General features: G+C 42.2%; 1 protein-coding gene across 1 annotated transcript; it reads right to left on the bottom strand.

Annotated features, from left to right (window-relative positions):
• Positions 1–30,521: 30,521 nt before the first annotated feature.
• GPAT3 (glycerol-3-phosphate acyltransferase 3) lies at positions 30,522–69,983 on the bottom strand. The gene is made up of 12 exons (XM_060779298.2): positions 69,449–69,983; positions 54,373–54,445; positions 51,112–51,382; positions 49,697–49,771; positions 46,688–46,777; positions 37,296–37,389; positions 35,129–35,244; positions 34,839–34,894; positions 34,281–34,366; positions 33,526–33,654; positions 32,864–32,943; positions 30,522–31,546 (listed from the first exon to the last, which is right to left on the bottom strand). The coding sequence occupies exons 1-12, from the start codon at positions 69,590–69,592 to the stop codon at positions 31,426–31,428; spliced, it is 1,335 nt and encodes a 444-aa protein (XP_060635281.2). The 5' UTR covers positions 69,593–69,983; the 3' UTR covers positions 30,522–31,425.
• Positions 69,984–72,089: the final 2,106 nt, after the last annotated feature.

The raw sequence follows: 72,089 nt of genomic DNA, 5'->3' as shown, positions 1-72,089 counted from the left end.
CAGTTAGAAGATCCAAATTGACCACAGATCAACCATAATGATGGCCACACACACAAGGCTAAATCCTCTGTGGTGCCACACTGGTATTTCAGCAGGTGAATGCTGCATCAGCCCCACTGGGCTGCCCCATTGTCCACTTGTTGCCATTCCTACTCCTTGCTGACGGGTCACCACCCCTATCTGTTGCAAGTCCCTGGTCGCCATGTCTTAACAGGGTGACCATGTAGTCAGCAAGGAGGGGTAGAGTGGCCCCTTCTTCTTGCTGATTGTGTGGGAACCCCATTCTGACTTCAACAGACATGAACATGATAGCCAGGTTTTCTCAGGGAGCTCCATGGCCAGCAAGGAGTGGTGGCCACAGCAAAGGGAGGATCCATTCCCTTCACAAGGGTGATGGCAAGAGTGTACATGTGGACAATGGAGCTGGATCTACACTATATCCCAGGATATGATCCGAGATTATCTGTTTATCCCGGATTATCTGGCAGTGTAGACTCATATAATCAAGTTCAAAGCAGATAATCCAGGATCAGATCCTGCAATATAGGGCAGTGTAGATCCAGCCTGGATCAGGCCAAAATGTACCCAATTCAACTGCATTGACAACAATGAAACCCATGGATTCTCCAAAGTTTCTTGTCAACTGGCATTTTTCCCAATTTTGATTAGCAATTCCAAAGTCAAGTTAAGAGCTAAAAGCTTGGTTGTATAATACAGTTCACCCCTCACTATTCTCTGTATTTAAATCAGGCATGGACTGCCTATTCCTTTAGATAAAATACACATTGCAATAGGGATGTGCTCCCTGTGAGAAATTATAGAAGTGCTGCCTTGAAAAATGGGTGTTTGTATTCTTTATTACTTGACATTGTTTTTTTATATTTCAGTGCACTAATGTGTGCATCTAATGTGTCATGGTGATGTCAACAAAGACCATCCTTGAGGACATCATTTTTGTCACATCACCTGACCATTTGACATCACAAAAAGCTACTTCTGAGGCTTAGGTTTTGGCCCCCAGGTCTCAGGCTTGGAATAGTTCTGACTTGGCAATCCTCTAAACCAGTGGTTCTCAACCTTTGGTCCTCCTGGTGTTTTGGACTTCAGTTCCCACAATTCCCAATTGCCAGTAAACTGTCTGGGGTTTCTTTGATTTGTTGTTCAAAACACCTGGTGGACCAAGGTTGGGAATCACTGCTCTACACCACTGTTTCCCAAACTCTAGTCTTCCAGGTGCTTTTGAACTCCAGATCCCAGAATCCTTGATTATTGGACAAATGCAAGTGAGGCTTCTAGGAGGCAAAGTCCAAAACACTTGGAGGACTAGAGTTTGGGCAATACTGTTTTAAACAACCTTGCAATTCACCTGAAACAACTCCTAATAGACATCACTTCCCTGTTTTATCATTTCTTTGGGTTGTTGCTGTAGAAGTGGAAATAAAACTCTTCAATTCCATTTATATTAAGAGACATTAGGATGATTTTCTTTACAGCTGCTTTGTGTGGTGTATTAGCTGGATGAAGATCTCCATCCATTCCACATCCATTGGTGTTTGTATTATAATCTAGCTGTAGAGAAAACTCAAAATATCCATTGGCTTGGTTTTCCTATTTGCATCTGCTTCAATTAACCTGTCCTTAAACGTATATCTTGTCTCATAAAATGATGAACACTTTCCAATATATTGAAATGGCTGTTCTATGTACGAAGACAATACGCTCCAGCAACTGATCCATCACCATTTCATTATCAGCTGAAACGATAACAGGAAAGGAGGGTGAGAAATGGAAAGGCAGTTTAGGTGGAAACAAGATCATTTGTAGATCCTATCTGGAGCTGATTTTATTAAAATTTGCAGTAAACTTTATAAAGCCCAATGTCTGGTTCATTAAGGGAACATTACCTTACAATTATGATTAATTAGATTAAACTTATGAAAGTGTGTTATTTGTTTAAATCAAAGGGGGAAAGGAAGGGGAGGATGATGGATGATGAAAGGGGGTGATAAATGAAGAAAGCAGCAGAACTAAATTGAATGTGTATTCATCCGTTTTCACTTCATAACTAATGATAAATTGAGCACGTCACATTTAACAATACATGTCTGGGTCTAAACACAATCTGAGGCTCTCCTCGCCTAATGTCTTCTGTCAGGTAACTGAATTCGAGAGGTGCAATAGTTTTGTTTACCGAAACCTTATCAACATTCATTATCATTCTTCTCCTGTAACTAAAAAAATCAGAATGAACACCTAAGGAAAGCATTAATGGGAACAGATGTGAGGGAAACATTTTTCAAAATTGCAAAAATCAACACACACACAAATCAGATGTTCAAGTTTCCACTTATGTTCTCATGTGCATTCACGTTGACTTATAGTGAACCATATCACAGGATTTATTTGGTAGTGGTGAATGTGGTGTATTGGTTTGAGTGTTGGACTACAACTCTGAAGACCAGAGTTCAACTCCCAGCTTGGCCACTAAAAACTGCCTGGAGCAAGTCACATGTACTCAGTGTCGCACACCAGACCTGAAGTCACCTATGTCCACAAGAGTCCAAGACAGAAGCAAACACTTTATTGGGTTCTTGTAGGCTTTTTCAGGCTATATAGCCATGTTCTAGAGGCATTCTCTCGTGACGTTTCATCTGCATCTATGGCAAGCATCCTCAGAGGTAGGTAGGTAAACAGTTTATAGTAAAACACACAAATATATGTATAGGAAAAAGCCAGCAAAAAAGAAATCAGGTATGCAATCCGAGTAGTTGATACTCAATTGTCTCTTATAAATCCAACTGTAAAATAGTCCAAAAATAGTCCCAGTACACCAATCCATTGAGCAGGAATACAAAACATATACATATAATAATTTGATCCAAAGCCATGAGCAAAACTTGAAACAGGAATACAAAACAAGACCATGAGATACTTAGATCCAAAACCAAAACTAGAAATGAGAGAGCCAGGCCTAGCTGATAACTTGAATGCCACATTGCCTGAACTGAAGAGCAAAGTGCCCGTTAGCTCATTAACAGACATGAAAGCATCATGTTTACCCTGGAATTTCTGCTTCCCACGAAGCCGTGACGATCTACAAATCTGATTATCTGTTCTAATCTGCCAGTGTGCCTCCTTGCTTGAGTCAGAAACATCAGGTATATTCCCATACAAATTTCTCATCCCTTCATCTTTGCTAGACTCCTTATCTGGAGAGGATGATTCCAACTCCTTTCCCTGACCTTGAGGTTCAGAAGCAATTATATTCTCAGGCCGTGCATCTGTGCCAACCTCTCTAATCAAAACAGTTTCATTTTCCTGGCCTACATGAGAAGGAATCTCAGGGCTTACATCAGAATGAATCCCAGGAAAGCCCTCGATTCCATCTGCCTCTAAGGACTGTCCAGACAGCACCTTTATTGTGGAAACTTCCGCAATAGAAAAGAGGCTGTCCAGATGATGTTCTGGGCAGTCCACAATAATTTACTACAAACCAAGAAAACCCTGGCTTGTAGCAAATTAATTTGTTAGTGCATTTATTCTGTGCCTTCTTGGAAGGTGTGGGATAAATGCATTATTTCCGGTGTCTGGACCACAGTCCAGACACTATTGCCACAATTTACCGGGCTAATTAAGCCCGGTAAACTGTGAGAATAGCCACCCCCTTCCCCCAAGCCCCTAGATCTCTTAGAAAACTAAGACAAACTTACGTTCTCTTCAGTAGAAGCCCTGTCGAGCTCTCCCGGTGCATAGAAATGACATGCCAGGAGAGCGGGGGGGAGGGAGCAAAATTGGTTCTCCCTCCCCTCCCAATGCGGATTTTTTACACGCTAGGAGAGCTTGCCGGGGCTTCTACTGGAGAGAACGTAAGTTTTTCTTAGTTTTCTAAAGGGTCTGGGGACTTGGAGGGAGGGCCTTCAGGCGTTCTCTGAAGCTAGTCCCAAGAGAACGTCTGAACACCCACCCCAGAAAGTGGGAGCTTTCTGGGGTGGGTGTGGACAGGCTCCCGGGAAAATCCGCATTTTTCAGACACCGGTTCTCCTGGAATTATGGCCTGTCTGGATCCAGCCTAAGTCATCAGCAAACCTATCTGTACTTGTGTCCTTGGTGGCATTGAATTCTTGCCTTGTAAACCGCCTCGAGTCGCCGAAAGGCTGACAGGGGCGGTATAGAAATGTACTAAATAAATAAATAAATAAAATCTGCCTTTAAGTCATTAGTGAGCCCATCAGCCCCTGTCTGCTGTGTCTGCTGCTGAGCTACAAGACTCAGCCTCAGAGGAAGGCAATGGCTTTGAGTCTGCTTTGGGAGAAAAGAAATGGGACATAATAGTAATACCAAATACTCATAATAATAATCCCTACCAAAAGAATCTTGTAAAACATTGTACTAAAGATATCTTAGGGATGGGGAATTACAGGCAAGGCCCAGATATTGACTCCTGTGATTTCCATGTGCATTTGAACAGACTGGAAGTGAGCCAGTTTAGCCGTTTAGCATAATCTTAGCCAGTTTGGGGACCTTTCATGGTCAGGCAGTTTGGGTCAAAGACATCTGGAACTATCCAAAAACGTTTAGAGGGCAACATGATTCTTACTCTACTTTAGACTTTACTCCTGTCAGGCATGTAGCCGGGGGGGGGGGGGGGCTCGGGGAGCTTCAGCCCCCCCCCCCCCCAAATTCTCATGGTGGTTCACGAAAAGGCCTACTGGTGCATTACTTAAACTGTTATGTTTATTCATATCATGATCTGATCACCATACTCAATATATCCCATATGCGTGGGGGTATTGGGGTAATGATACAAAAGGTTTGCTAGGGTAGACCCTCTATCACTCAGACTCACCTCCCCCCAAACTCAGCCCCCCCCCCCGAAACCCCACCTGAAAAAATTCACCACCACCACCCCCCACCCCGAAACGAAATCCTGGCTACGGGCCTGACTCCTGTCCAGTAGGAAATGAATAGGTCCAACCTCATCTCAGGGGAGAGAAAACCCCATTTCTTACTGATAGCCACACATCAAATATAGCCAGCTTTGCACAGCCTATTTGTATGATGAGCTAAAAGCATCACTTCCTCCCATGGATTCCTTAAGGGCTTATTAGTTGAAAGGATGTGAATTAACTTAGAATGTTCAAATCATATAGTTGAATCCTCATTAACATTATTACAGGAAGCTCTAATCATTACACAGCCACTAATATAAAACATTCTGCAAGCTTGCCTTTAATGAACATGACTCGCTTCCATTTCTCTTTAATAATCCCAAACAGAGTGTCTCCCTTGTGCCTCTTCATTCGCCTTGAAGAAACACTTTGCTACAGAGGAGGATGTCTTGAAGAGTGTTTGAAAACCCAGTTCTGGAAGAGGCTGTGCAAATTAAATGGGATTTTAAAATCTAAGCTAAGAAAATTGTTTTCGCAAATATGCTTAAGATGCAGAATTCAACCTTGGCTCAAGAGCTGCACCAAATAATTCACACCTAGCTCCAACAGACAAGAGTTCTTTCTCCCACCCTGGACCTTCCACAGATATATAAACCCAATTTTCCTAGTTTCTAACAGACCTCACAACCTCTGAGGATGCCTGCCACAGATGCAGGTGAAATGTCAGGAGAGAATGCTTCTAGAACATGGCAATGCAGTCCAAAAAACCTACAACAACCTAATGATTCCAGCCATGAAAGCTTTCGACAGTTCTCACCCAGCTTGTGCAATGTTCAACCCCACAGCACTCGAGATGGCAGAATCATTTGTAGGGGAACGGGCAATATTTTTCACTGTTTGTGCTCATTGGGTACAGTTGTTTATTTCTTTCCTGGAATGCAAACCAGCAGTTGATGCTCATGCAATTGACTCAGGACTCTTTCATGCTACACAACTATATCAGCATGATTTCACTAGTAAAGCAGCCATCCTCTTTCCCTTGTGCCTTTTACTTTGCCAAGCAAGTCGTATCTTTCTGCGATATGTCCAAAGCGTGATAGCCCCAGTTTAGACAGCTTAGTTTATAGGAAGAGTTCAGGCTTTATTTATCCAATGACCTATTTATTTGTCATTTAGCAGTCCACAGAATCCACTGAAGTTTTCTCCAGCACCACATTTCAAATGAGCTGGCTTTCTTTCTATTATCTTTATTCACAGCCCAGCTTTCACAACTATACACAACAATCGAAAATACAATGGTGTGGACAATTCTAATTTTGGTATTCAATGGTATATCTTTACACTTCAAAAACATGTTTAGTTTCTTCACAGAGGCCATCCAAGTCCTGGTTTTCTTTGGATTTCTGCAGTCATCATTTTAATTAATGTCTGAGGCAAGTTATAGGGAATCTTTTGGTATCTCAATGTAAACATTGTTTACTTTTAAAGTTATATAAATCACCTGTAGTCATTATTTTTGTTTTCTTAATGTTCAACACTAAACCTATCTTTGCACTTTCTTTCTTGATTTTCTTCAGTCGTCATTCTGTCTTTGCTGTTTTCTGCTAGTAGCATGATGTCATTTGCATATCGTAAATTATGATAGAGTTTCTAGCATTCAGTTTTCCACAAAGTAATAAAGGGTAACTGTTTTAGCTGCTTTTGAGAAATGTATAATTTTATAATTTGCAACTATGGGTATATCCACACTGGATGTGTTCACATCTGTGGCCATGGACCAGCTGAATAAGATGGTCAAGTTGGTAAAGGTTATTAAAGTTGTTTATTAGTTCAGTCGCTTCTGACTCTTCGTGATCTCATGGATCAGCCCACGCCAGAACTCCCTGTCGGCCATGTCCACCCCCAGCTCCTTCAAGGTCAAGCCAGTCACTTCAAAGATACCATCCATCCATCTTGCCCTTGGTTGGCCCCTCTTCCTTTTTCCTTCCATTTCCCCCAGCATCATCATCTTCTCATTATGGGGCCGAGGTACTTCATCTTTGCCTCTAATATCCTTCCCTCCAATTAGCAGCCGGGCTTTATTTCCTGGAGTATGGACTGGTTTGATCTTCTTGCAGTCCAAGGCACTCTCAGAATTTTCCTCCAACACCACAGTTTAAAAGCATCTATCTTCCTTCACTCAGCTTTCCTTTTGGTCCAGCTCTCACATCATAGGTTATTATGGAGAATACCATTGCTTTTACTATGCAGATCTTCGTTGCCAGTGTGATGTCTCTACTCGACACTATTTTACTGAGATTGGTCATTGCTCTCCTTCCAAAAAGTAAACGTCTTCTGATTTCCTGGCTGCAGTCTGCGTCTTCAGTAATCTTTGCACCTAGAAATACAAAGTCTGTCACTGCCTCCACATTTTCTCCCTCTATTTGCCAGTTATCCATCAGTCTGGTTGCCATAATCTTGGTTGTTTTTTATGTTTAACTGCAACCCAGAGGAACAACATAAATTTCAAAGACTCTGTAGCCATTTACTTTTGCATAAATCCTATTGAGAAGGGAAAGACTTTGCTCCTCCTTTTTCCTGCTTCCCACTTCTGAATAAACTGTGTATAAAATATTTTTGCCATTTGAACTCAGTTTGCAGAAGTCAAAGCAAGCTGTGGCAGGAGAAAAAAAATCTGGGACATTTTAAGGCATCTGAAAAGTGAAACAACAGAGGATTAACCGGGATTGTCTTCACCCAGTCAAGACAATTAAAATATATGGTGTAATTGTCCTGCTCTTCCTCCAGCATATCTGCATTTTAATAATGAATAAATAGATTTTCCAAAATTAAATGCTGTGATCATGTCGTGTTACATTTATACTATGATACCTGTGTCTCTTTCTCCTGGAAACGTGACTTTCACCCAGCTCTGCTAAAAACTGTTAATATATTCTAGCCAAATGGACTTTCCCACCTTTTATTCCATTTTTCTTCATCCTTTCCTCCTGGCCACTTTCTCTCCCTCGTTGTCATTTGAGGCAGCACCTATTAACAACTTCCCCCCCCCCCTCCCCATTCTCTTTCAATAATATTGGCCAGGCTGAAACAAAAGTGCTTTTTAATGTAGGAGATGTACTTCAGCCATAACACCAGGGTCACTTTCTGAGTAACATTTTATGGGATTGATTAAAGTTTAGCACCGTAACTGTTGACTTCAGAGGCCTGGGAAAGATACCAGGAGTGCTAAGTCTGGGATAATTTGTGGTTTGCCATTTTAAATAATCAAGCAGAATTAAGTATATAACGTAGTTGAAACTTCAGCCATTTTTTCTTTCCATATCATAGCTGAATATAATTTGAAAGCTTCTTCTTTGCATTACTCAAAACCAGAGCTTTCAGAAATGGTGTAGAAAATGGAATTTCATCAGGTATTGCTTGTTACCTAATTGTGCTGGTATGGCAAGTGACCTTGGGTTCACTTGGGTTCAAGTGACCTAGAAGTGACCTTGGGTTCATTTGAACGACATGATCATCCCTGCAGCCCCCGGTAACGCAATGGGTTAAACCCTTGTGCTATATAACAGAATAGGTTTCAATAACAGAGAAAACAATTCAAAAACAGTAACAATTCAACAATTATTTATAGTCTTATAGAAGTCTTCCTTCACAATCCCAACTGGGTTATAATAGTTACTATATTGTAACTCTAGACATGGTCTATATGGATGTTTACAGGAAAATAGTACACATGTCAAATTAAACACAACAAACACAACAACAAGTAATCCCGGGTAACTGTTCTTGTTTCGGGGATCCTTCTTCAGGTTGTGTGTAGTCTATAACACTCTTCTGGTGTATATTTTCTTCATAAATTCCGTGGTCACAATGTCTCAGTTCTGCTCAAGTTCTAGGCTACAGCATATATAGTCCTATGGTTCAACTCGAACTCTATTGGATCTCTTCTCTTGCAAATGCTGTGCCTTTAATTACACTTGCTCATCCTGTTACAATTCCAGGCTTTTGTTGCTTGTCTTCTAAACAAAACATAGGTACATTCTAATAGTAATTTTACTAAACAAACCAGAATAGATAAGTACAATTACCCCTGTGATCTCCATAACCTTAGTAGAATATATGCCAAAGAATAAAGAATAATATTATGTGATGGACTTACATGCTGTGGCTCCTGCAGAGCTCTGTATAGTCTCTCTACCTGCAAGTTCCTTATGGTCCATTGTGATACCAAGATGCTTGTTTAGAAAGCTATTGCCAGGATATAAAGATATAAACTGGCATTTTGAATGGGTTTTTTTTTTATCATGTCATCAGCAACCAGACACTTTGAATGGTAATGAAGCTAACATTACTGTCCTCTTCCTGGTAAATTTCTGATCTTTAAAAGCATAGATTTTAAACTCATTTCTTGTAACATTTGAAGATGTAGAGACTTCTCTTAGTATCAATGACAATTAGCATGTATTGCTTTCCTTTGTTGAACATATATGAAAGAAGCACATTTTTATACAATGTCCATATATCCCTAAAATGTTTGTAAATATTACTGTAAACTACTAAAAAAACAAGAAAGCTATTGCCCTTCTAACTCTATTGTGCACCTACAAAACATGGACCATCTACAAACATCACTCTCAACTTCTGGAAAGTTTCCATCAGCATTGCCTTTCAAGAATTCTGCAAATCTATTGAGACGAAGACAGGCAGAAAAAAATCCGTGTTCTGGAAGAAGCAAAAATCACCAAAACTGAAATGATTCTCCACAATCAACTCTGCTGGGCTATCCACATTGTCTGAACATCCCATCACCATCTCCCAGAGCAGTTACTTTACTCTCAGCTCAAATAGGTAGACAACAAAAGAAATTTAAAGATGGACTTAAAGCTAGCTTTAAAAATGTGGCACCAAGAACTGGGAAGTCCTGGCCCTCGAGCATTCAAACTAGCAATAAGCTGTTACCAACTATGCTATGGACTTTGAAGAAGCACAAATACGGGGCAAAAGGAAGAAATGTGCAGAGGAGGAGGCACATCAAACAAACCCTTGTCATAACTGCCTTACTTACTTACTTTACTTACTTACTTAGGTGATCCCTCATAGCTCGAGGATGATTGTCTTCAGATGTGGTGTCTTGGCGGTGACTGTGGAGCCCTATCCTTGATTCGTATGTTCTCCTGCAGTGAGGACATCGGCTTCCAGACAGAAGGCAGTCCAAGTCAGGGTTGGCTTGACATATCTTCCTCTTGGCATGTTTCTCCCTTTCGCCCTCCATTCATGCCTTCCACCTAGAAATCTATGTCCTCAGTGTGAAAGACCATGTGGATCCAGAACAGTCATCACACTCATTTATGGATCCACCTCCAGGACTCCACCTCTAGAAGACAATCATACTTAGTCATGAATGATAGTCCGTGATGATGAGTCCAAAGGTATCTGAAGATCCACCATCAAGAAACATTTGATCAATGAAGAGATAAGCAATTGTCTTCTACCATCTGCGATTCTTGTTCCATCTAGCTCAGTACTGTAATTAGGACTAGCAGTATCGCTCCAGTGTTCCAGGCTAACTCTTCTGTGAGAAAATACATGCTCTTCTACTGACTTATGGCCTTGTTCCATGAGATAAAACCAGCACTTTGTTTTTCTGGTAAATTAGATGGAAATTTATTTATCATGTAACATAGTGGGGGGGAAAGCCTCCAGACAATTGAAATGAAGATATTTTATTGCTGAAGTTAATTGCCCACTTATCTTTGATGCCTGCATCATCTACTTCTCTTGACAGAAATCTGTGGCTGTTACAAGATACTTGTTAAGTCATTGTCAGTTTGAAAAGAAAGAAAAAGAAAAGCACTCAGCTATAAGCACATTCATGTAGAATGAATTATGGAATATTCACAATTTATTAGAGTGTTTCATTTATTTGATTGACTGGATAATAAACATAAATCCATCCTAGCATCAGCAGAAGTGCTACCAGCTTGTCTGGAACATTGTTTTAGTGTCTGAAGGTTCACGCTCATGCTCTTGAGGACTAGAAACTGCCATATTTAGATGAAAGCTTGGATGTATGGGATTCATAGAACTTCACAAGGTTTATCTAGAAAACCAGTTCTTTCATCTGAGAAAACAAGGTCACATAGGGACCATCAAAGGGGTGGGCTTTGTACCATAATTGTTTGCTATTCACTATTGTGGCTGCTCCTGCTGGCTCACCTGATGCCATTGACTGATTAGTTGTGATATCACAATAAGCCTAGATAAGTGGGGACAAGGCAACAGAGAATTATACATGTTCTATTTGAGGTTGTTGTTGTATGCCTTCAACTCATTTCTGACTTATGGCAACCCAATGACTTTCACGAAGTTTTCTTGGCAAGATTTGCTCAGAGTGGGTTTGCAATTCCTGTCTTCCAAGACCAAGAGAATGTTATTTGCTCAAAGCCACACAGACGGTTTCATGGCTAAGTGAATCTGGTCTCCAGAGTTGTAGTCCAACATTCAAATCACTCGGCTATGCTGAATCTCTATACAGTAGAGTCTCACTTATCCAACCTTTGCTAATCCAACACTCCGTCTTATCCAGTGCTCTCATCCGACGCCCCGCTTTTCCTCCAGCATTTCCTCTTCAATTAAAGGAGCACTCCCCAACTTTCTCTCCATTCCCAATAAGTGAAAAAGGCAAGACAAGGAGGAGGGAGGGAGAGAATGGGGGAAAGAGGCAGGACCGGAAGCAGAAGTGTCCTCCTTCCTTCCCTCTGTGATTCTCACGCTCCTCTTCCACATCGGGCACTTCCTGCTGGGCCGCTCTAGCCCTGAGGCATTGCCTTGCCTTAACTCTTTGAGTCCCTATTGTTAGTATTCTAAGTGTCTAGCGCCACATCAGATGGGTAACAGTAGGAGACTCCATATTATCCAACATTTTTGTTTATTTGACGTTCTGCTGGCCTGTTTATGTTGGATAAGCAAGACTCTACTGTACTTTAATTTAAATTGTTATATTGGTTTAGATACTATCGGCATCTTGCTGGTGAGAACAAGTATGGTAGACAAATACTCAAGCTCTTTGATGCAAAGATAACTATTGACCTTAGTAGTTTTCTGCCTGTATGGTGCTGTTTGCCCCAACTTTGTGAGCTCTCTCCTTGACTTTCTGTGCTGTCCCCTCTCTTCCCCTACACACCAACCACCCCTTCCACTTGTATGGCCCGGCTTTAAGAAGTCTCAAGAGAGACCTGCTTTGTCTGTGCCTTAATTCTCTCCAAAGTCAGATGCAATGGTGTCTGCGAAGACAGGAAGAGAGAAATCACCTCTTCTAAGATTTTGTACATCAAGTAGATTATCAGTCAAAGTCTCCCAAACACTTCAGCTGAGATTGTTTTCATTCCCCCCATTATACCAGCTCTGTAAGTTACCATCCCTCTGTCTCTCACAGTTGTGCTTTTCGGATCATTTCTCTAATGCCCCTGACAAGCGTCTGCTCTGTAATCTTACCGGTGACACTCTGCACCTCTGCTTGTCCTACGTTTCTCCTTGTGGTTCTTCGGCAGAAAGGAGGGGCTTCTCCTAATGCCCTAAAGCTGTTACTTGCCATTAGAAGATGGCCAAAAGCACAGCTATCAATTAACATTAAGTGTAAAGTGTGAGCTCTATTAATCATTCATTATCTTCACGCTGCAATAGCACCAGTTACAGGAGTAGCCTGTCCAATAATCCTTACAACCCCCAAGGTGCCCATCAACCGCAGCATGGATTACTAAGCGCCTACATTATCGGGCGGAGAGAGAGATATGGGCAAAGTCCCTCACAATTTATAGGATGCCACAACTTGCAGGAAGTCTGAGAGTTCAACCCCAGCATCCCCAGTGATGTTCCTGATGGGAATCTGAGCTGTTAGGCTCAAAATAACCCTCACTTGGGGTAATTCCACAAAAAATATAGCAGAGTGCCAGAAGCACAGTTCATAACCAGCAGAAACTCATGTGTAGTGAGGCAGGATAAGTTTCCATTCAAGAGGATGGTTCAGGACTGCAGGAGCCACAAGTATAAGTTCCAAAATTATATGTTTATTAAAGTAAAAAAGAAATCCATTCTAAATAGAAAAAGGTCTTGGAGCTAACTAGCTTACTAAGCTATCTTCTAGGAAAGGTAAAAAGGATAAAAATAAGAAAATATTCATGTAGCTACATTTTACCTGGAGAAAGGCAAGATGCATCCTTACTCAATGGAAGACAAAGGCAGGAAGAGGAAGGGCCAAAAGGAGAATGACAACATAGCTAATAAGCCAGGGCAATCAAAATACCTTTAAAGAAGAACTTAGCTCATCCCTCACAGAGATCACATTGTGAAATCTTCAAAGGGGGAGGAGATAGTGGCAAGGAAGAAAAGTGATCCAAACCCCCTTCAAGGATAGGCATGGATAGGAATTTGGGGGAGGAATCCCTCACTCTAATTCTATCTAGGCTAACTACTCATTGAGGACTGGAGACTCATGCAATCAAGGATGAAACCCAACAGTTCCAGACATGAAGGACCACACCTCTCATGTCTGATAACAGAAGAGACTTCTAACAATGAAATGTCTGAGATGGCACATCAAGTTAAGTGTAACAGGAAGACAAAGGATAAGATATTGCCACACTCTTTTCCAGTGCAGTAGCTCACTGTTGACTGTTGACTCATAGTGCTGGTCATGGACCGTAATAAAGTTTTGTAGTTGTTGACTCTTAGGTAAACAATGAGGTCATGTCTACATGGGGCTGGTTTACCTGAAATATTTGTGCCTCAGAACTGTCACAGATTCAGATTCAGCAGGTCCCTGCTGAATCCAGGGCCATGTCTCCAGATGGTCCAGCCCTCCAGCTGCAGATCTCGCTGTGAGTGCCTGGCCATTACTGTCCTGTCATAGCAGGGTACCCACACGTTGTGCAAGGAGGAGATAGAGCCAGCCCCTCTTTGTTGTCGGTTCTGCAGGCAGCCCATTCTGACATCACCAGAAGCAACCACAATGGCCCCATGGCTGCCAGGGAGCATCTTGTATAATGCAAAGACAAGGCATCCCCTTCCCTGTGGTCATCAGTATGTTAAAATTGTGATGGTGTGTCTCTGTCTGGGCAGAATGATGGTAGGAGGCAGTAGAATGAGTCCATACATGGGATATGATTGACCCCTTGCCTTACAGTAAAACAATATAACTTGATTGTAAGGAGCAATAGATTACAGGCTGATTAGCATGTTTAGTGTGTGTATAACCTCCTGTTAATGAACAACAGATATAAATAACTCGTATTCCACAACAATCTTGACTCAGAATAAAATAAGCCTGTAGTAAATAATACCAGGATGTCACCTCACTTAAGGAATTTGAAGGATAATTGAGAAAAGTACCCTGATTCTTACCTACTCTCCAATTTCCCTGATTTGGCAGAGACAGTCCCAATTAATCCTCTGCCATTCCACTTTTTCAACTGCTTTTAAAATGTCCCATTTTCTCTCTTCTCCTCCCACTTTCTCTCTTAATCCCCATCTTATTTCAGTTGCTACCAACTGAGTTCAACTGGAAAAAGTTGTTTGCACACAATTAATTGGACAGCAAAATCTTGTCTTTCCAATAAACTTTGACAAAGCAAACTACTGTCACCTCTCCCAGCTTGTGCTTTCTTCTTCACTAAGAATTTTTGCCATCTTGACCATATCAGATGCAGTTTGGTCACATGTGTCACATTTTTCATTTACAACATGTTTGAGAATCTGTTGCCACCTTCTTTCAGCAATTTCTGCAGTAATTCTTTAATGTAAGCATTATCCTGTCCTAAAACTCATCACCTGGGAAAGCTACCCAGGATGGCAAAGAGACCCATTGTGCTGCTACTGATGGATAAATAAGAGCATAATTAATTATTTTTTCAGTGGAATAGCCTTGAGTCTCTCCCACAAATCAATTGTTCCTCTCCTAGCTGTAGACGCACTGACTCTATTTTAGCTCAATGAAAGCAAAATCAATGAAGGCCAATTATAGCCTATCTCATTAGAGTATGCAAATAATGTGCAATACAAATCAGAATTATACACACACAAACACACGCTCTAGCCTTTCAGCCAGGCCTTATGGAAATAAATAGAGATGGGGATTTAGCTTTCTACAGGTGAGAAGGAGAGATTTGTGTACCAGTGCTGTCCTCTAGCTGTTGCATACTGCAGAATACCATAGTATATTAGACTGAACCAGTTCATTGGTCATCAAGGAATAATCACATATAATGTGGCACAATGTAAAATAAATCACATGTAGTTCACATTGGATCAGCCCACAGACTGCCTTACCAGGGAAAGGAAATATGCCATGCAGGTGAACAGTAAATAACAAGTAGTTTGATGTATTGTCGAAGGCTTTCATGGCCAGAATCACTGGGTTGTTGTCTTGTCGGTTCTGTCGGTTTCTTGTCGGTTCTGCAGGCAGCCCATTCTGACATCACCCATTCTGACATCACCACCTGATGTTTCACCTGCATCTATGGCAAGCATCCTCAAAGGTAGTGAGACCTCACTACCGCTGAGGATGCTTGCCATAGATGCAGGTGAAACGTCAGGAGAGAATGCCTCTAGAATATGGCCACATAGCCCAAAAAAACCTACAACAACCCAACAAGTAGTTTACTTTTATTAGTTCAGAACAACATATGTACAATATGATCAGTTGCATCAACTCACTAAATGTCCTTTCCTGAGAGATTTGAAATGGTCCTTTCTGTGTCCATATGAGATACCTTCTTTTCAGTAGCCAAAAGCAAATCAGTCTGTCTTTCTCTGCTTCTCTCTTCATCTCTCAGTGAACCTGCATAGCTCAAGCCTGAACAAAATACAACAGTATCCAAAAGTTCCAGGCTCAGCCATCACTCGACCAATCAGCTTCATGAATCTTATGTTGCAGTTGACACACACACACACACTTATACTGATTGCTTGCATTCTCCAACATATAATGCCATAGTATATTCATGGGTTTTAAAATAGCAGATTCAAAATAAACAGGTAATAAGTTTTCCACTGGAAGAACAGTCATTTGTTATGCATTCTGCCACCTGATCATCAGGTATCTTGGTCCCTTGAACATATTTCACTATAGAAATTTAGCAGATGGTCTATCTCAATATGGAATGGTAATTTGCATGTCTCCATAAGCAGAGAAGAACTTTAAAAGGAGGAAGTTGAGGAAAGGAGAAGATAGCAGAAACTTCAAAGTTTCCCTAATCTTTATGCCAATATCTGGCAAGAAAACAAAAGATTGCAGAGTAAAGCAGAGAAATTGCAGCCAATTATAGAAATACAATGGGAAATAGTATGCTTTTCAGCTGTAATATGAAGCAAAGGTTACCTCTTTGCACATCTCATAAAAGTATGAAAGAATTTCTCTCCTCGATACTCCCTTTTCACTCTCTTTCACCTTCTCCATTTTATCAAGAGCACAGGGCAGAGGGAAAGAATAATAGTTCCAATCAAACACATATAAAACAAGGAGGAGGAATAGACAGGTATGGCAAAAGCCAGTTGGGGTAAAAAGGGGGCTTTTGTGGATTCAGAGCATGAGCTCTGAAATTTCATATAATAGATCTGCAGGGACTATGTGCTTTCCAACGCTCAGCACGGTTTTTACATTTAAAAAAATATCATAGTGCTTTAATTACCACCAAAGGAACATAAAATTCCTTTTAGGTTCCCACCATCTTCTCTCACTCCAGTTTTCATTTGCTTCCATTTCCTGGGTCATGGTGAACTTGTCAAAGTGGAGCCATTAATATAATGGCAGTAAAATAATAAAATAAAATAAAGGAGAAGAAGCACCTTGAAAAGCCTTGGGAAGTAGGGAACAGGTGGGGCCGGGTACAGCTCTTAAACGTGCATTACATAATGGATTTCTAACACTTTCTGAGAAAAAGTTTCATGGCAAGGGAAGAAACCTTGGGGCTTTGGATACCATCGATCATGGTATCCTTCTGTGCCGGCTCTCTGGGATGGGACTGGGAGGCACTGTCCTGCAGTGGCTCTGGTCATTCCTGGAGGACCATAGCTAGATGGTAGACCTGGAGGACTCCTGTTCAACTCCCTGGCCAGTGACTTGTGGGGTCCCTCAAGGTTCAGTTATGCCCCCCAGTCTATTTAACATTTACATGAATCCACTGGGAGAGATCTTCTGGATTTTTGGAGTTCGGTATAAATCCAATGACACCCAACTCTATTACTTCTTTCCACCAAAAGCCAAGGATTCCGTCCTGCCGCTGAACCTGTGCCTGTCATTCGTGATGGACTGGATGAGAGCTAATAAGTTGAAGGCAAATCCAGACAAGGCAGGGGTACTCCTGGACAGTTGGATCAGGCTGTAGGATTACAGCCTGTGCTGGACGGGGTCACACTCCCCCTGAAGACACAGGTTCGTATTTTGGGGGTGATCCTAGACTTATTGCTGACCTTGGAATCTTAGGTGTCAGTGGTGGCCAGGAGCACCTTCACACAGTTAAAACTTCTGCACCAGCTGTGCCCATACCTTGAGATGCCAGACTTGGCCATGGTATTCCATGCCTTGGTCACATCCTGATTGGACTACTGCAATGCTCTCTGCATGGGACTACCTTTGAAGATAGTTGAGAACTTGAAACTGGTTTGTTCAGAGATCGGTGGCCAGGTTACCAATTGGAGCGTCATATCGTGAGAGGACAACTCCCATGCTGTGGTAGCTCCACTGGTTGCTGATATGCTTCTGGGCTAAATACAAAGTGTTGATCATTACCTATAAAGCCTTAAATGGTTCAAGGCCAGACTATTTGCAGAACCGCATCTCTGTATACAAATTGGCTCGAGCATTGCGATCTGCGGAGGGACTCTGCTCTTGGTCCCATCCCGGCTGGTGGGAACAAAAGAGGGGCCCTCCCTGTGGTCAGTCCTTGCATCTGAAACTCCCTTCCAAAAGAATTAAAAACTTCCTCCTCTCTCCTCACCTTTAAAAAGTTGCTAAAAACCCACCTATGCACTCTGGCATACAGAGAGGAGGAAGCCTAACACACCTCGACATACATTATCATCTAGATAGTCTAGATGTGTTAAATCTTGTCTAGATACTGGAACAGAGCCCTCAGTGGCACAGTGGGTTAAAGCACTGAACTTGTTGACCAAAAGGTTGCAGGTTCAAATCCAGAGAGCGGTGTAAGCACCCGCTGTTAGCCCCAGCTTCTGCCAACCTAGCAGTTCAAAAACATGCAAATATGAGTAGATCAATAGGTACCGCTCCGGTGGGAAGGTAACGGCGCTCCATGCAGTCATGCTGGGCACATGACCTTGGAGGTGTCTATAGACAACACTGGCTCTTCAGCTTAGAAATGGAGATGAGCACCACCCTCAGAGTAGGACACAACTGGACTCAATGTCAAGGGAAAAACTTTACCTTTAGCTTAGATACTGGAACTGATTTCACCCTGCTGGTTACTGAAAAGCATCCCATCTCTTAATAAAGTTTTAGTTGTTAGCTTTAGATGTTTTATCTTGTGAGAAATTTATATTATGTGATTATGTTTGTTTGGGTTGTTTAAGTCTATTTCCTGGTTAATTTTTGTCTGTTATTAAGTTTAAAATTAGGCTGTTCTATATTGTTTGATGTGTTCTGTTTTGATATTATTTGTTTATATGTCTTTTTGTTGGCATTGAATATTTGTCATATGTGGTGGAAACCACCCTGAGTCCCTTCGGGGAGATAGAGCAGTCTATAAATAAAGTATTATTATTATTATTATTATTATTATTATTATTATTAAATATAAAGCTCCACAAGACGCAAAACAGAGAAGCGGTCTGGGTTCACCATATTTGAAATTGTACTTTTCTGTATGTTGTTTTGGTGTGGTTGTAGTATTTGATTGCATTTGTATGCTGCTGTCTTTTGTGCCTTTTACATTATTTCATTTAATATTTGTTAATTTGTTTAATTCAATTAAACCTGATGCCACCATTCCTAGAAGAGGTTGCTTAGTTCTATTCCAGAGATCTAACTACCTTAATCCAGATTTGAAGTGTTCAGTCTTTTGCTAGGAGTTATCTAGAACCCTGTCTCCAGCACCAAACGTACTTCCCAGGACCTATACTTTCAGTGCTGGATTTATGCATAGACTAAAAAAAACCTACAGTTTAGCATGTGAGGTTATTAAGGACATCTGTATAATTTTACAACCTTCAGCTAAATGTCAGGTTTTGCATAAATTGGTGGAAAAGAAAGGAAATGATAAAAAGAAACAAGCGTCAGCATTCCAAACAAATCCTTTTGGTAATGCTCTGGAGTCCTCTTGGATCTAACATACTGTAGTTTAGAACCCCTTAAGCATCCCAAACATAAACCTGTGGACAAAGCCCAGCTTTAAGGAGAATTGGAGGTCAAGGAAAAGGCTTTGTTCAAATATACTACCCTTCCACATGTTAAAAAGCTTCCTGATATCAAACGATACATCAATTCATCATCTTGATTAGTCTTCTAAGACAGATTGTCCCCACACATTCCAGAATCCAACCTCTGGTTTGATCTCATGCAGCAAATCTTCTGCATGTGTTAGTTCTTGAAAATCTGCTTTTGAACATAGGGGAAACTGTCATTTGTGATACCCAATGGCAGTTAGAGGATCCTATCTCATTTAGGCTGGAGCCACACTCCCATATTGTCATATGTTCCATAGTTGATGGTGGTTGGTGGTGGTAGACCTGGCAGTTGGTGATGGAAGGGTTAATGTAAGTCTTGGTTCTAAGGGGCTGAATAGTTTGTAAGTAACCGTTTAGAAGTAAAAGCAATTAAGGGTGGAGGCATGCAGGGGATAGGTTGTAGCTGGGTGTTACTGAATTTAAGGAGCTAACCTTGGGACTAATTTTTGGGAGAAAAGCATCTGTTGCATTTTGGTGGAGGTTGCTGCTGGTTTTTTTCCCCAGGTCTGTTGGATTTTCGGTATCCTGATCTGTCTCCTGTAATCTTGGAACCCTGGAACCTTGAACCTTTGGACTGGCTTTTGACTACGGTATAGACTCTTGATCCCTGGACTCTGTTATTGAACTCTCGGCATTTGACCACTGGACTGGACCCTTTTGACTACGAAGTTATTTTTGCTATCAGTTTTTGTTTATTCTGTAGCTGAGTGCTATCTTTATGTTTTATGTTTCGGTCTATTAAAACAGCCAGCAAGTAAATGCTGTTTTAATTAAACTATTTGATAAAACTGGGAGTTTGATTCATCTCTACCTAAATAAGGTAGAGGCTGAGCCTTGGCAACGTGACACATACAATGCATTTAAACTGCATTATATGTAGGTCTGCATCAGTGGTTCCCAACCTTCAGTCTGTGGACCACCAGTGGTATGCAAGAACAAAAATATGGTCCACGGCCTCACCACAGCCTCAAAACCACATGGGAACAAGATTGGTCTCACAAAACTCTCTTATTGTGCCAAGGCAACAGGGATGTTGGGAAGGCAGAGGCTGACTACCCACGAAAGATTACTACTATCACATCAGCTCTAGATTATTAAATATGGTTTACTGTGGGCAAGCAAATGGCGACTACTGGATGGCATATTTTCTGTATCAGAAACTAGAGCTGATGTGGTCTATCCAATGCAATTTTCTGAATTAGCACCCCAAATTACCAAACCAAATCTAAAGTTGACCAAAAACTGATTCGTAACCCTTTTGGTACTAATGTTGGAGAATGGTCCCTGCTCAAGTGGTCCCTGGTCAAAAAAGGGTTGGGTACAACTGGTCTTTACTGACCATACAATGCATTTCAAAGTGCATTATATGGCAGTGTAGATCCAGCCTTAGGCAGTGACACCATTCCAGGTTTAATCTCAGATTTAAAAGGTTCTGAACCCTCGTTTTGACAAGAAGGAAGCAGAGGGGCTGGTTCAGCACCCTCAAAAGCTGCTTTAAACCTATCCAAAACTTGGACTGGATTCTCTACCCAACAGTTATGAGACTCAGTAGCCGCTCACTGGTGCAACTGAGCTTGGGAAAATTCCTTTTGTGGGCCTGCAGCATCCACAAGCTTTCAATCTTACTGGCCATGCTGATTGGGGAACTTTGGGAGTTGTCATTTAAAAAGAAGCTTTGATAAGCTCTGAAAGTGCTGAATTGAAGCCAGAACTGAAAATGGTAAATGCATGCACAGAGATTCAAAGGCACTGAACTGTAATTTGTAACTTGATGTTTAAAGTTTATATATAGGTTGTTTTAATGTATAATGATGTGCGTGTTTATCCTCTGTATGTTAAATTATTTTATGTGCCTTTAGTTATATTTTGGATTTTTATGTTGTTCCCCGCCATCAGCCTTGGGAAAAGGCAAGGAAGAAATTGTTGCTGCTGCTGCTGCTGCTATTATTATTATTATTATTATTATTATTATTATTATTATTATTGCTGTCCTTCTGTTCTTTGGGTCTAGAACAGTTTCTAGTATTCATGCATGCAGAAGGCCTTCAAAGGGCCTGTTGAGGGCTTTTTTTCAAAGAGTATTTCATTGTATTGCTATCTTTTAATCACTTTTCCTGAGCATTTTGCAAGGAAGAATTAAAAAATAAAAATAAAGAATTAAAATGGAATAAAGAATTGAACCACGATAAAGTATTTTAAGTAACAAAATCATAGAGTTGGAACAAACTTTGTGGGCCATCCAATCCAACCCTATCAAGAAACAGGAAAATCATATTCAAAGCATCCCTGACAGATGGCCATCCAGCCTCTGTTTAAAGGCCTCCAAAGAAGGAGCCTCCACCACACTCCGGGGCAGAGAGTTCCACTGCTGAACAGCTCTCACAGTTAGGAAGTTCTTCTTAATGTTCAGGTGGAATATCCTTTCCTGTAGTTTGAAACCATTGTTCTGTGCTGTAGTCTCCAGGGCAGCGGAAAACAAATTTGCTCCCTCCTCTCTATGACTTCCCCTCACATATTTATACATAGCCATCATGTATCTTCTCAGCCTTCTCTTCTACAAGCTAAACATTCCCAGCTCTTTAAGCCGCTCCTCATAGGGCTTGTTCTCCAGACCCTTGATCATTTTAGTCGCCCTCCTCTGGACACATTCCAGCTTGTCAACATCCCTCTTGAGAAAAATGTCAGAATTGTTTGCCTTTCTGCAAGAAAGAGTATAAAGCTCAGGGCATATTGACAGCAGCAAAAGGCAGAACTTATACAAGTTACTTTTGTTGGGGAGAGGTATGTAAAGAGCACCTTCCAGAAAACTGTAGCATACACTTTGTCTGTCTATCTATCTATCTATCTATCTATCTATCTATCTATCTATCTATCTATCTATCTATCTATCTATCTTCCTTCCTTCCTTCCCTCTCTTCCTCTATTTCCTTTCTTCCTTCCTTTCTTTCTTTCTTTCTTTCTTTCTTTCTTTCTTTCTTTCTTCGAAATGTAATATATAAAACAAAGTTTTGTTACTTCATCTCACACCACCCCAGCATTTTTCCCATTCTGTGCTTTTCCCCCCTATATAATCTTTCCAGCTCCTATTGAAATTGTGTATGTGTGTGCAGAGAGGAGGGATAGACACGTCACCAGCTATAAAATCTTCCTCTAAAAAGAAATGTACTGTAGATTAAACCATTTCATCGTATTGTTGGAGAAGTGCGCGTGGTTTCCTGTTTTCCTTTTTTAAACCAATTTTTCTTAAGAACCCGTTTTAAAAGGGGTCACATACACAATGGCAGAGCATAAAAGGCAAAAGCAATGCCTTTTTGAGGGAAATAGAGAGAGAGAAAGGTGACTGTCGGCGGACTGAATTAGCTCGCTGAGCAGTGGAGTTAGTGTCATTCAGAATGAGGTCTTCTGTGTACCTACGTCCTCATAAAGTAAATTTACCTTTTCGTTATTATTTACTGAGTACGCCTGAATTTCATTTGTATGGATTTTATCCAGCAAATAATAAAAATAGTAGAGGAAATCTAATCAGGGAGAGATGGCAAACATCATTTGGAGCCTGTATTCTGATCCTGAGGTCATTATTATTATTATTATTATTATTTCTCTCGCTCTCCAGCATGGGCAATGGACCCAATTCTGAAGAGTGTTTTCTTATACAAAACTCTGGAATATGGGAGAGCTTATTTATTTATTGTATCAGAAGCAAACCGAGGGCACAGTTGTAATGTATTTAAAAAACACAAAGGTAAAAAACTTGGCATTATATTAAATGTCCTTTGATCGGTAGATGGCCACTTAATGTGCCTCTGGTGTTGCTGTAAGAAGGTCCTCCATTGTGCATGTGGCAGGGCTCAGACTGCGTTGTAATAGGTGGTCTGTGGTGTGCTCTTCTCCACACTCTCATGTCATGGACTTCACTTTGTGGCCCCATTTCTTAAGGTTGGCTCTGCATCTCGTGGTGCCAGAGCACAGTCTGTTCAGTGCCTTCCAAGTCGCCCAGTCTTTTGTGTGCCCAGGATGGAGTCTCTCATTTGGTATCAGACATGGATTGAGGTTCTGGGTTTTCACCTGCCACTTTTGGACTCTCGTTTGCTGAGGTGTTCCAGCGAGTATCTCTATAGATCTTAGAAAACTATTTTTTGATTTAAGGCATTGGCATACTGGCTGATATCCAAACAGGGGGTGGGCTGGAGATATCAATACCTTGGTCCTTTCGTTACACGCTGCTACTTCCTGACGGATGTCAGATGATGCATTACTGGCTAAACAGTACAATTTCTCCAGTGTTGTAGGGCATAAACATCCTGTGATGATGCAGCATGTCTCATTAAGAGCCACATCCACTGTTTTAGCAAGGTGAGATGTGTTCCACACTGGGCATGCATACTCAGCAGCAGAATAGCACAGCGCAAGGGCAGATGTCTTCACTGTATCTGGTTGTGATCCCCAGGTTGTGCCAGTCAGCTTTCGTATGATATTGTTTCTAGCATCAACTTTTTGCTTGATATTCAAGCAACCCAAAGCAACTTACAATATGGGAGAGCTGCACAAGAGAATAAAAAATCTTTAAGATTTGTTTTTCGTTTACAGTCCTATATCACCTTATCTGAGAATAAATTCCAATTTGGCTCTTGATTCAGAGACAAAAGTCAGGATGGTATTATTATTATTTCTATCTGAAATGATAGATAGATAGATAGATAGATAGATAGATAGAGGGTTGTTGTAGGTTTATTCGGGCTATATGGCCATGTTCTAGAGGCATTCTCTCCTGACGTTTCGCCTGCATCTATGGCAAGCATCCTCAGAGGTAGTGAGGAGATAGATAGATAGATAGATAGATAGATAGGGTAATGTTTCTTCACACTGTATAGTCATAGCACTTTAACTACCATGGTGACAGCCAATGGAATTCTGGGGTTTGTAGTCTAGTGAGATACTAAAACTCTCTGGCTCAGAATACTAAATACCACTCCTAAACTGCAAATCCCATATTCCATAGGACATGACCATAGCAGCAAAAGTAGAATCATAGCATTACGATGGGTTCTCGATATATGCTGGGGTTTGATTCCTAGGAATATGGGAGTTTTAATGCATTGAATCAACAGCACTCTTTGGCAAATAATGTTAAAGCCCTTAGAATCATAGAATCAAAGAGTTGGAAGAGATCTCATGGGCCATCCAGTCCAACCCCATTCTGCCAAGAAGCAGGAATATTGCATTCAAATCACCCCTGACAGATGGCCATCCAGCCCCTGTTTAAAAGCTTCCAAAGAAGGAGCCTCCACCACACCCCGGGGCAGAGAATTCCACTGCTGAACAGCTCTCACAGTCAGGAAGTTCTTCATCATGTTCAGATGTTAAACTACAGTTTCCATGACTCTGTAGCATTGAGCCATGGCAATTAAAATAATGTCAAACTGCATTCATTTGACAATATGGTTGAACACTAAGTGTGGAAAAGTTTTGAGAGTGTTTTCATATGTTCCTCTCCAATCTTTGACTAGTAATGAACCTTTGGCAGAAATGCCTCCCTTTTGAAATTTTGTGTTAGAAGGAGGGCTTTGACATCAATCACATACATGCCACACATTGCCCTTTACAGGAAACGGGGCCTTTTTGTAAACATCCTCACTTCTTCAAATTGGTTGCCATCCTTAATTATAAAGACATCCCATTTTATAAGGAAGATTGCAATATCTCTTTTTAAGGAGGCCCCTGAATGCCATTTTGATAACCTTTCCTATTTGTTTACTTGTCCATTGCTGTATATTTTGTACATTGATTTCTAAAATTATTCTTAGCTTTGAAAATGTGTAGATTATTAATTTCTTATGAGAGAGATAGCATTGTATAATGGTTTGAATGTTGGATTTGGAAAGAGTGGTTCAATTTATCTGCTCAGCCATAGAAACCTATTGGATGACCTGGGGCAAGTCACATTCTCTCAGCCTCAGAGAAGGACAAGGGCATACTTCCTCTGAATAATGTGTTGTCGAAGGCTTTCATGGCTGGAATCACTGGGTTGCTGTGAGTTTACTGTGTTGTATGGCCATGTTCCAGAAGCATTATCTCCTGATTCATGCCAGACTACACAGAGAAGCCACTGAAATCCACAAGCATGTGGACAGTTTCAACAGAAAGGAGGAAACCATGAAAATGAACAAAATCCGATTTCCATTATTTAAAAACTCCAAACTCAGGACAGTAAATAAAGAGCAACACTAAAAAAAACAAAACAGGGGAATTCCAGATAAGAAACAATCAGACCGTTCAGCAGTGGAACTCTCTGCCCCGGAGTGTGGTGGAGGCTCCTTCTTTGGAAGCTTTTAAACAGAGGCTGGATGGCCATCTGTCAGGGATGATTTGAATGCAATATTCCTGCTTCTTGGCAGGGGGTTGGACTGGATGGCCCATGAGGTCTCTTCCAACTCTTTGATTCTATGATTCTAGGGCCAGCTAACACCTCCCAACAAATTATTCCCCCAGGCAGGAAGCAGCCAGGCTTTGAAGCTGCCAAGCTATTCAATGCTAATCAAGGTGGCCAATTGTAACAGTCATACTTGCCTCATGCAGACAAGAGTTCTTTCTTCCACCCTGGACATTTTGCAGATATATAAACCTCACTTGCCTAGTTTCCAACAGACTTCACAACCTCTGACGATGCCTGCCATAGATGTGGGTGAAAGGTCAGGAGAGAATGCTTCTGGAACATAGCCATGCAGCCCGAAAAACTCACTGTGGTCACTATAGGTCAGAAGTTACTTGAAATATAGCCTGCACAAAGCAGGAAGGAATTACATATTTTGGGAGTTGTCATTTTTAAATCAAATCTGTAATTGCCAAAATGAGCAAAGCATTCATTTTAATGCATACTGATTTTTGGAGTTGTTTTGCTCAATCTGAGTCAGAATAATAGACTCCAATCCCATCAGCCTCAAGCCCCAATGATTTCAATAGGGAAGCGAGTGAGGAATGAGCATCATAGGGCAACCTTGCCTTGGTATATCTAGGTCTTACTCCAAAATAGTACTCATTGTATTCAATGAGACTAACTCGCAAATAAACATTGTGAAAATGCAGCCAAAATCTGTGTGAGATTAAAATCATTTGGAATGTAAAAGTTTATATATAGAAAGAGGCTTGATCTTTCTTCATAATACTTAAAATCCACAAGAGATGGAAAATTGATTTTTCCATAAAGTTCTATCATTTTGTAATTGCAGTTCTCATATGCATTTAAATCAACAGAATCCCTACATATTCAGAACAGCACCCTTACTTTCAGTCTGGATCTTTAATAAAAACAATTTGTAATGCCGCCACCACCATCTGGTGGTGAAACACTAGATTTATTCATCCTTACCTATTTGGGTTCTTTATCATGCTTTCAGATGCGTGTGCTAAATTTGGCCAGCTCCCATTTCTGGGGTATTAAGATAATCATCCTCTAGCCCTTATTCCATGCAAATAAAACGCATCTATTAACCCTCTGCCTTTTTTGGCAACCCAGGGCTGTTTATTTATTTATTTGGTAGTTTTGTATACCTTCTCACCTCCATTCGAGGGACTCGGGCCGGTTTCCAACATCAATATTACAGACCGTCATTAAAACATCATATTTCTAAATCACACTAAAACATTAAAACATTGAAACAATTAAAATGGCAAAAATACAATCATATGATTACAGTGGTCAGTCGTCATCAAAGTCATTATTCGTCATCATCCATCCATCCATATCACAGGATCATGGCTCATGGCTCATTCGTTGAATGCCAATCCCCAAAGCCAGGTTTTCACCTGTTTCCTGAACGTTAAGATTGAAGGGGCAGTTCTGATCTCCAGTGGAAGGGAGTCGAGGGGCCACCACCGAAAAGGCCCTGTCTCTCGTCCCCACCAGCCACGCCTGTGAGGCCGGTGGGATCGAGAGCAGGGGCCCTCCAGACGATCTTAGTAATCTTGATGGCTCATAAGGGAGGATACGTTTGGACAGCTAAATTGGGCCGGAGTCATTTAGGGCTTTATAGGTTAATACCAGCACTTTGAATTGTGCTCGGAAGCTGACTGGCAGCCAGTGGAGCTGGCGCAACAGAGGAGTAGTATGCTTCCTGTACCCCGCTCCCATTAGTAACCTGGCTGCCACACCTTGGACTAATTGAAGCTTCCGGGCAGTCTTCAGAGGCAACCCCACGTAGAGAGCATTGCAGTAATCTAAACGGGATGTAACCAAAGCGTGGACCACCATGGCCAAGTCAGAATTCCCAAGGTACGGGCGCAGCTGGCACACAAGTTTTAATTGTGCAAAAACTCCCCTGACCACCGCCGAAACCTGGGGCTCCAGGCTCAGCGATGAGTCCAGGATCACTCCCAAGCTGCGAACCTGCACCTTCAGGGGGAGTGTGACCCTGTCAAGCACAGGCTGTAACCCTATGCCCTGTTCGGCCTTTCAGCTGACCAGGAATACCTCTGTCTTGTCAGGATTAAGTGTCAATCTATTGTCCCTCATCCAGTCCATTACAGCGGCCAAGCACCGGTTCAGGACTTGAACAGCCTCCTTAGTAGTAGGTGGAAAGGAGTAACAGAGTTGGACATCATCTGCATACAGATGACACCGTACCCCGAAAGATAGATAGATAGATAGATGGATGGATGGATGGATGGATGGATGGATGGACGGACGGACGGACGGACGGACGGACGGACGGACATCTCCATCCATCCATCCATAAGGATGTAGAATGTACAGTCTTTCAAGGGCCCTTTCACACTATCCACTTATAACACTATGATTCCATTTTCATTTATTTGTTTACAGTATTTATAGTCTGCCCTTCTCAACCCAAAGGGGACTCAGGGCGGATCACAGAACACATATATGGCAAACATTCAATGTTGTTATACAAAGACAAAACATGCAACTGTGTGTGTGTGTGTGTGTGTGTATGTAGGCCCTTTCCCCATCTTCAGCATCATGGAGGCTGTGCTCCGTTCCAGCCCGGGGGGGGTGGGTGCTGTTGCTCCATCTTCCCTGTCAAAGAGCTTTTGTTCGTAAACTTGCTCCTTTTTGATCCAATTGCCAGCATTTTCTGGCATTTCCTTATGGGTACCTAAATACCTCTCCACTTTTAAAACAGTACCTATTAATCTACTCACAATTGATGTTTACGATCTGCTAGGTTGGCAAGAGCTGGGATGAAGGCCAGGAGCTCAACGTGACCCGGGCTTCGAACTGCCAACCTTCCAATTAGCAAGATTTGTTGGAGCATTCAAGGAATCAGTGTGTGTGTGTCAACTGTAAAATAAGATACATGAGCTGGTTGGTCGGGCTATGCCTGGAGAGCAGGCTGAGCCAGGGATTTTTGGTTACTGTTACGTTTTTGTTCAGACTTGAGCTATGTAGATGTAGAGAGAAGAGAGAAGCAGAAAAAGACAGATTTTGGAGTATGTGCTAACTTCATGAGCTGCCAATTGAGTTTATCCAAATGGACAAAGAAAGGCCATTTTCTCATAAAAGGAGATTATGTGAGTTGATGCAACTGATCACATTGTACATATGTTGTTCTGAACTATGAAGAGTAAACAATTTGTTCTTTACTGTTGACCTGTGGGGCATATTTTCTTTCTCTGGCAAGGCAGGGTGTGGGCTGATCAAACGTGAACTACACGTGGTTTATTTTACATTACGCCACAAGATTTATTGCAGCTGGCGTGCTAAAGCCCGGCCCTAGTTTCATGCTAGATTCATTCTGGATTCAGAAATTGAATTATATGGCAATAGAGATCTAGCCTGTGTCTCACCACCGAGGAGAGGGCCTCCTCTACTGTAGTATCTCAGTTTAGAAATGTTTTAGTTGAAAACTCAGTTGACACAAACGTTGAATGTAAATTTCCTGCTTCTTGACAGGGGGTTGGACTGGATGGCCCACGAGGTCTCTTCCAATTCTCTAATTCTGTGATCAGTCTCCTTCTGGCACATTACAAATTGACTTTTTATAAAAGGCTTTGAGTGCCTAAAGACTTCATCCAACATATATACAGGTTTTTGTATCAACTTCAGACATTTAACAACAACAACAACTCTATTTATATTCCACCCTTCTCAACCGAAAGGGGACTCAGGGTGGATCACAGTACACATATATAGCGAACGTTCAATGCCGCTTTTATATAGACAATACACAGACAGACAGAACAGAAGGTGGTGGTTTGTCCAGCTGTTTTTGGTGCCATGGAAGGTTGGGCTCGAGTCCGGTTGGGTGCTGTTGCTCTATCCTTTATGACGAAGAACCATCAGGACTTCCTTCTTCCTTTTGCTCGCCCAGCATTTTTGGATCTTCTTTCTTTATGGCATCGTAAAGCGGTAACTAATTTCTCTAATTACAGCTAAAACTGTTTTCAAATTGTTTAGGTAAACAATAAGCTAGGCTGACAGTCAGCAGCTCACGTCGACCCAAGGCTTCGAATGTACAACCTTTTGGTTGATAGATCTTATAATTGCTGCTGATTTACCAGCTGTGCTAAATCTCCAGTCTGTGCCACTGTTTAATGTTCGCAAGTGTTTGTACTACCTTTATTGTCTTATCATTTAAATTGTCCAAATTATTTGATTGTGTGCTACTGAGATGTTACAAAAGAAGCCTGCAATGAAATGCTGTAAATAAACTATCGTACTTAAAATTGTAGTGACCAGTTTAGCACTTGGTGCACAGCTTTCCTGTAATAAGCCTCTTCTTACTTAACTAAACATTTCCTCCAATTACACAGAGGCCACTCTTGTCACCAGGACCATAGCGGTACCTAATTTCTCTACTTACAGCTCTAAGGGAGTGGTTCTCAACCTGTGGGTCCCCAGGTGTTTTGGCCTACAACTCCCAGAAATCCCAGCCAGTTTACCAGCTTTTAGGATTTCTGGGAGTTGAAGGCCAAAACATCTGAGGACCCACAGGTTAAGAACCACTGCTCTAAGGTGTTTTCAAACAGCTTAGGTAAACAGTAGGCTGGGCTCATGCCAAGCTGGGGCTTTGAACTGGCAACCTCTCAGTTGGTAGATCTTATCGCTGCTGGTGATTTACCAGCTGTGCTAAAACCTGACAGTTAGTGCATTTAAGGTTCTGGTGATTATTTTTAAACTATAAATTATACACTCTGTTCTGGCAAAGGAATTAAAACAACCACAAGTTAGAAATATAGATTTTTTTATTTTAATTTACAATAAGGCAATATGACATATTTCTCAGACATTAAGTGACAAATATACACATAGGCCATTGCCAACACAGTTTGTGAGAGAAGTGCATTGCGTTATACATTTGTTCACCTCCAGTTTTTTTTTCTTTGAACTTTTAGTCTTTTTTTAAGAACTTCCAAAATCACCTGCCCATTTCTGTTGTGCATGGTATCTGCAGAGGAAGATACTGTCTGAAACAGGTTTTCTAGACTTCTTAAATAGCATGTTTTGCAAAGAGGAGGTGGGTTTCTACAACAAGCAAACTCACTCTTCTCCTCTTCAAAGTAAGTTTGCAGTCTGTTTCAGTCCTTCATTTTAACTGTCATGGATCATCAACTAGAGACTTTACATTTTCCAGCTAATTAGCCTAAGGCTCAGATATTTACTCTCTACCCAAAACACTTCATCAACAGCAAAGACAACAAAATGCACACCCAGTAAAACAATCTTGGAAATGTAAGACCATCTACTCAAACAATCAAACACAGCAGCCCATCCAGAGTGACCAGTGAGGAAAAAAAAATGTTCAGACATTCCATAACCACATGAATGATGCAACTGTCATTTGCACAATTAAATAACTTGATTTTATTATTATGTACATTCCCTTTGGGCAAGGATTCGGGAGCTGCAGCCCATTCATACAACTGGGAATTTCTGTTCTGCTTCAATGCATTTCTCTTTTCCAGACATCAAAAGCAGGAATTCACCGGTGGACGCAAGCACACCAATGAGAAAAAGAAAAAAGCAGCGCCCTCCACTGCCTCTCCCTGGTGCTTTATTTTGACTAAACAGAGGGGAAAATCCACACTTTGTCTATAGCAATGAGACATAAGGAAGATCAGCTGGAAGAGATCAATCCGAGTCTGCCAGTTTACTTGATGATGCTCCATTTCTTATTATCATCTTGCTGTAATTTTTCTGCTCCTCCTCCTTAAACGTTTCCTTCACCTTGGCTCTTTTCAAACCTCCATCCCTTAAAGCAACAGACAACAAAGGGAGATACATTAATTATTATTTATTTGGCCCTCCGAGCCACAATAGTCATAAGTAAAGGTAAAGATTTCCTCTTGACATTAAGTCTAGTCGTGTCTGATTCTGGGGAATGGTGCTCATCTCCATTTCTAAGCCGAAGAGCCGGCATTGTCCATAGACACCTCCAATGTCATGTGGCCAGCATGATTGCATGGAGTGCCGTTACCTTCCCACAGAAGCGATATCTATTCACATTTACACATTTTCGTACTGCTAAGTTGGCAGAAGCTGAGCCTAACAGTGGGAGCTCACCCCACTCCCCAGATTCGAACCGCCAACGTTTTGGTCAGCAAGTTCAGCAGCTCAGCGATCTAACCTGCTGTGCTAGCAGGGGGGCAGTAGTTATACATTATAAATAATCAGGATAAACCATCAGGGAGTTCAGCAGCACAATTTATTTATTTACTTCAGTTATATACCACTTTTCTCACCCCAGGGAGAACTGAAAGCAGTTTCCAACATATTCACAGCAAAACTCAATGCCTTAGAAAATATGAAAACCTAACATATAAACAACAGTAAAATAAAACTATCAGTTAAATCATAAAATGTAATTACTTTAAAACATTGGTTTAAAAACACATCCATATAAACATTAAAATCACACAATCCAGAAGCATGGTCCAGGCTGTTCCAGTGTCAAATAACAATTGCACATAATCTGTGTTCATTTCTTGTATTGCTTACTGCCCAAATGCTTGGTTCCACAGCCATGTTTTTGCTTTTTTCTGAAGGCCAAGAAGGAAGGTGCTGATCTAATTTCATTGGGGAGGGTGTTCCATATGCGAGGAGCCACTACTGAGAAGTCCCTGTCTCTCGTCCCCACCAGTTGCACCTGCAAAGGAGGTAGGACCGAGAGCAGGGCCTCCCGGACAATATTAGCCTCCAATTTCATTAGATGCACCAAATGCAACCTTTCCTGGCCTGACCTGTACAAGACAAAATTATGCACACGCACCTTTTTGTAACAAAATTCCCACCCAAGAAATTTCCAAAAGGAAACTCTCACAGGGAGTGCTCTTTTGTAAAGGACTGTATCAGTGTGCTCACACATCTTATATCTTTCACCTCTGAAACAAGCACTTAAACTGATACAAAATGAGAATCTTGGCATAGATAGCTGAAAAAGATTTTGACAGCAGCCTTTGGATCTGATTTAGATCTCTCAGTCACCAGCTGTGAAGATACTGCTGTTGTTACAGAGCTCACTTGCTTCCCCCCCCCCCTCCCCGAAGTACTAGCCTCCATTGGTTCTTACCAGGGTAGTTCTGTAAGTCCTCCTTGACGAGCAATGGCAGATTTTACTCTGTTGGCAAACTGAACAGCATCTTCTCCTTCCTGCAAAACCAACCAACAAGTACTTAGGAGCCAATTATTTGCAACCCATATCAACACAACATGAAAACAAATGCTATAAAGTCCAGTCAAGTGTGAACTTTTAGAAAGAGAAAATGAGTGTAACATGGAAAGGGGGAAAAGGTTTGATAGGTGACCCTTAAGTGACAGGAGCTCCAATAGGAAAGGTATTAAGGTGAAGAAAAAGGTTTCCCCTGACATTAAGTCTAGTCATGTCTGACTCTCGGGGGGGGGGGGGGTGTTCATCTCCATTTCTAAGCCGAAGAGCGGGCGTTGTCCGTAGACACCTCCAAGGTCATGTGGCCGGCATAACTGCATGGAGTGCTGTTACCTTCCCGCCAGAGCAGTACCTGTTGATCTATTCACATTTGCATGTTTTCAAACTGCTAGATTGGCAGAAGCTGGGGCTAACAGCAGGAGCTCACCCTACTCCCCGGAATCGAATTGCCAACCTGTCGGTCAGCAAGCTCACCAGCTCAGTGGTTTAACCTGCTGTGCCACCAGAGGGCCCTAGGAAAAGTATTTACTTGCTCTTATATTGATAGTATTGCAAATGGAAAATACCTCTCTTGTTACCGGCGGCAAATACCACACGTGGCAGACGATGGCCCAACTGGTCATTATTCGTAGGAGATAACTCACGATACCGTGCTTGCTGCTGTTCCAGAAAGCATCGCCAAACCGGGGGTCATACTGCCAAAGAAAATAGGAGATTAGGAGTAAATTTTGTCCCATGCAAAAGGCGATTTCAGAATATGTCTACTAGGTTGCTTATTGTTGTGTACCTTCAAATAATTCATGACTTATGGGCTGAGTGTGCATGGCTCCCCCAAGAGCAACCAGTAGATTTCATGGCCAAGTGAGGAGTCTAATCCTGGTCTCCAGAATAATAGCCCAATGTTCAAACCACTTCACCACAATGGCACTCTGTACTAGGATGCTACAAGTCTAAATTATTTTGCTCACTGGAGATAGCAAGAATCCACACCAAGAGCAGATAACCTCCAGCACCACTGCTTTCAGAAAAGAATTAAGTTGCTGCAATTAAAGGCCAGTCCTGTCCACCTCTTCCTCTAACCCAGTGGTTCTCAACCTGGGGTCCCCAGATGTTTTTGGCCTACAACTCCCAGAAATCCCAGCCAGTTTACCAGCTGTTAGGATTTCTGGGGGTTGTAGGCCAAAAACATCTGGGGACCCCAGGTTGAGAACCACTGCTCTATCCATTCTCCACTGGGAAATATCTTTAGATAAGTTGTATGCAGAACTTTTTACACATTAGCAGTTTGTGAATACAAATAAAAATATTTCTGTATCCTTACCTTGATAGCAACTGGGTATATAGTGCCACCTATTTCGAAACTTCCCTTTTTAAACATCATTACTGAGGTGTTGTTTATGCAAGTACCTGGGAATGTGGAGGAGAGAAATCAGTAACAAAAACCAAAAACACACAACACATGGCAAGACTATGATAAAATGAGCACAAAACATTGGATACAAACTTTGAGATGGAACAATAGTGGAAATGTGCTTAAGATAGAACAATGGAGGAAGGGATTGACATTTACTTTGTGTTGTTATCTTAAAGAGATTTTTCAATAAAATGATGTATAAATGGTATTTGTCTACAGAGAAAATGGCAAATATGGATAAAGGAGTTAATAATTTACATTAGAAATGTGAAGAACAACAGGGAACATTTTATTAAATGTGGTCAACTTCCGATAAGGCAAAAAAATGGAAATCCGTGGAAATGGAGAACCAACTGCACTATTTTCCCATTTCCTCACTACAAAATGAAATTTTGACATGTAACAACATGAGACATATAGGCTCAACTGCAATTAAAAACAAGGAAGACATTTTTGGTTTTGTACCTTCTGGAAAAATTAAGATGGGGAGTTTGTCCTTGTTGGCAACATGTTCTCGCAGTCTGAAGAGAAGGAAAAATATGTCAGTAACTCCTTCATTACTCTCCTAAATGGTATTCAGTTAAAATAAGTACTTAAAATTTTATCTTGCCAACACATTCATAGTATGTAAAATTTGGAAAAGTTCTGCCCGGCTTTCATGTTTTACCTCCCTAGCTATTATCATACAAAAGTACAGAATTAGAGAGAAAATATGGACAGTGGGAGCTGGAACCAAATCCCAGCGGATTTCCTACCTTTTTGTCACTAGATGGCGGTCTTTCATTTCAGATCGTTCAAACCAGACATGCGGACAGGCCTTGACAGTGGCTCTCTGAATGACACCCATCAGGCCTCCGTGAGCCTGGCCAACCTGTAAGCCAACCCCACCAAAAGACAACACAATTAAGTCAATAGTAGCTCCTTCCAAACAGCTTATTTCAAAACTAGATTAATAAGCATCCGGAATAGATGGACCAATCTCTTGTGTATTAACCAATTCTGTTTTCAAACTGCCAAGCTGAATCTTGTAAGGGAGACCTAAGGTTCTTAATCTCGTATTTCCCTTCTAGCCATACATCATCAGGACATTTGTAGGAATACCAAGTTGCTTGTTTATAAAGCTATTGTCTTTCCAATTCAACTGTACTTCTATGAAACATGGACCATCAAATTCACTCTAGACTTCTTGAAAGATTCCATCACTGTTGCCCTTGAAAATCCTGCAAATATCTTGGGAAGAAGACAGATGGACAAATGTCAATGTTTTGGAAGACAGAGACCACCAGAATTGAAACAAGGATTCTTTGCCACTGACGTCACTGAACTGGCTACATTATCTGAATGCCCAGTCACTGCCTCCCATAGCAGTTATTTTATTCTCAGCTCAAGAATGGAATATCGGTGGACAACAAAAATATTTAAAGATGGATTAAAACTAACCTTAAAAATGTGGATTAAACACCGAGAACTAGGAAACAGTGGTCCTCAAGTGTTCTAACTGGAGGTCAGATGTTACCAGTGGTGCTATGGACTTTGAAAAGGGCAAAAGGGTGAAATGTGCCAAAAGGAAGGTGCCTCAAACAAACCCTTGCTGAGAACACCTTGCATCTGGAAATCTATGTCTTCATTGTGACAGAACATGCAGATCCAGAATAGGGCTTCACATTTACTTATGGACCAGTCATCAGACTCTACCCTTGGAAGACAATCATATTTGGAATTTGGACGACGAATTGGATCATGATTCTAGTTACGAGACGTTAATGTGTTGGTATTGATGTGTTATTACCCTGTATATTATGTTGTTTAATGGTTTTTAAATTTTTCATGCCTGTTGGATTGACTTTTTCTCTTGTTGTGAACCGCGTTGAGTCGCCTACGGGCTGAGAAACTGCGGTATACAAGCAAAGTAAATAAATAATAAATATTCAGCCACAAGAGATTGCCTATGATGATGACATACACATAGAATAGGATTGACCCAAGAGATTTTGCTGCCAGAGCAGAGCACCAAATTGTTGTTGCCCTCCTACTCAAGTCAAAGTGCACAGTACTCAGAAACAGCCAAGCTATTTTGGCAAATAAAGTAGAAAATATAAATTCTCATTATTTCTGGTAATACAAATCCAACTACTGTAATAACTAATTAGCTACTGTTTCATGACACCCAAAATCAGCTGTCTGAAGCAGCCCGTGAAGCTTGGGTCAGGAGCATTTTCAAAGGTAACTCATGGACAGAAAAGTGTCACTGTATTCTCTAAAGCACCATGAACTGGTCCAGTACAAACCTGTATCTGCTGGGGATTTCTTCCAAAACCAATGTGGACATCTGAAACTATGAAATATAGCAAGCCCTAAATTTTGGAACAGAAGCATAGTACAGAATCGCACTGGAGGACCTAAAGAGACTCACAAAGTCTTCCAAGCAGAATATTTTTGGAGCGTGAGTTAAGTGAAGCTGTGGATACTGAATCTGTGGGGTCATACTGTACTAAATAAAGCTTTTCAAACATTGCTAGACTGTTAATTTTGGCTCTGTAAGTCAATGGCTCTCAAACTTTGGCCCTCCAAATGATTTCAGCTCCTGGAACCCTCAGCTAGATTGCAAAATTATAAGAATTTCAGCCCAAAGGTTGGAAGGCCCAAACATGAGAAACCACTGCTCTAAGTGAAAACATTTGCACCAATAGCTATTACTTATACTATTTGTGATGGATCCTCAGCCTCAGTGTAACTTGCTTAAGCATCCAGCTCCTTTCTTAGGAATTTCACTGAGAAAACTGCACTGAGCACACTGATTTCTTCAGAGTTACCAGAAACTAGGAGTCAGCTACAGCTCAATGCCAGTTTGGAGTGATTTTGTAAAGACTTTGCACAATTCTTGGTCCTCACTACTGCAAAACACGTAATAGATTGACGTACCATTGCGTAACAGCCGTCATTGGTCAAGATAACAACATCTATCGGAGACGTGTGGTTGGCAACACAAATTCCTCCTTTCTGAGGTTTGTTCTCCCTGCAATTACATTGAACACATTTACTCACAATGTTGTGGTACATCAGCTTCCCTAGCACCCAAGGGGATTATTAGATGACAAATCAATGCAATTTCTGGTTGCTTGAGAGTTAATGTAAGACTAAATACTATACCTCATACTATAAAAGGAAAAGGTTTTCCCCTGACATCAAGTCTGTTTGTGTCTGCCATGTATAAATATGTGAGAGGAAGTCATAGGGAGGAGGAAGCAAGCTTATTTTCTGCTGCCCTGGAGACTAGGATGTGAAACAATGGCTTCAAACTACAGGAACTTCCTGACTGCGAGAGCTGTTCAGCAGTGGAACTCGCTGCTTCAGAGTGTGGTAAAGATTCCTTCTTTGGAGGTTTTTAAACAGAGGCTGGATGGCCATCTGTCGGGGGTGCTTTGATTGTGATTTTCCTGCTTCTTCTGCGTGGTACTGTGAAATCCACACCTGTGGTATTTCCCTGCGTCCATGCAGCTGACTCGGATCTTTCTTGAAAGCTTTTCCTAATTAGGGACTCCAGCCCCGCCCATCTACTCCTAATAAAGCCAGGCAGCGGGGCTTGGAGCCTTAATTCCTTTTGTCCGCGAAAGCAGCAACAACTCGGTGTTCTCTCCTAAAACAACTATTGGTTTGACTCAAGGACTCCAGTTTGACTACTCTAACAGACAGCAATTCCAACTTGTGTTCTGGGACCTTTGTTTATCCTATTTAGGCTAGTGGGAGGACAAACCCACTCCCTTCCTCTAAAAAAAAAAAAAAAGCCGTGTCCTCTGAGGCGCAGACTTTTTTGCCTTTGGCAATGGGCAGTAACTTACCTTCTTTTTCTTCTGTTCCCCTCGCTCAGAAAGCAGGAGGGAAGAAGACTTTTCCAGCCTACCACCCCTTACAGACCCAGGAACTGGTAGAGCTTGTGGCAACAAACTGCCACTGTGGCTTTGTGCCAATAACTTTGTTTTGGGTTGCAGCCACGCCTCTCAGCTGTCTCTGTTTTTTCAGGACAGCTTGCTCTCACTGCCCGTGCTTTCCCTGCCCCATTTACCCCAGCAGGCAGTGGACGCTGCAACGATCCCTGCCATGCTTTTGCCCCCCTCAGGGGAGGGGAGGCTCAAGGCAGCCACGCCACCTCTGTGAGTGATGGCTAGCCAAGGCTTTGCCTCCACGCCCATGGCATATAACGCCTTGGAGGGGCCTTTGGGTTGCAACAATTCCTGCCATGCTTTTGCCCCCCTCAGGGGAGGGGAGGCTCAAGGCAGCCACGCCACCTGTGTGAGTGATGGCTAGCCAAGGCTTTGCCTCCACGCCCATGGCATATAACGCCTTGGAGGGGCCTTTGGGTTGCAACAATTCCTGCCATGCTTTTGCCCCCCTCAGGGGAGGGGAGACTCAAGGTAGCCACCTGTGTGAGTGATGGCTGCCAAGGCTTTGGGTCTAAGCCCATGGAATATAACTCCTTGGAGGGGCCTTCGGGCTACTATCCTCCCTCTGCGTCATGCTGCCTGGGAGCTTCAGTGACGGCTCAGACTGTAAGTACTGTGTCTTTTGGGCCCCATCTCCACTTGGCCCATGCCTCAACAGGTAGGTTGCTACTCTTTTGCATAGGCAAACTGCACCCTCCTTTCCTTTTCAAGGATTTGTAGTCCCTTCTTTTGGTTTTCAGGAGTTTATTAAAACTTTTTCCTAAGCTCATTCTGGTGCTTCCTTCAGCTGCAACCAGTCAATGAGTCTGATGTAGATTCTGACTCCTATAAGTAGCAGATTTCTCCTACTCTTGAGGAGGATTTTTCCATCCCAGCTTCCTTAGGGGATGTGTTACCTAATTTTTCCTCCTTGATTGCTTAGAGGATCTGCTTTTCTCAGTTGAGCAACAGCAGAAACAAGCTCCAAGTACAGTTCTCCCAGCACTTCCATATTCGCTTAAGCTTGGAGAAAAACAAAGGGCAACTCCTGTATCTGTGTCTGGAATTTCTAAGTTTGTAAATGCACTTTACTGCATACGCACCTCTTCAGCAGAGTGGTTAGTTAAGCCTACTAAACTGAACTTTATTGTGGTCAAAGTTGTTTAATCCACTGTGATAAGAAGATCCACCCCACTGCTAGCCTACTCACTTGCATGATTCATTACCATGCTTGTATGGCAGCCTATCAGGTGCTCTTGTGGCATAGCTCAGCACCTTACTTGGATCTTCTTCCCCTACAACATCAACAGATCCCAAGGGCTTTCTGTCAGTAGTATCTCACCTTAGCTTCTCATCACAACGCTACGGCTAAGCACAGCACCGATACAGTACTAAAGTTGCAGCAGCCATCCACCAGCATGTGTAGATCCTCTACCCTCTCCAAAGAAGGCAGAGCAATGGCGGGATAACTGCCCATGGCAGAACATAGCCTACTTCTAAGTTTGGCTTTTTACCACAATCTAGCCTAGATTGTGGTGGCCAGCCCCTCAGCTTAATTATCCAGGGGTGACAACAAACTAAAGGGAAGAAGTAGATCAGGGCCAATCGTTTTTTCGCATGCATTTTCTCTTCTTTCATAGCCTCCAACCCTTCAGCTCCAGTTTTTGGAGCTCCACCTCATCATTTTTAGATGCATGGCATTAGATCTCTTCTCACTCATGGGTGTTGGAGATTACAGAGCATGTTTATGCAATTGAATTTTTCAAACTGTCCCCAGTAGGGACTCTACGGGCCACTCCTCCTCCTGTGTTCTAGCAGGAGGTAATTACTTTGTTTCAAAAGGAGCAGTAGCTTCTTTACATCTTTCTATGTTTCCTTCTTTTTCCTTTTCCCCAGCTGTTTTTTGGTTTCCAATAAAGGCAGTGGGCTTTGGCCAGGTTTGGACCTTACAGGATTTTATGCATATATTGCATATTGCAAATTTCAGGTATTGTCATTACCAACCATCCTCCCTCTGTTATCCAGCAAGACATGGGTCAGGCTTTTTCATTTCAAGTTCTTCATTCTGGTATCTCCACAGCTCCACAGGTGTTACTAAGGAGATGGCTGTATGCCGGTTCATCCCTGGGTGCACGGGGTAGTAGTTTACCCCTATATTTCTGGCTGGTTGCTGGTGCACAGTCCTGTGAGTATCTACAGAGGAACATTCACTTTACTCTGTCTTTATAGCAGACGCTTGGTCTTTTTATCAACAAGGTAAAATCTCTTCTTCAGCCTATCCAAACAACCAATTCATGGGCCTGTATTGGACTCTTGGCATGCAAGGGCCTACTTGCTAGCAGACAGGTTTCTGAATCTGCATTCATTAGCTCTTTGAGTCTGGCAGACGCCATACATCCATGCCAAGGATGTCCAGTGCTTTTTGGGACACATGGCATTCACCACAGCTGCCACTCCTTTCTCCTGTTTGCACCTTCGGCCTCTCCAGAATTGGTTTCTTCGGGCACTTCATCCCATGCAGGATGAGCCCAATGAATGTGTCATTGTCCCTCTAGCCATCCACAGGTCTCTCAACTAGTGGACTCATTGCTCCAATCTCTGTGTGGGCGATGTTAGCAACCGACACTTCCCTCTCAGTGTGGTGAGCTCACCTCAAGGGTCACACCATCCATGGTCCTTAGGCGGCCATAAAGGGCATGGAGCACATCAACTGTTTGGAGTTACTCGCAGTAGAAATGGCACTGCACCTTATCTCTCATTTGCTCATGGACAGTATTGTCCACCTTACTACCACCACCACGATTGTGATTTGCTTGCCCTCATCATCAGAATCTGGGACTGGTATACCATAACCATCAGTGCCATTCATCAAGAACTCTCTTGCTGGCTCCCTCAGTCAGACAGTTTATACTGACTAATGGTCCCTTCCTCCTTCCCAGGCATGGGAACTCTTTGTCAGATGGCACACTCCCCTTCTGGACTTGTTTGCCTCTCCCGCCAACATGAAGTGCCAATTCTTTGGAGCACGTCTTGCCTCCACCAGACAGGCTGTTGGGAGATGCCTTCCTCCTGGATTGGACATCCACCCTCCTGTACATCTTTCCACTATTGCCAGTGCTGTCCAGCGTGGTCTCTCGTCTTCAAGCAGAGCAGGTAGATTGCATTCTCATCACACCATGGTGGCCCCGCCAGCCATGGTTTGTCATTCTGCTCCAACTTGCAGGCAGCTGCTCCATTCAGTTGCCACTCAGGCCAGACTTGCTGGCTATGGGCAACAGCCCAGTCCCGTACTCCCAGGTCACTCAATTCCGGTTGACGGCGTGGCAGCTCCAGCCTCAGCCCTCTCTCAACCAGTAAAGGGCATTTTGGACCTTGCCCTGAGACCTGCCACTAAACATTGTTACATTTTTAAGTGGTGTCATTTTTGCATTTTTTCACAAAAGCAAAGGGTTCAGCCTCTGTCTGCTTCCACTTCCCTCCTCCTGGATTTTTTGATCTCTCTGTCAGATTCAGGACTCTCATTATCATTCTTGAAGGTCAATCTGGCAAATATAGATTCGTTTAGAAGCGAGCATTCTCTTCCCTCTCCTTTATCCGATCCTCTTGTAAAGAGATTTCTGCAAGGCTTTACAAATTTCTGGCCCCAAGTAGGCCTGTGCCCCCTCTTGGAGGTTGGAGGTTGTTCTTTTCGCCCTTATGAAACCACCATTTGCGCCAATGGCCACTTCTGACATGTTCCATCTATCATGGAAAACAGCATTTTTAGTGCCTATTACTTTTGCTCGTCGCGCTAGCGAGCTTATGGCTCTTGAGTCGATAGTCCTTACCTGAAATTTCATAAGGATAACGTCATGCTGGGCACAGACATTCCCTTCTTACCTAAGGCAGCATCATAGTTTCATATGTCTCAGGACATTGTCCTTCCAACCTTATTTCCAAATCCTTCTACTCCCCTGGAGCAGTCTTTGCACCTTCTTGATGTGCGGAGGGCTCTTGCTTTTTATGTCCACCGCATAGCTCCATTACGGAACTCACTATGACTTTTTGTTAAGTACCGTAGGGATACTGTGGGCCTTCCTGTTTCTACCCAGAGGTGGCGGCCTGGATAGTTGCAGCTATCCGGCTAGCTTGTGAAATGGCAGGACTGGACTTACCTGTTCAGATCCATGCTCATTCCACTAGAGCATTGGCAGCCTCCATGGTTTTTTTGCACAGTGTGCCTCTGCATGATATCTGTCGGGTGGCCATATGGTCAACACCGCATACTTTTGTCTCCCATTATAAATTGGATTTAGCTGCCAAGAAGGAGACGGCTTTTGGGAGAGCAGTACTTTTTTCTGCACTAGCATGACACCCACCATCCGTGGGACTGCTCGCTAGTCTACCACAGGTGTGGATTTCACAGTACCACGCAGAAGAAAGTAAGGTTGCTTACCTGTAATCATGTTTCTTCTAGTGGTAACTGAAATCCACACAACCCGCCCATCCTCCCCACATTCTGTCATGCCTTTTATCTCCGACTGTCTTTCGCGGTACGGAATTAAGGCTCCAAGCCCCGCTGCCTGGCTTTATTAGGAGTAGATGGGCGGGGCTGGAGTCCCTAATTAGGAAAAGCTTTCAAGAAAGATCCGAGTCAGCTGCGTGGACACAGGGAAATACCACAGGTGTGAATTTCACAGTTACCACTAGAAGAAACATGATTACAGGTAAGCAACCTTACTTTCTTGGCAGTGGGTGGACTGGATGGCCCACGAGGTCTCTTCTAACTCTATGATTCTATGACTCTGGGGGTTGGCGCTCATCTCCATTTCTCAGCCGAAGAGTCGGCACTATCCGTAAACGCCTCCAAAGTCATGTGGCTTGCATGACTGCATGGAGTGCTGTTACCTTTCTGCTGGAGCAATACCTATTGATCTACTCAGATTTGCATTTTTTGAACTGCTAGGTTGGCAGAAGCTGGGGCTAACAGTGGGAGCTCACCCCACTACCCAGATTTGAACCACCGACATTTTGGTCAGCAAGTTCAGCAGCTCAGCAGTTTAACCCACTGCGCAACCATACCATAAATTTGTATTGACTTGACACTAATTCCACAGTGCATAGTTTAGGATGTAGAAAATCCCTAGAGATGACTTATTTTGTCAGATGTGGGTAAATAATAATAATAATAATAATAATACTTTATTTATATTCTGCCCTAGCTCCCTGGAAGGAGTCAGGGAGGATTCCAACAAACAAAAAAGGCAAACATTAAATGCCTTGCTACATCCATAGATACACATACAACAACGAACCATCCAAATCCCAAAATAAACCAACATCTAAGTGAAAGTGCAGAATTGGTGTCACTGGTACAGGAATCATACTGCACATTCAATATATAATAGGTTCAACAGGCATAAGCACAAAAAAGTTATATGCGAGGGTTGAATGAAAACTAATGCCTCCACCTTCATAACTCAACAGAAGGCAGGCACTGGCTTGTTCAGTAGACTCTCCTCTACAGATCCATTTTGGCAGGAAGCCTTAGCATTGAACAGTTGTGTTGTTAAAGTACGAAGTATGGAACCCTGCACAGGCAATCAGTCAATGCGACTTAAGCAATGTGCAGTCATTGAATCCTTGACAGCAGAAAGTGTCACCCCAAAGGAGATTCATCAGAGAATGCAAGGTGTTTATGGTGACTGTGTTGATGTGAGTACTGTGCGTCATTGGGTGAGTAAGTTTAAATATGTTGAGGTGTCAAAAATGCAATGACTGCACATTGCTTAAGTCGCATTGACTGACCATCTGCGCAGTGTTCCATACTTTGCACTTTAACAGCACAACTGTTCAATGCTAAGGCTTCCCACCAAAATGGAACTGTACCTGCTGCATACCAGTATTGCCATCTGTTGAGGAGTTACAAAGGTGGAGGCATTACTTTTTATTCAACCCTTATACTATTAAAAATAGCTGTTCTGACTAAGACAAGTGTAGTCTTAGTTAAAAGCCACTGTGAAGAGATAAATCTTCAAGACTTGAAAGGAATGCAGTACAGGTCAATCAGTAGGAATTTCCAGATCATTTATGGTTTGAAAGCTGGAAGCCACTCCAAAGACTTTACAAGTATTCTTTTTATGACCAAATACAAACATAATTTTTATGAAGAACTACACTAACCCAGATTTTTGATTCAAATAATATGTTCCATGATATTGTGTTGTTGAAGGCTTTCATGGCCAGAATCATTGGATTGCTGTGAGTTTTCCGGGCTGTATGGCCATGTTCCAGAAGCATTCTCTCCTGACATATCATCCACATCTATGGCAGGAATCCTTAGAGGTTGTGAGACCTCACAACCTCTGAGGATGCCTGCCATAGATGTCTGAGGAGGCCCTGCTCTTAACTCCGTCTGCGTCACAAATATGTTTGTGAGAGACAGGGCCTTCTCAGTGGTGGCCCCTGGCTATGGAACACCCTTCCTAGGGACATTAGATCAGCTCCCTCCCTTTTGACTTTCTGAAAAAAAGTCAAAACCTGGCTGTTTGAGCAGGCGTTTGAAAAGGCAATGTAACGGACATAGGAATATGGAACAATCGGACTATGAGATCGGATTACGTTTTTATCTTGGAGATGAAATGATTTGCTTTTACTAATGTGTTATAGTCTTAATTGATATGTAAATGCTTTTAAATATTTTAAATGTTTTTATGATGTTGTTGGCATTGAATTGTTGCCTTGTGAACTGCCTCGAGTTGCCTGCAGGCTGAGAGGGGCGGTATAAAAATATAGCAAATAAATAAATAAATAGCAAATTTCCTTAGGATGGAGTAAAACTCTTCCTCTTCCACCATATAGACAGCCTCATATGTGAAGCGGACACTCCCCGACTATGGAAATAGTCTACTCGTGTCAACTCTTCACATTCGACTGGCAAAACAGAATCATGCCATCCAGCTTCACAATGAAGTGCTTGTTTAATGAGTCATCTGTGTGATGGATAGGCGAGGGCATGCTTGCTCTTCCCACTGGACAGACAAAAGTGGAGCAGAGCACTGTATAAACTGGCACAGAAGAGAATACAATCGCAAACAGTGCAACTGAGACAAATCTGTTTTGATAACTAAATGCTGCATTCCTGTTGTCAGTCATCACATCTAGTTGATGTTAGAAACTTTCTGTAGAACTTTATTCCCTCTGTGTTTAGTTTCCAGAGTGACGATAAAAGCATTAACAAAAACCAGCCCAATAAACTGTACAAAACAGTGGATTTAAATATTAATGATTATTTTTTTCATGTCAGGCGTGACTAGAGAAACTGCAAGTCACTTCTGGTGTGAAAGAATTGGCCATCTGCAAGGACGTTGCCCAGGGGACGCCAGATGTTTTGATGTTTTACCATCCTTATAGGAGGCTTCTCTCATGTCCCCTCATGGGGAGAAACCTCTCACATGGATGGTAAAACATCAAAACATCCAGGTGTCACTTGGGCAACGTCCTTGCAGATGATAATGATGATTATTGATAATACTCTGGAGCTCCCGATGGCGCAATGGGTTAAATCCTTGTGCCAGCAGGACTGCTGACCAAAAGGACGGTGATTCAAATCCAGGGAGCAGGGTGAGCTCCCATCTGTCAGCTCCAGCTTCTCATGCAGGGACATGAGAGAAGCCTCCCACAGGATGGTAAAACATCTGGGCGTCCCCCTGGGCAATGACCTTGCAGATGGCCAATTCTCTCACACCAGAAGCAACTTGCAGTTTCTCAAGTTGCTCCTGACATGGGGAAAAAAATAATAATACTCTGGTCTAGACAATAACAGGGAAAGCTACTGGACTCTAACTCCTAATAGCACTGATACCATGGCTAATGGGAATTGTTGATATACTCTGTTGACCTGCAGCTTTTTGGTTTTATCCATCAGACTGCAGACGGAGGCTTTCATTTTTAATACTCTTTACATTAAAACACCCATACATATAGATCAATTCCCAATTCGAAATACCAAAGAATAGGCGAGCCCTTTGTGCACAGCCCAGTCTTTAGTGTAGCATGTCTCCAACCTTATGACAAATCAAGTTAAAGGTGTCATACAGTCAGCACTCCACATTTGTAAAGTGGGAAACGTGTGAATTAAAAAAAAAACACTGCAAGAACAGTTCTCTAGGAGTCTCTAGGTCCTGCAACACAACTCTATGGCAGAAATTTACTATAGAGTTGCACTGGAACATTTTAACCACATTCACAAATAAACCCAAAATAGTCATACTCACAAACCTGTTCAACTAATTCTGCATAATACGTAAAGTAGGCTTATGTAAGATTTTGCTGCTACAAGCACACAACACTGCACCATAAGAAGGAACCGTACATCACTCTACTGTATTAGAAACAATGTCTGTTTCCACCTACTTGTTGTGGTAGTAAATGTTGCCAGAGAGTGCTCTGACCAGGATCCGGGAGCTTGTCAGATGGACTAGGTCACTCAGCCAGTCTTTTGTTCTACAAGAGAAGGAACACCCACTTAGAATAACAAATGCACACAGAGACAGAGAGAGAGCCATTTTTCATTACAACAGCACCAATTATTATCATGCAATCAACCATATCACGTCACTATCCAGGATGAGGTCAGTGAGCAAGAAACCAGCAACAACAACAATACAGTAGCTCTGTCTGCCTAGCAAGAACTGAAAAAGAAATGCTGAAACTATCCACAGAAAACTTTCCCAAATCCACATCTTCTAAAGACTCACTTACGGTGTATAAACACTGTAGAATTAATGCAGTGTCATCTTACTTTAACTGTTATGGCTCAATGCTACAAAATCCTAGGATTCAAAATGATCTTAACAGATTTGAGAGATGGACCTGTATAAAAACAAGACTTGTGTCTAGATTCAGGGAAGTCATGCTACCCCTTTATTCTGCCTTGGTCAGACCACACCTAAAATCACACTGTGGGCACCACAATTGAAGGGAGATGTTGACAAGCTGGAATGTGTCCAGAGGAGGGCGACCAAAATGATCAAGGGTCTGGAGAACAAGCCCTATGAGGAGCAGCTTGAAGAACTGGGAATGTTTAGCATGCAGAAGAGAAGCCTGAGAGGAGACATGATGAGGGTCATGTATATATATGTGAGGGGAAGTCATAGGGAGGAGGGAGCAAACTTGTTCTTTGCTTCCCTGGAGACTAGGACACAGAACAATGGCTTCAAACTACAAGAAAGAAGATTCCATCTGAACATTAGGAAAAACTTCCTGACTGTGAGAACCATTCAGCATTGGAACTCTTTGCCCCAGAGTGTAGGGGAGGCTCTTTCTTTCGAAGCTTTTAAACAGAGGCTGGATGGCCTTCTGTCAGGGGTGCTTTGAATGCAATTTTCCTGTTTCTTGGCAGGAGGCTGGACTGGACAGCCCAGGAGGTCTCTTCCAACTCTATGATTCTAAGTATTTATTTATTGTATCAGACGCAAACGAAGGGTACACTTGCAATAAAGTATGGTTCTGGGGCCAGGCATTTGGGGAGCAGGCTTGATAGCAATTGCAATGTTTACATGAACTGAAAATGGATAGCCTCTGACAAAGTCTTTGGATGCTGAATTAGATGCTACATGGTTGCTAATAATGTTTTTAAATAGATTTTAACTTAATGGTTTTATTTAATGTGTAATGTTGTGATATATTGTGTATGTATTCTGTATGTGTTGGCATCTAATTGTTGCCATTGTAAGCCGCCCTGAGTCCCCCTTCGGGGGTTGAGAAGGTTACAGGGTACAGATGTTGGAAATAAATAAAATAAATATTCAAAAAGTACAAAGTTTACTACAGAAGAGAAGCCTGAGAGGAGACATGATGAGGGTCATGTATAAATATGTGAGGGGAAGTCATAGGGAGGAGGGAGCAAGCTTGTTTTCTGCTGCCATGGAGTCTAGCATGCAGAACAATGGATTCAAACTACAGAAAAGGAGATTCCATCTGAACCTTAGGAAGAGCTTCATAACTGTGAGAGCTGTTCAGCAGTGGAACTCTCTGGCTTCGAGTGTGGAGGAGGCTCCTTCTTTGGAGGCTTTTAAACAGAGACTGGATGGCCATCTGTCGGGAGTGCTTTGAATGCGATTTTCCTGCTTCTTGGCAGAATGGTGTTGGACTGGATGGCCCACAAGGTCTCTCCCAACCCTAGAATTCTATGAATCTAGGCATCATCACTCTTTGACAGGCCTTGTCAAGTGATATTTCCATAGCATTGAGCCATGGCAGTTAAAGCAATGTCATACTGCATCAAGTCTATAGTACAGATACAGCCTTGGCTTTATTGTAATCTAATACACAGAAAGTCCAAAGGGAACTGACTTCTGTAGATTGTTTTTCCTCCCAATTGTTCCCATCTCTAAATGCATTCCTTCTCCATTGAAAATGGTGCCATCCACCTAACAAACATGAATTTGTGGGGGTGTTTTCAAATCCAAACATATACAAGGCTATCAACCATATTAGTCATAGCTTCTCTCTAGCTTTGAAGGTCATGAAATGCATATGGAATGAGGTTTTTATAGTCCACTCAATGAGCACTGGCATTTCTGCCATTCCTGAACATGGAAAAACTCTTCCTCAACCTTTTATATGTGTCTCATTCTGTGTCCATCTTTTATGCACAGAGCGCTGTTGCTAATTTGCCCTTCACTGGCAGATCAATGGTTTGCAACCTTTGGCACTCCAGAGGTTTCGGACTTCAACTCACAGCAGCCCTGAACAGAGTTGGCTGGCAGCATCTGGGAGGTGAAGTTCAAAACATCTGAGGGGACAAAGGTCTAGACAAAGAAAAACTGAAACAAAGGGTCAATTACACAGTTGAACAGTTTCTCAACCTTACCACTTCTTCAGGCTTCTAGTGAGAACTATATGACATGTAAGGGCATTTGCAAAGAGGGGAAGTATACTATCGAAAGAACAAATGTTAATCAGGCACAACAATGGAAGACTTGTCCTTGACATCTAGTTTTCTAAGCAGAAGTATTTTCTATTTTTCCACAATATATGAAGTTGCACAGTCTATGATCAGCTTTAACATAATGTTGAGCCTAGACAATTCCACATTCTGCATTGCCCAGAGGTCAACAACTGAAACAAAGATCGCCCAATTCTTCCTAATCTCTTTCTCAATTTCCCTGACTCTTTGTTCATCTTGACTCAATTGTCTATGTTTCATTTCAGATTAAACTGTTCTTACAAAATGATACTATGCTTTAGGAGGTTGCCAGCATTGGCAACATTGCATACTAAGCAATTTTAGGACTTCGTTGCAACAATACCACCACCAATGCAAGAAGTCTGCCTAAGGTCGAGTCAAAACTTTGTTATCCTGTTTTGCAATCTCTTCTTTTCCTGAATGAGTTACAAATGCAAAGAAGATCCACTTACTCCCCATTTGGCAGCTGTCCCACCAGCGTGGTGCCCACAATCATGGAACCTATTCCAATGGTCGCCAAAGTAACACTGGAAAAAGAGAAGAAAAGGGACAGTCCAAAAGGTATTCTCCATTTCAGACCAGCTAATCCTAACACAGCAGCATCGAAGCGGTTACAAGAAGAAACGCCAGCTAACAAGAAAACGTCCCTCCTCTAGGCATCAGGTCTTGGCTTTTTTATCACTGTATTCTTAATAGGTGAGAGAAAGCATGGTGTGTGGTTTGGCCATTAAACCACTACGACTCTGGAGTCCAGGGTTCAAATCCCTGCTCAACCATGGAAAGCCAATGGGTGACCTTGAGCAAGTCATACTCTCCCAGTTGAAAGGGAGGTGAAGACAACCTTGGCAAGTCTTGTATATAGGTCTATAATATGCCTCATCTTGCATCATGATGGTCACATACTTTGGGTCCCCAGATCATGCATATGCATCCCCATCCAGGCTTTGTCCAAATCTTTTCATATCCCCTACAATTAAAACAGTATAAATTCAAGAGAAAAAGGCAGTTCTCAAGTTACGAACAAGATATGTTCCATGTATTGTTGAAGGCTTTCATGGCCAGAATCTCTAGGTTGTTGTGAGTTTTCTGAGCTGTATGGCCATGTCCCAGAAGCATTCTTTCCTGACATTTCACCTGCACCTATGGCAGGCATCCTCAGAGGTTGTGAGACCTCAAGACAGTGTGTGGCCTGGTCAGACATGAACTATGCATGATTTTTATTTTGCCACCCAGTAGGTTTCTATGGTTGAATAGGGATTTGAACCCTGCTCTCCAGAGTCATAGCCTGATGCTCAAATCACTACATCAGGGGTCCTCAAACTTTTTAAACAGAGGGCCAGGTCACAGTCCCTCAAACTGTTCGAGGGCCAGATTATAATTTGGAAAAAAAATGAATGAATTCCTATGCACAAGGCACATATCTTATTTGTAGTGCAAAAAACACTTAAAAACAATACAATAATTAAAATGAAGAACAATTTCAACAAATATAAAATTGTTAGTATTTCAATGGGAATTGTGGGTCTACTTTTGGCTGATGAGATAGTATTGTTGTTGTTGTTGTTGTGTGCTTTCAAGTCATTTTAGACTTAGGTTGACCCTGAGCGAGGACCAGGTAAATGACCTTGGAGGGCAGCATCCGGCCCCTGGGCCATAGTTTGAGGACCCCTGCACTACATTATTCTGGCTCTCTTCAATAATATATACTTTTGTCTAATCTGGCACAACCCTCAAAAATTAATTTCTACAAAAAGTTCATTATCCCTACCACCTCCAATATCCCAATGATACTGCTAGAAAATATCACTGCTGATCAGTTTCTATGCGCCCCCCCCCCCTACACCAGACACCTCATCCTTAAACTTACCGAAGTGGTAGCAAAAGACAATACCGCACAAAGACTCCAATAACCCACACCACAGTCAGCCGTAAGCTGATGTAATGGAAATTGACATTGGTCCTGGTGAGAAGGTTCCAAGAGACTAGCTCCTCTGAGGAAAACCGTTGGGTGACCTCATCTTCTACAATGGCTTCAAATCCTTTTTTGCAGAAATAAAAAACATCCGAGAGCTCAAAGTCACCCCGGCGTAGGCCAGCATTGGCCTCCTCCATCGTGGTGTGATCTCTCTGTATAATAACTGCCAATCAAGAAAGAGAAATGTACACATTACAGGTTGATGAGAACATTAAGATACACAATAGCAAATAAGTCAACTTTACAGCAAGTTGAAGGGAATATTTGGCACCCCTTTTTTAAGGCCCTTACACACAGCCCTATATCCCAAAATATCAAGGCAGAAAATCCCACAATATCTGCTTTTAACTGGGTTATCCGAGTCCACACTCAGAAAATGTGGGTTTCTGCCTTGATATTCTGGGATATAGGGCTGTGTGGAAGGGCCCATAGACAATTCACAACAGCCTTCCACATACAGTTGCTGGGATTAGGAGTGCAGGTCCCACTCAAAAAGGAAAGAAAACATAGATAAGGAAACATTTTGTAAGCTGTCAGGACACGTCTCTAAGTATCTCTACATCCTCCAGTATGATTCTATCATCAACTTGACCTGGGATTGAATTAGCATGGTTTAGTCCAGTGGTTCTCAATCTGTAAGTCCCCAGGTGTTTTGGCCTACAATTCTCAGAAATCCCAGCCAGTTTACCAGCTGTTAAGCTGTTAAGATTTCTGAGAGTTGAAGGCCAAAACATCTGGGGACTCACAGATTGAGAACCACTGGTTTAGCTGTTGAATGTGGCTGCCTCAACAATACAGCCACTACCCATCTGCTCCTCTATCCAGAGAACTTGTAATTAAATAGATAGACTTCTTTAGTAAGCATATATACTGCTCAAGACTGCAGACTTTAACCGCTTTATACAAAGACTAACTATTGACTTTTGTCTGCTTTAAGGTTACTAGTTTAGTCCAAAGAAAACCTCACAGAAGCCTGAGATATCCCAGTGTAATACAAGTCCCAGGTAACACATGGAAGAGGGCAATTCTGTGGCTTCAGGGAAACAATACAATCCTTCAACTCAACAGCTGGTGCAAGGGACAACCTCTCCACAGATCATGTTTCTCGGGGTTGGCCCGACAGCAATGAATTATGCAAGTACAGGCTGGTGTTTCATGTTACAATGTGCTTTATGAGAAGGCTGCTGTGGAGTAGCCAACGAGGGGTCACATTGTCAGAAAGAACTGGGATAGACCCCAGAAGGACAACATGAAAGCCAAGAGCTGAGACTACGCAGGGTGAACGAAGGCAGATTTCTTTATTTAGGTTGAGATAAACGATCAAATATGCATTCAAAAGATAACTGCAAGCTAAGAAAAAACAAGAGCAACGTGATTATTTTGCCCAAGTCAACCATGGCCTACTGCTCACGAGGCATTGCTCTGTGCCAGCCACAGAAAAGTGAAACCAAAGTTTCAAAATCTGTGTAAAAGGGATGCAATATTAAGCAACTACTCTTCCTCGCAAGTCATGACGTCAAAACACCAAGGAGTTAAGAGAGAAGAAAGTGTCTAAATCCAATGTACAGGATGTTAACCCCTCATCTGTTGGGAAACTAAACCTACATCATCAGCAAAAACAAGAATATAATCAGCCTTTCATCTGATTTATTTAATATTATATTTGTTAGACCGCTCTTTCACAAAGAAAATCAGATGTTTAAGATGTGTGTAGTTCTTCTCTCTGCTTTCATTCAGTCCTGCTGAGAGTAACTGGCCCAAGGTCAATGCGTGAGCTCCATAGTACTTCAGGAATCTGAAAGCTGGTCTCCTCAATCTTAGGCCTCTTCTATCCCAGGATCTCCTCCTAGGTTATCTGCTTTTAACTGGATTGTATGAGTCTCCACTGCCATATAATCTGGGATAAGCAAATAATCTGGAATCAAATCCTGAGATAAAAGGACTGTGTAGAAGGAGTCTATGTCAAAACCTCTGTCCACTGTAACTGCTTTTCACAAACTGGTAACTTTCAAATGTATTGGGCCATCCTCTCCCCTTCAAAAAAGAAAGTATGACACTCCAGAAACTTTGCTCCCGAAACTGAATTCTCATCAGGAGGAGGGAGCAAGCTTGTTTTCTGCTGACTTGGAGACTAGGATGCAATGGAACAATGGCTTCAAACTACAAGAAAGGAGATTCCATCTGAACATTAGTAAGAACTTCCTGACTGTGAGAGCCATTCAGCAGTGGAACTCTCTGCCCCAGAGTGTGGTGGAGGCTCCTTCTTTGGAAGTTTTTAAACAGAGGCTGGATGGCCATCTGTCGGGGGTGCTTTGAATGCAATTTTCCTGCTTCTTGGCAGGGGGTTGGATTGGATGGCCCATGAGGTCTCATCCAACTCTATGATTCTATGATTCTATCATTGATTAGCTGATCCATAAGAAAAATAAATATTGAATAGTTAATTACCAGTTAAAGCTACATGGAACAATATTCACCAATTACTTGTATGATATGTATGTGTATGTCCTTTCAAGTTGCCTGATGACTTCTGGCAACCTCATTAATTTCATAGGATTTTCTTAGCAAAGAATACTCAACAGTGGTTTGACCACTTTCTTCCTCTGAAATATAACCTTGTATTCATTTGCAACACTAGGAATCATGGGAGTTGAAGTCCAAAACACCTGGAAGGCTGAAATTTGCCCGTGCCTGCTTTAGAGTATTTAGGCCAATGAACTATTTACCAGCAAGAGCATAGGTTCAGCATGCAATCCATCATTCATTTTCACAATTTCATCAAGAAAAAAGCTAGCTAAAAGCTATCTATCCACATACAGGAGATACAAACCAAAATAATCTCTACTACTCACATGGTCAACAATGCCAGGAACAAAGGCACGCTCAGTGATGAGGCATGAAGGCAACACAAATGCAGATTCTGCTCAGATCCACACATCTCCCAAACAACTAACATGGGCAGCTCTCGAGGGATTCTAATAGTTTTTTAGATTAGCAAGACTGAATGAGAATAATAGTGATTCTAAGTCTATTACATCAAAGCCTCCATTTGCAGAACTTGGCTGAACTGCTACAGAATGATGTTTCAAGTCAATGCTCTTCCAAATTGCCATTCTTTCTATGCAACAGTCTCAATTTTTGAAAAAGACTTACCATTGGATGCAGTATGTTTCAATGCCTCCCTGCGCTGCTCTCTGATGCCCCTCTCAATCCGAAGTGTCGCCCACTGTTTAGAAAGAAACAAAACAGAGGTCCTGTATTGAAGAGGTTACACATGCAATGTGAATTGTAATGTTTGGCTTTAATGATCTGCTGTTGTGATAGTTTTGGTGATAGTTTTACTGCTTAAAACATTCTATAGTATTTTTTTATTTATGTACAACCAGGCCTCCATATTCATTCAGTTTAGGGACACACGATCCCCTTGAAAGTGAAAAACCACCAATTTTTAAAACATTATTTTTACTACTGAGTGAACACCCCTCTAGGAATCTCTAGGTTCTCCACAAAGTCCACCAAAGGTTGACCAAACAGTTACACTGAAGAACCTAGAGATTCCACCGGAGTGGAAATCATCTATCAGACAGATGGCCATCTATTTCATCTAATCAAACTTAAAGCCAAACCCAAGGTCACAACAACATCTGTTATAGAACTCCAAATTGCTGATGATAACGTAGTCTGTGCCCATTCAGAAGACCTACAAGCCATTCTAAACAACTTTGCAGAAACATATGAGATGCTCAGCTTCTCACTGAACATCAAGAAAACCAGTACTCTTCCAGCACCAATCCCTTTGCAATGCCAGAAATACAGCTTAATGGTGTAACGTTAGAAAAAGTTGACCATTTCCACTACCTTGGCAGCCACCTCTCCACAAAAGTCAACACTGATATTAAAATACAACACCACCTGAGCTCTGCAAGTGTCAGCATTTTTCCAAATGAAGCAGAGTGTGTTTGAGGATTGGGGCATCGATAGGGAGACCAAGATGCTTATTTATAAAGCTATTGTCCTCCCAACCCTTCTATACGCCTGCAAAACATGGACTGTCTACAGATGTCACACTCAACTCCTGGAATGATTCCATCAGCATTGTCTTCAAAAAATTCTGCAAATCTCTTGGGGAGACAGGCAGACAAACATCAGTGTGCTGGAAGAAGCAAAGACCACCAGCACTGAAGCAGCGCTCCTACACTATCAACTCCGCTGGAGTGGCCATGTTGTCTGAATGCCTGAACACTGTCTCCCAAAGCAGTAATTATACTCCCAACTCAAGAACAGAAAACATAATGTTGGTGGAAAGATAAAAAGATTTAAAGATGAGCTTAAAGCCAACCTTAAAAACTGTGGCATAGACACCGAGAACTGGGAAGCCCTGACCCTTGAGCGCTCTAACTGAAGGTCACCTGTGACCAGCGGTGCTGCAGAATTCGAAAAGGCACGAATGGAGGGCGAAAGGGAGAAATGTGCCAAGAGGAAGGTGCATCAAGCCAACCCTGACCAAGACCACGTTTTACTTGAAAACTGATGTCCTCACTGCGGGAGAACATATGGATCAAGAATAGGGTTCCACAGCCATATACATATCCAGCGCCAAGACTTGGGTTCATACACTTGGGTTCGCCTAAGTAAATAAATCGCAGAGATAACATTTTAATCAAATGGGTAAATAATCAAATGTACAGAGGAAAACCCACAAATGGAGGGCCACAAGTATGTGGTTTTTATGAGCACTGGTCTTCAAGGTCACATTAGAGCTGGAAAGTTTGGTACATGTTTTGATTAATACCTTGTTTCCTTCCAAACTGTAATGGGCTTAAAGCCTAGAACAGTGGTGTATAAAGGGTAAGCTGTCAGCTTCACACAACGCCCTCATCAGAACAGTTAGTTCCCCTTGGACCCATCTCAGATCCTCCAAACCAAAAACAAGAGTCCCAAGAGCCTGTAACATCCACGATTTTGCAACGAACCTCCCAAAAGTCCCATATCCAACCTAAAAAAACACCAGAAAAAGATGTCTAGGTTCAATTTTCTTTTGAAGTCAATAATTTTTAGCTCTTATGAGGCCTGTGGATGGTCTTGGGGAGTGAAATTGGCTCTTAAACATACCAAAGCTACACACCCTGATCTACACAGAACATTCAAAGGAACAATTTAATGAAAAGCTCTGTTTTAAGTGCTAATTTTTCCATTTGTGTTGGCAAAAACATTTCCAAAGTAAGTGAGTTTACATTTATGTAGGACTGAACCTTTTCATGCAACAAACCCATGGATGGCCCTCAGTGGAATAATTCTTACCATATAACAACAACAACAACAACAACAACTTTATTTTTAAACCCTGCCTCCATCTCCCCAAAGGGACTCGGGGCTGCTTACAAAGGAACAAGCCCGAAAACATAGATTAAAACATAGCACAATAGAATCAAATCAAAATAAAACCAACAAAATGAAATAAAATTAACACATCACAATAACAGAACATAACATCATAAAAACAATCCCATGGCTGAAGAGTAATAAGTGCTGAGTTCAGAGGGCTCAGAGTTTGTGCAATAATTTCTGGATAGAGCTAAAGCAAGGTGCAAAATTCAATAAAGGTAGGGCTGGGAAAGTAATGTCCTTTGGCATTAAAATGTCAGGGTTATAGGGCGGAGGGCCATACTAAAGTGCAGGAGCTGATACAATCCGCGGATTGTATCAGAATCCATGATTTTGTCCCTCATAATCATCCTTGACTTATAATGAGGTCAACTCACACATGAGTTGACCTCATTATATGGTATCTTATTCTTGCGAAAAGGGAAAGTAAGATATATAAGGTTCACTGAGTGTTTAAGAAGAAATTTTAAGGAAGCACCAAAATATGATTTTGAAAGACTGAACTTGCTATAAGAGGTACACCAGAGCCATGGCTGATGCTGATGATGAAACCGATCTTCTGAAGGAAAAATGAGAACTGGTAGAATGTGCAACTCTGCACAGCGTAACAAGATGCTATGACTCTGCCCTTAATTTCGCATCCACATCTGCTTATACTTAAATGCTGATAGGAACAAGAGAGAGAGAAATCTTGACCCTGTGTAGCTCTTCTTTGCTAGCCCTGGAAAAGGTTCCGCTCATCATTAATCTGTTCTATATTCTTCTTCCTTCACATTCTCCTTGTGGGCTTTCCAGGATTGTCTGGTTTGCAAGAATCATTATAATGGATGTTCTCTACATTTGCAGGTTATGTATTGTATTAATATGGTATCCCGAGAAATCTCTAGGTCCAGTTCAGCTTTATGATTAATTTCCAGTGGAAGCTGGCCACAGAATCCTTTGCCCCTAACCACAGTGAATGGAGAAGCTTAGCTGTAAATATATATCCAGTTTCATCCCCATTCCTTAACTGGTTGCTTCAGCTGTACTGGGGGTTAGGTTGCAACCAAGATCTGACATTTGCTTCCTCCAAAACGTTAATTAGAGTTTGTATAGAGCAGTGGTTCCCTCTAGATTATTAAATATGGTTTTCTGTGGGAGAGCAGATGGTGACTACTGGATGGCATATGTTCTGCATCGGAAACTAGAGCTGATGTAGTCTATCCAATGCGATTTTCTGAATCAGCATCCCAAATAACCAAACTGAATCTAAAGTTGACCAAAAACTGATTCATAACCATTTTGGTACTAATGTTGGAGAGTAGTCCCTGGTCAAAAGAAGGTTGAGAACCACTAGTAAAGAGTTATGTCAGAGCTCCCCCAACCCAGCATAAGGAATGGCATGGTAGTTTGGCAGCTATAGCCCATGATAAATACATAAAGGCACCAGATCCTGACTGGTTTTGGAAGTAAGAGTCAACTCTAGTTATTACATGGATGGGAGACCATCAATAAATCCTAGGTACTGTAGGCTATGCTTCAGAGGAAAGAATCAGCAGAATGAACTCTGAGTATCCCTTGCTTAAGTCAAATTAAGAAAAAATAAGCCAACACACAGTTTGAAGACACATATAACTGACCCTCTGTATATACAAATTCTGTATCCACAGAGTAAAACATCCACTTCTTGAAAATATTACAAAAGAATCCAAAATACAAATCCTGATTTTGCAATTTTATATAAGGGACACCATTTTCCTACCATTGCATATAATGTGATTTGAGTAACCATGAATTTGGGTATCCAATGGGGTTCTGAAACCAAGCAGTTGTGGATGCGAAGGCCCAACTGCATTCATGTGCCCATGCACACACATACACTCAATGACATTAGAAAGATGAGACATTCCTCAACCTAATCAGAACCTGGATGGAATGACTTCCTTTGATTTCCCTCTGGTTAATTTGAACTTCTCTTTTCATAGTGACTTTTGAGATTAAACTTTTAGTCTTGTCATGTGTTCCTTGTCTTTATTTATTTATTTATTTTATTTCAGACTGGTCTGTGTGATATAAATCATATAGGAAAGTTAAACTGGAAAGTTGCCCAAAGATATTCTGTTTACATCTGCCTTGACCATGAACAGAATCTGGCCACCCACAGCCATAACACAATCTTACATGTATCTTCTTAGAAGTATGACTCATCAAGCTTAATTAAATTTACTTGCTAGTAAACCTGTTAAGTATGCGTCAGGCTCACATGCATTCAGCTACTACTAATCTCATTCTAGGTGGCAGAAGTGGCCGAAACCATATCATCATGCCTATTTGACAACAGGGCCTCCTGGTTTAAAAACAACATAGTTAATTACCGCAGTGGTTTCTTCAGTACCATTAATTAATGTGACCTATTAATGTAGTTTTGAGCTGGACCTAGACATCATAGAGGTATTTACCCTTTTGACTTTTCCTCTTAACTGCTTCTAAGTGATCTTTCAACCAAGTTGGAGAAGTTACTGCTTTTGAAGTCAAATAGTACTGTGTTGGCATTATCTGGCAATTTTACACAATATATAAATTAGATTTAATGGTGCAATGGTCAGTTTCCAATTGGTTCAACCATGCTGATATCTTTCTTCTGCCATAAACAGACTGTAAGATGTCAGCATGGGTGAACCAATTGGAAACTGACAATTGTACCATTAAATCTAATTTATATATTGTATAGGATAGAGATTAGGGCCATATCCTTTCTGGTCAGCTCCAGAGCATAGTTACTAAGGATCTGAAGATTGCATCTATCCAATAAAGGCAATTGAAGTTACCCATTATATCCAAATTATCTTGTTTGGATATCACCCTGCTTTCATTCTCCATTGCAAGACCCCCGAGGAAGACGATATCCTATCCTGAGTATTAAGTTTCCTTTGGTGCCTAGTACTGTGATCTGCAGCCAATCCCTTTAAAGATATCTAACTTCCTTGTACTAGGCAATTAGGTAAAGGTAAAGGTAGTCCCCTGACATTAAGTCCAGTCATGTCTGACTCTGGGGTGTGGTGCTCATCTCCATTTCTAAGCCGAAGAGCCAGCGTTGTCCGTAGACACCTCCAAGGTCATGTGGCCGGCATGACTGCATGGAGCGCCGTTACCTTCCCGCCGGAGCGGTACCTATTCATCTACTCACATTTGCATGTTTTCGAACTGCTAGGTTGGCAGAAGCTAGGGCTGACAGCGGAAGCTCACGCCGCTCCCCGGAATCGAACCTGCGACCTTTCGATCAACAAGCTCAGCAGCTCAGTGCTTTAACCCACTGCGCCACCGGGGGCTCCATGTTTGTATATTAGTAATTAGGCAATTACTAATATACAAAGCAACACTTCTCACAGAGTTATATCAACATTTTACCATATCCAACTAGTTCTCTTCATTCCACTGGCTTTCTGTTATGCCCATTATATCTATATTTTCCTGTTAAACACTCATTTTGGCCGTCTTCAAGCATGTGTAAACACACCTACTCTGCAGCAGATGCACAACTAAGTCACTTGAGCATTCTACTTATTGCTAGGTTTAATATAGGGGTGGGCAAGGTGTAGATTATAGGTCACATACAGCCCCCTGCCCTTTTTTAAATGTTCTTGCCAAATCTGCTCATTGAGCAATGAAAATACTGTGAGAGAAGCAGTATTTTGTATGCTGAAAGAATACCATAATCTGAAATGTTAGCCTTGCTCAGTAGACCACAAGTGTGGCTCAAAATATGTGCATCATCACCACAGCAATGCAATGCAACCTGAGCCCTGCTACATGTACAATGGAGAACCTTCTTATAGTAACACCAGAGGTACTCCAAGTGGTCAGCTACTGGTCAAGGGACATTTAATCAACTACCAAGCTTGCAAACTTTGTGTTTTGTTTGTTTGTTAAAAAAATGCAATACAACTGCTCGGCAGACATGTAGCTGGGGGGGGGGGCTCAGGGGGCTTCAGCCTCCCCCCCCCCCCCCCAAAATTCTCATGATGGTTCGCGAAAAGGCCTTACTTGTGCATTATTTAAACTGTTATGTTTATTCATATCATGATCTGATCACCATACTCAATATATCCCATATGCACGGGGGTATTGGGGTAACGATACAAAAGGTTTGCTAGGCTAGACTCTCTTTCACTCAGACTCGCCCCCCCCCCCCCGAAACTCAGCCCCCCCCGAACCCCCCACCCTGAAAAAAAATTACCCCCCCCCCCCCCGAAACGAAATCCTGGCTACGGGCCTGCTGCTCGGTTTGCTCTTGACACGATAAATAAATAAATAACCACAGCAATTACTTATACACTAAATGAGAAGTCTCCTTTAAGAAAGTGAGCATGACTCAGATCCTGCTTTTCTCTAAGGAAAGGGTTCTGTATTTCACTCTTTCTTCCTGAACCATATAATTAAAACCTACTTTAAAAGAGGAAAAATGCTGCTGCATACTGCAATGCTAGAAGTGTTCATGTCAGTCATTGGGCCCTTGTAACTACCTCCAACCCTGGAAAATTTCACTGTTTAAAGTATCTGCAAATCCTGGTTTTGACCATCCAACAAGATTCATTAATAGCTCAGTGGAATTCTAAAATAAGTCTAGATTTCAACTCTTCTGCCTGTGATGAAACTTAAGTGGGGCAGTTTAAAAAGACATTGATTTAACCTTGTATTGTTGATCACGTGTTCCGATTTCAATTTCTTTAGCTAATACAGATATTCTGCACCTGCCGAAGGCCAGCTGGCCTGAGATCAGTTGACAACAATAGTCTATGAAGAGTCCAAAGTAGTGACAGAAATAGCATCTACCATCCCAACACCTCCCTGGAACAAGATGCATTTCCTCAAGGCCAAAAGAAGTCATTTTCTGGACAAAGCGACCCTGGAAAATATTTCAGAATACATCTGTCGAAACTTAAAGAGAATAAGCTATGCATCTCATATTTAACAAAAATGCATGCACTTTGAAGAGTACAATTGCAGGAGGGGGCACATTCCCCCCTCTCTCTATACACACACACACACACACACACACAAACACACACATACACATACATACAAACAACTTAAACTATTGATATATATAGTTTAAGTTGCTTTCTCTGAAGCCTAACTGAAGTACCTTCAGCTTCACTCTGCACTCTCTATATAACTCAACACATCTATTCCAAGCTGGAAAAAAAACCCTGATTCAATACAATTAATTGAACACTTCATTGCACTAAAGGATGTATGAGACTCTGTGGCACCTTACCACATTTTCTCTTGAATGCTTATACTTGTGACTCATGGAGATTCTGAAACAAAAACAAGCTTAGTGGTGTGTTCATTTGTTAGTCTTTTTCTCTAAGTACAAGGATCTGTCAACACTTGTCTTCCAAGAGGAACAACTACATATCCTATATTTATCTCATCTCATGTGAGTGATTGCAATGCAACATGCCAAACTGTGTGTGTGTGCGCACATGCAGTATGAAAATCTTCCATGAAAAAACATAACACTGTTTTGGAAATTTTGCAATCCTATATCTTTGGGATTCTCCCCATGAACACTTTTTAATGTAGGCTCCTTCCCTCTTGCAACTTGATTTTGCCATTTATCATTAGCATAAACTTTTAGGACAAGGATGGAAAACACATCCACTAATGTCATCAGACTTCAATTCTCAGATGCCACAGTCAGTGAGAGCTGATGGATCAGTGAGAGCTGATGGAAGGTCCAATCTCACATATCCCACCTTTGCTTCACCTACAATCAAAAAGCATTCTGAACCCAACCAATGACAGAATTGGACCAAACTTCACACACAGAACCCCCCTGCCTTGAAGGGACTCGCTAGCGTGAGCCTCCCTCCAGCCGCATGTGCACTCCCTCGGCCACACATGCAGACTACGCTGCCTTGCGCCAAGCATGCCCGCTCTCCCCTTCCTACTTGGAGTCTCAGAAACAACCCTCCCCTTGACTAAGAAGCTGGCCAATCACAGCAGGAGAAGGTCTATTGGTGGGAAGATTTGCCATTTGTTTCCAAAAAGGAAATGAAGGACAGGCGGAGAGATCTTCAGCCTTCTCTGCCAAAGAGGTTCCTAAGACCATCAGAAATACATGTTTTCTAGTGGACTTTGGTGACCCCACTGGCACCCCCTTGTGACCCCCCCCCCTCCCAGAAATCCCAACCTTCAGGTTGAGAAACACTGGCTTAGAGCATCCAAACCATTTAATATAGATTGTCTTTGCAATCCTTTCAAGAGTGCTGAAAGTTTGGTGGAGTTGTTTTGTTACAATGGAACCATAATAGAAGAACAGTTATTGTTTTCCATCTCTGGACATGCAAAGTTACTTAATAAGCTCATAGCAGAAGTGAAAAATTTGCAATAGAGGCTTCACAGCCCAGCTGTTTTGACTCAGCTGGTACCACAACGTGCCTTTGATGAGGATGATGGGATTCAGGTTCACAATCTAGTTCAAAATGTATAGTCAATGAGGAACAGGGTGTAGAAGTTCAGTTTCCTACAGCACGAAATGAGTGTGTTGATACTGAAACTAGCCAGGTGCAGGTTGACTCAGAAAAGGAGGCCAGTTCTCAGCCTGATAATGAGCAGGAAGGTAAACTGGATTACACTAACAAACTGACTGAGCTTGACGAAATGGGAACCTTAGATCGTGCTGACCGTTTGGGATTCAGAGTTTGAAGGAGTGTGAGAATAGCTAACAAGAAGGAGGTCAGAGGCCAAAGAAACGCCTTCATGTTTTGCAAAGGGTATTAAGCAGTGTGTTTGGGATCAAACCTTTGTCAGAGCAACTTTTTGTTTAACCAAGAAGCTTGCATTTTGCTTGTCTGGATTATCTTGCAGTTCTTGTGTTCATGGTCTCAGGACTCAGTCATGTTCTCATGGGATTTTGCTTTGCTGGTGCCTTTTGGATCATGCTTCAAAGTATTGTTTTCTATTGATCTTTTAGAACATTACTTTTGCTTTTAAGAACTTTTTATCTTTTATTTTTCAGTAAACTATAAAGACTTCTGGCGGTGTGCGGATTGGTGTCTTCAGCAAGGTGAACCTATTCTGAGGTGCAACACCAGGATAATAAAACAGGAAGCTGGATCATAGCACCTCGGACCACTCCAATACTTAACTGACAGCAGTTCTGGATGACCTGAGACAGAGAATCTTTCCTATGATCTGGAACCTGGCTCTTTTAAAACTGAAATTGTTCAACTCCTTGTCAATCGAAAGATAAAAACAGGGACTCCACCTGTCCTGCCTCTGAAATCTCAACCCCACAGTTTGGATGTTCTCCTGAACCAACTCCTGAGCCTGGATGCCCAGGTTTCAGTTGCATCCAGGAGTACATTTTCTAAGCCCCCTTCCACACAGCTAAATAAAATCCCACATTATCTGCTTTGAAGTGGGATATATGGCAGTGTGGACTCAGATAGCCCAGTTCAAAGCAGACATTGTAGGATTTTCTGCCTTGATATTCTGGGGCCCCTTCCACACAGCTGAATAAAATCCCATATTTTCTGCTCTGAACTGGAATATATGGCAGTGTGGACTCAGATAACACAGTTCAAAGGATTTTTCTGCCTTCATATTCTGGGATATATGGTTGTGTGGAAAGGTCCTAAGTCAAAACTTGTGCACCAAATGCTCCTCTTGCTTGACATGTCTGATCTGCCTATGGTGACACATACCTTTATTGTATCCCATTGGGACTATTGTTAATATACTCATCATAGGGCTGCGTTTAGAAAAATTGGGAAACTTCAGCAGGTTCAAAATGCTGTGACCAAAATGCTGACAGTTATAGGGAGCATATACATTTCCTTGTTAAAATAGCTTCGTGTCTACTGACTCATTTCCAAGCATAATTCAAAGTGGTATAAAGCCCTACATGGTTACGGCCTAACTATTTCAAATGCCATATCTCCTGGCACAAATATGCCAGACCTTTAAGATCTACAGAGTAAGGCTTTCTTTAAGACCGCTTCCACACAGCTGTATACAATTTACACTGGATTATATGGCAGTGTGTACTCAGATAACTTCCCAAATCTCATGGGAAGACGGGCCAACAAATGTTAGCGTGCTGGAAGAAGCAAAGACCACCAGCATTGAAGTGATGCTCCTACATCATCAACTCCGCTGGACTGACCACATTGTCTGAATGCCTAATCGCCTCCCAAAGCAGTTACTCTACTCCCAACTCAGGAATGGGAAACATTGTTGGTGGACAGGAAAAGAGATTTAAAGCAAACCTTAAAACTGTGACATAGACACCGAGAACTGGGAAGCCCTGGTCCTTGAGTGCTGTAACTGGAGGTCAGCTGTGACCAACAGTGCTGCCGAATTCAAAGAGGCACAAATGGAGGGCGAAAGCAAGAAACGTGCCAAGAGGAAGGCACATCAAGCCAACCCTGACAGGGACCATCTTCCACCTGGAAACTGATGTCCTCACTGCGGGAGAAAATGTTGGTCAAGAATAGGGCTCTACAGCCACTTACGGACCCACTGCCAAGACACTACACTTGAAGGACCATAATCCTTGGGCTACAAGGGATCATCTAAATAAGTTAGTAAGTACTCGGATAACCCAGTTCAAAGCAGATATTGTGGATTATCTGCCTTGATATTCTGAGTTATATGGCTGTGGGGAAGGGCCCTAACTCCCCCCCATCTCACTCTATATATATATATATATATATATATATATATATATATATATATATGCGTATACATGTGCATGTTTTTTTACGTATAAGCAGGGAAGCTTTTTAAGGGAATATTCCTTTAAAAATATACAGTTGTGTGTTATTTTAAATTTTTACATGTTTACATTTTATTCCACACATTGTTTTTCTGGTAGAAAGGCAGCACACACATGCAATAAAGAAATAAGTTGCTAGATAATTACCTTGCCCATGCAAAACACTGAACTATGATCCCTTCACAGTCAAATCTACTCATTGCACCAGTTCTTTGGTGTGTGGCCTTGTAAAAGAGCCTACAAAAATTACTAGCCTGCAAGGGTGAGTGGGAGGAGGAATGAGAGATGCATATACGTGTCTGTGCATTGACACAGTTATCTCCTCCAGCAGCTTGCTTCATATCGATGACAAATGCAAAGGAGAGAAGAACACCTATTTCTCTGCTCTGGGCCCTTTCTCATTCACATTCATGGAATCACATGCACTAACTCACCTGTAGACAAGCACCAGTCACCAGAATAGACTTCAAATGTAAAGTTGTATTTCAGGGAAGACTATATTGCGTCTGTATTTTAGGTTATTGTTTTGTTTTGTTTTTTTATTAATTCCTTTTGTTTTGAACATATCCCTAGCTGGGACATTTTTGTTAAAATGTAGTCACAGTTTGCAAACTCTGTTTTTGTAACAACATTATACTATAAACAATATTCTGGTTCTTAGTGCTGTAGATTTAAAGAAACAGTACAGGAGAAAAGAGCAAGATCAACAAAGAGCAGTCTCTGGAAAGGCAACCAAACCGTAATCTACACAGAACTAACATATAAACACTAAGGGCCCTTCCACAAAGCCATATAACCCAGGATATCAAGGCAGAAAATCACACAATATCTGCTTTGAACTGGGTTATATGAGTCCACACTGCCATGTATTCCAGCTCAAAGCAGAAAATGTGGGATTTTATTCAGCTGTGTGGAAAAAGCCTAAGAAGAACACTGCTCTGCACAAGAGAAAGTAACCAATGCTCACTTTCCAAGACTTTCAGGACACCTTAGTACGTATAAACACAAAGCACTTTCATAGCTGCAATGAAATCACTACAACTATGAAATTAAAACAGCCTTGAAATATGGTAAAACCTAGAACACTGAATGCAATTTTTAAAAAATCAACTGAATCATTACAACTCAGTACAGATAGTGCATCATCATAATAAATAATGATCATGCTTTATTTATAACCCGCCCTATCTCCCCAAGGAAATACCTTGCACAACTTTGCAAAACCAGAGCAAATCTTAAATAGGTTTCGAAACATAGTGAGAATGGAATTAAACTTAGTCATTCATAGAGCGTATACAAATATAGCGATATATTCAATAATATTCTACCAGTCAGCTTCATAATTTTTACACCTTTTAATCAAACTTGACAGTGGATGGTCAAGAGATACCAAATGCCTTTCTTGTTTATATTAGGGATATTTTTAGGTCATCTTTCCTGAAAAGTACAGTCTGGCCTCCATGTTCACTGGAGATAAGAACACAGCAATGCGAACAAAGAAATTGCTTTTTTTAACCTGAGGGAACACCTCTCCAGAAATTTCTAGGTGCCTTTCAATACAACCATATAACCCAGAATATCAAGGCAGAAAAAGGGGTCTGTTGGAAACCTGGCAAGTGAGGTTGAGGGCCCTTCCACACAACCCCTCAATCTCTGGGGATGCCTGGAAGGGCAAAACATCAGGAGAGAATGCGTCTGGAACATGGCCATACAGCCCAGACAGCTCACAGCAACCCAAATCCACAAATGTCAAACCCGCAAATGTGGAAGTGATTAAAAAGGCAGCTATCCAATAGTGGTTTTAATTGTAAAAGCAGCTTCATACATTCAGTTGGGGTCAAATAATGGAACAGAGAAGAGGGCTCAAAAGAGAAGGGGATGCTAACAAAATAGCAAGTGATATGTGGAAATGGGATCTCCTCCTCTCCCCATAAACTTCGGAAAAGGCCTGCTGCTTAACCCACATGTGGTGCAACTCCACCAGGCATGGGCAAACTTGGACCCTCCAGGTGTTTTGGACTTCTACTCCCAACATTCCCAACAGTCTCAGGCCTTTTCCTTTCCCCTTCAGTCACTTAAGTGTCCTGGCAATGAAAACCTCTTGGGCCATATAAAATGACAGGCCAGATTTGGCCTGAAGGCCTTGAGTTTGACAACTGTGTTGTAAAAGTGCAACTCCCAAGATTCCACAGCATGAAGCCATGGCAGTTAAAGTGCTGTCAAACTGCATTAGTTAGATACACCCTGTGTTTCCCATTGCTTTCATAAGCATTGTTATAGTCCGGTCCAAACAACTTGAGGAGCAGGAATGTAGTTAGACAATTTTCAGCAAGGGAGTCAACACAAAAAAATACCCTTCGGGCTTGGGAAGGGTGGTATACAAATATCACAAATAAGTAAGTAATAAGTAATAATTTAAAAGGTGGGTCTAAAACAGGGTTTCTCAACCTGGGGGGTTGGGACTCCTGGGGGGGGGGGTTGCCAAATACCATCAGAAAACACAGTATTTTCTGTTAGTCATGTGAGTTCTGTGTAGGAAGTTTGGCCCAATTCTATCGTTGTTGGGGTTCAGAATGCTCTTTGATTGTAGGTGAACTATAAACCCTAGCAACTACAAGTCCCAAATGTCAAGATCTATTTTCCCCAATCTCCACATTTGGGCATATTGAGTATTTGTGCCAAGTTTGGACCAGAACCATAATTGTTTGAGTCCACAGTACTCTCTGGATGTAGGTGAACTACAACTCCAAAATTCAAGGTCAATGCCCACCAGACCCTTCCAGTATTTTCTGTTGGTCATGGGAGTTCTGTGTGTCAGCCTGGTTCAATTCCATCATTGGTGGAGTTGAGAATGTTCTTTCAATGTAGGTTTACTAACAACTACAACTCCCAAATGACAAAATCAATCCCACTCAACCTCACCAATATTCAAATTTGGGCGTATCGAGTATCTGTGTCAAATTTCATGCAGTGAATGAAAATATATCCTGCATATCAGATATTTACATTACGATTCATAATAGTGGCAAAATTACACTTATGAAGTAGCAACATAATAATTTTATGGTTGGGGGCAGAGGCAGCCCTAGGTAATTTTCAATGGTAAGCAAACAGTATTTTGGCGTTCCCCTCCCCCCCCTCCCCTCAACCAATCACTGATATATATTTTCTGTTCGTCGTGGGAGTTCTGTGTGCCATATTTGATTCAATTCCATCATTGGTGGAGTTCAGAATGCTCTTTGATTGTAGGTGAACTATACATCCCAGTAACTACAACTCACATATGTCAAGGTCTATTTTCCCCCAAGAGTGCCCCTGGGCAAAATCAACTATACTGCAACTGCTTACTTTGCATAATGGGTTGAGCCGCCCCAGGTTGGGGGTCACCACAACGTGAGGAACTGCATTAAGGGGGCACGGCTTTAGGAAGGTTGAGGAACAGAGGTCTAAAGGGTTAGGAGCCACAGCGGTTAGTAGTAGTTTGAGCACTGGACGACCACTCTGCTGACCAAGGTTCAAATGCATGTTGCAAGATCTTGGGCAAATCATACTTTCTTAGCCTCTGAAGAAATGCCAAATCTCCTCTTAAGCAGCTGAGGGGGGAAATGAAAGGGCCTGGGGCTGTTAGGAATGGTGGGAGTTGAAGTCCAAAACACCTGGAGGGAGGGCCCAAGTTTGCCCATGACTGATCTAGATGCAGCCTTGTTGTTATTTTGTCGTTTGGGGCGTGCCAGTGGTGGTTAACTGCCAAACTGCATCCAGGATTTCAAGAGGAGGGTGTGGGAAGATTCCTAGAGTGCTGTCATTGTTTGCTTCAAACCCTTGCCTGGCCTCCTGAGCAGATAAAAGAGAAAGGAAACCTTCCTAGGGGGGGGAAATAAGAGTCTTGACTCTCCTGCTGCTGAATCATGCCAAGGAGGGTCAGCAGAAAGAAGCAGGGCGCACAAGAGAGGCAGGCAGGCAGGCAGCAGACCTTGGAGAGCCAACTCAAAGACACGCGTTACGCACGTCACACACACACCTTGCTCCCTTCTCCCGGCCTATTGTTTGGCGGCCCCCTTTCCCCCAAGGTCTCACCTCCAAGGTTTTCACCAAGACTTTGAGGTACAGCTCGGAGATGCCCAAGGAGACGCCGAAGATGGAAGGCAGCACGATGAGGAGGAAAGCCAAGGCGAACCAGGCGCTGAGCAGCTCCAAGGCGATGGCCAAGACCTTCTCCATCCTGGAGAAAGGCTGGAACCGCCCCCTTCCCCCAAATAAAAGGGGTCGCTGAAGACCAAGGGCCGAGCCCCTTCTCCCCCCTCCCTCCCTAACCCCTCCCCTTGAGCCTTGGCAGGAGAAAAGCAAGAGGAAAGTCCCCTTTGGTTCCCAAACGCGCTGGAAAGGGACTGGACCCGAAGAGCCCCTCCTGCGCCAAAGCTCACTCTTCCTTTCTTCCTTCCTCCCTTTCTTTCCTCCTTCCTCGCCCTGGCTTTCTGTCGCTCCACCCCTTTAACTCCTTCTCCTCTCCCCTTCGGAGCAAATCCGATCCTGTGGCGGCTTTTCCCCGCCTCCGGGATCCTTTTCTGATCCCTAAAAGAGGCGACGTCTCCTCTCCTCCTTCCTTGCCTTATCTCTGCGCCTTTGGGTGCGCCTTCGAAGCTGAGCCATACAGGGGGGTTCCCACTAATGCCGTATATAGAGAGAGAGAGGGAGGCACATATACATTCGAGCTTCCTTTGCCATTCTTCGCTCAGGGCTGCATTGTGATCTCAAGATGACCTGTCATTCGCTTCGAACGGATACAGGGGGAAAGAATCCATGGTGCTCCAGTCTATTTGCTGCCTGCCTGCAGAAAAAAGCATTATACAGGGTGCAGCTCCATTGTTGTAAATGCAGTTCAGCATCAATTTTACTGGCATTTCTCAATGCTACAGAAGAATGGGAGTTGTAGTTTGGTGAAGCCCCAGCATTTTTTACTAGAGGGTGCATCTACATCCGACAAGGGCAAATTTCGACCCTCCAGGTGTTTTGGACTTCAACTCCCACCATTCCTAACAGCCTCAGGCCCTTTCCTTTTCCCCCTCAGCCACTTAAGCACAGCTCTGTGTTTTAGATGGATTAAGAATCTGCTGATTTTCCCTGTAATGTTTTGTTATTGAACTTTTAATGTTATTGAAAATTGTTGTTGTTCATTCGTTCAGTCGTCTCCGACTCTTCGTGACCTCATGGACCAGCCCACGCCAGAGCTCCCTGTCGGCCGTCACCACCCCCAGCTCCTTCAAGGTCAGTCCAGTCACTTCAAGGATGCCATCCATTCATCTTGCCCTTGGTTGGCCCCTCTTCCTTTTGCCTTCCACTTTCCCCAGCATAATTGTCTTCTCTAGGCTTTGCTGTCTCCTCATGATGGAGTATTATTACTATTATTATTATTAACTTTATTTGTACCCCGCTAGTATCTCCCGAAGGACTCGATGCAGCTTACATAGGCCAAGGCCTCAATAAAACAACAGCATAACAAAACACATAACTTAAAGCAAATCAAACAATAAAACAATAGCAGTAAACAATAAAAACAATACACCACGACACAATAAAACTAGGGCTGGGCTAAATGTGATGGGTACATATTAAAATGTGCTGGGTGTGATAGGTGGTATGTCAGAATTTAGGGTAAGTGCAGTGTGCAGATAATCTTAAAACTCTGATAAAGTGCTTCTGGGGCATATTACTGGAGTTCCTATTCTGGAAAGACACATCGGAACAGCCAGGTCTTCAAGCTCTAAAGACTGCCAACGTAGGGGGAGGGTGTTCCAAAGTCAGGGGGCTACCACAGAAAAGGCCCTGTCCCGCGTTCCCACCAAACGCGCCTGCGACGCAGGTGGAATCGCGAGCAGAGTCTCTCCAGATGAGCGAAGAGAATGCGTGGGTTCATAGACGGAGATGCGGTCACGCAGGTAGGCTGGTCCCAAACCATTTAGGGCTTTGTAGGTAAGCACCTGCACCTTGAATTGGGTTCAGAAAATAAACAGCAGCCAATGGAGCTCCTTGAACAGGAGGGTTGACCTCTCTCTGTAAGGAGCACCAGTTAATATCCTGACAGCCACCCGTTGGACCAGTTGAAATTTCCGAGCCGTTTTCAAGGGCAACCCCACGTAGAGCGCATTACAGGAGACCAATCTAGAGGTGACCAAGGCATGGTCACCTCTAGAGTATAGTGTCTAGATCCAGGGAAGTCATGCTACCCCTCTATTCTGCCTTGGTTAGACCACACCTGGAATATTGTGTCCAATTCTGGGTACCACAATTGAAGAAATATATTGACAAGCTGGAATATGTCCAGAGGAGGGTGACTCAAATGATCAAGAGTCTGGAGAACAAGCCCTATGAGGAGCGGCTTAAAGAGCTGGGCATGTTTAGCCTGAAGAAGAGACGGCTGAGAGGAGACATGATGGCCATGTATAAATATGTGAGAGGAAGTCATAGGGAGGAGGGAGCAAATTTGTTTTCTGCTTCCCTGGAGACTAGGATGCGGAACAATGGCTTCAAACTACAAGGAAAGAGATTCCATCTGAACATGAGGAAGAACTTCCTGACTGTGAGAGCCATTCAGCAGTGGAACTCTCTGCCCCGGAGTGTGGTGGAGGCTCTTTCTTTGGAAGCTTTTAAACAGAGGCTGGATGGTCATCTGTCGGGGGTGCTTTGAATGCAATTTTCCTACTTCTTGGCAGGGGGTTGG

Source organism: Anolis sagrei, chromosome 5, assembly GCF_037176765.1.
Source record: "Anolis sagrei isolate rAnoSag1 chromosome 5, rAnoSag1.mat, whole genome shotgun sequence".
NCBI classification, from domain to species: Eukaryota; Metazoa; Chordata; class Lepidosauria; order Squamata; family Dactyloidae; genus Anolis; species Anolis sagrei.
This window is presented reverse-complemented; position numbering and strand designations above follow the sequence as displayed.

Bases quoted from the DNA above. Each gene is read 5' to 3' on its own strand.
- GPAT3 (XM_060779298.2), bottom strand. From the start codon at position 69,592: ATGGAGAAGGTCTTGGCCATCGCCTTGGAGCTGCTCAGCGCCTGGTTC. The intron at 37,390-46,687 runs GTAGGTGGAAAC...ATGTAATTGCAG, and splicing joins AACATTTACTACCACAACAA to GGAGAACAAACCTCAGAAAG. The intron at 34,895-35,128 runs GTAGGAAATCCG...CCTTCTCTTCAG, and splicing joins CGCCATCTAGTGACAAAAAG to ACTGCGAGAACATGTTGCCA.